The sequence below is a fragment of the Dendronephthya gigantea genome, unplaced genomic scaffold (genome assembly GCF_004324835.1).
Source record: "Dendronephthya gigantea isolate DGI-Jeju-01 unplaced genomic scaffold, DenGig_1.0 000223F, whole genome shotgun sequence".
Classification (NCBI taxonomy): domain Eukaryota; kingdom Metazoa; phylum Cnidaria; class Anthozoa; order Malacalcyonacea; family Nephtheidae; genus Dendronephthya; species Dendronephthya gigantea.
The window spans coordinates 54,848-126,936 of NW_021163233.1; the positions used below are offsets into that span (position 1 = coordinate 54,848).

At 37.8% G+C, this 72,089-nt stretch overlaps 6 protein-coding genes across 6 annotated transcripts in view; all 6 read left to right on the top strand.

The window, feature by feature from the left end:
* The first annotated feature begins 3,457 nt into the window (after positions 1–3,457).
* LOC114540182 (E3 ubiquitin-protein ligase TRIM33-like) lies at positions 3,458–8,042 on the top strand. Its single transcript, XM_028560457.1, has 4 exons — positions 3,458–4,690; positions 4,786–4,842; positions 5,609–5,860; positions 6,726–8,042. Exons 1-4 carry the CDS (start codon positions 3,553–3,555, stop codon positions 7,064–7,066), a joined length of 1,788 nt encoding a protein of 595 aa, XP_028416258.1. The 5' UTR covers positions 3,458–3,552; the 3' UTR covers positions 7,067–8,042.
* Positions 8,043–20,441: 12,399 nt separating this feature from the next.
* On the top strand, positions 20,442–35,048 carry LOC114540187. The gene is made up of 4 exons (XM_028560461.1): positions 20,442–20,617; positions 22,428–22,737; positions 25,131–25,571; positions 35,040–35,048. The coding sequence occupies exons 2-4, from the start codon at positions 22,441–22,443 to the stop codon at positions 35,046–35,048; spliced, it is 747 nt and encodes a 248-aa protein (XP_028416262.1). The 5' UTR covers positions 20,442–20,617; positions 22,428–22,440.
* A 157-nt stretch (positions 35,049–35,205) lies between these two features.
* On the top strand, positions 35,206–43,636 carry LOC114540188. The gene is made up of 4 exons (XM_028560462.1): positions 35,206–35,505; positions 41,097–41,242; positions 42,178–42,318; positions 43,520–43,636. The coding sequence occupies exons 1-4, from the start codon at positions 35,304–35,306 to the stop codon at positions 43,634–43,636; spliced, it is 606 nt and encodes a 201-aa protein (XP_028416263.1). The 5' UTR covers positions 35,206–35,303.
* Positions 43,637–44,509: 873 nt separating this feature from the next.
* On the top strand, positions 44,510–46,848 carry LOC114540179 (endosome-associated-trafficking regulator 1-like). The gene is made up of 4 exons (XM_028560453.1): positions 44,510–44,546; positions 45,362–45,424; positions 45,809–45,945; positions 46,274–46,848. The coding sequence occupies exons 1-4, from the start codon at positions 44,517–44,519 to the stop codon at positions 46,371–46,373; spliced, it is 330 nt and encodes a 109-aa protein (XP_028416254.1). The 5' UTR covers positions 44,510–44,516; the 3' UTR covers positions 46,374–46,848.
* Positions 46,849–54,394: 7,546 nt separating this feature from the next.
* On the top strand, positions 54,395–55,006 carry LOC114540190. Its single transcript, XM_028560463.1, has one exon. The coding sequence runs from the start codon at positions 54,395–54,397 to the stop codon at positions 55,004–55,006; it is 612 nt and encodes a 203-aa protein (XP_028416264.1).
* Positions 55,007–69,864: 14,858 nt separating this feature from the next.
* The window catches only part of LOC114540191, a 4,083-nt gene continuing 1,858 nt past the window's right edge, over positions 69,865–72,089 (top strand). Inside the window, exon 1 of the mRNA XM_028560464.1 lies at positions 69,865–72,089. This exon is cut by the window's right edge and continues 1,858 nt beyond it. Within this exon, the coding sequence (XP_028416265.1) occupies positions 69,865–72,089 (2,225 nt within the window).

The window sequence follows — 72,089 nt, forward strand, 5'->3', positions numbered from 1 at the left end:
TTGGATGAAAGACCGCGCAATTCCTGCAGGGGCTCTTTTTTGCTCGTTTAAAGTGAACATTGAGCAAAACAGTAGGGGTGTATTGAAGAAGGGTCATATCTTCGCAATGTTTACCTCTTACAGTTTTCAGCCTGCTGGCAGAGAGCTCCTTGTAGTCAGGATTGCTGCTTTCATATGCACTACTATTAAATATTGACATCCCGATAAGTACTTTCATTTTGTGAAATTCCACATTTTCCAATCTTGGTGGTTTTTAGTCTACTTAATACGTGCGAATCAGTGATCCTTCAACCCGTGTGTTTAGACTTTAGACTGGAAATTTAGGACGAGAAACTTATCTGTGACCGAATTCACATCAGACGAGTTTCCAGGCTCTAATATGAATTATGTATAGGCCCCGAACTAGGGCATGAGTAGTGGAATCAGGGCTTTATATAGGCGCTGTTTATATGATCTCGGTTAACCAGAGACACCCTACCCACAGAGTAACCATGACCAGTGGTGGATCAAGCACTAGTGCACTAATTTGCATGACACAAGAAAACTGCTAAAAATGACCACTTGGTTTTGTAATGCAAATTTGTGCACTACTGCTGGATCCACCTCTGACCATGACAGAGGTAAATAATATTCGTGTTCATAATCAGTTGTAGCAGCTGAAACGCAAGGCCGGCAAGGGTTTATATTAGGAAGTTTTAAACTCGTCTCGGCTGGTTGGGTCAACGTGGGCATGTGACACGCTGTTTACGAAAAAGAGTAACCCTAGTGGTAGGAAAAACTTTGTAGAACCATGTAGCCTAACACTGTCTCGGCCTTCAGGGTTAACTTTTCCTACCGGGGCATGCGCAATAGCGAATAGAATATTGTTTAAGAAGACACTATTGCTTGCTATTTGTTTGCAATTTTATGATATAAAGGGCTAGCTTGGTAAAGTTGTCTCTGGGGGTAAGATGTCCCCGATACCCGAGATCAGATAAATAGCCCTCTAGTCTCTGACTTGTAAAGCAGTATTTTAGATAGGTAGACCGTAGATACTGAGAGGCATGCGAAGGTTTGTTAGGTATTGTTCAGTTTAGGCCACTAAATACTGAATACTTTTATCATGAGAGAACATACATTGGAAGTATATTGAATATCCTGCATGATACGGTTCCAGTAACATAGTAATAATAATGAAATGCCAACATCAACTAAGATGTCTACAAGACGACGACACAAGACAATAATAAAACGCATTTTGTTGGATTAGTAAAGCCTACTAACGAGGTAATATTCACATTGACGTTTATAGTAGCTAAAATTAAACAGAGCATCTTAGTCCTATTTCTAACTCCATTATTAAACGTGCCAACCAACTTTGGTCTATAATTGTAGACGAACTAATACGGCTGTCCTGTAACCGCAGGAAAAACACTATAACACCATTCATATGGCAGGGGCTCTCACGAGTAATTGGGGTCTTTTTATGAGGGGTCAAGCATGTTTTTCCACCCCAAAGTTCTTACTCCAGATATATGTGGAGGGTTGTTCATTTGTTGCCATATGTGAAGCTCACTGGTTTCCACATGAAATGGAGCAATGCGTGGGACTTTCGTGGACTGCGTGGAGTCACGTAAGCAGAGGGACAGCGAATTCAAAGGAACAACCACTGAGTGGAACAACCAGGGAAAAAACTGGTCTCTCTAATCTCTATACATATTTTTCCTCTGTGGTCGACTTTGTCCATATCTGTCCATATCTCCTCTTTGACTGTACGTATTATAACAGTTGCGCGGCAGCAATTTTGTGCAACTCTTCAGCCTCGTTCCCAGGCGCTTTAAATAAAATAAATATAGGAACATTACAGGTTTTTACATAGATCAGCTGGCAACTCTCCATGTTCGTAAAATTCTTGGCGTTTTGTCACATAATTTTTGGTTGTTGCCGGTTATTTAATAAAGCCCTGGCTACACGGGCGACTTTTGACGGCGATTTTCTTCTCTTGTTGCTGCCGCAGCGAGGTCGCCTGAGCGACCGAGCAAGGCAGCAGTCCCTAATTTGTGTAGTAGGGGAAGCAAATTTACGAAATAGCGCACTGCATTGTGGTAAAAGATCTCCTACCACAATGCAATGCGGTCGGTATACTATAAAACGACTCCATGCTTTATACGGTCAGTGTTTCAAATTCAAAGTGTTTTTGGAAGGCAGACACTGAGTTAGCCGTGAGATTGTGCTCGCATGACGCATCACTGTTGTATAAACGGACACCAAAAGCGACGTGGTGAACCATACCGTTACTTGGCAATTGGAGTCTTGTGCTTTTGGTCTTTTACAAATACTTGCGCGTTTGGAATTTGAACTTTAATCTATTGTGATTTTGTGGTCGTATAACATTTGACTGTCACTTGTTTTATAGCTTTGTCATTTCGATTTTTTTAAAAGGTTTGAAACATATTTTCCTTTACTTTTATCATTGGGGTAAACCTGTGTGGCGTAACTAAAGCATGTATAAGTATTTAACTTTTAAGTTAGTTCTTTGATTGTTTTATTTTAGGGGCTAAAGCCTCAGGGTTTTAGTTTCACAAATACCTCGCGCATTTGGAATTTGACCTTTGATCTATTGTAATTTGAAGTGTCGTATAACATTTGACTATAATTTGCGTAACCATGGTATGAATTTTTAACAAGCAAGCATTTTGCGCATGCTATTTCTATAAGAGTTTAGTATAATTTCAGTATTGAAAAATGGCCTTTGAGCATTCTGATTGGCTCCTTCAGCAGTAACTCTGAGGCAATAGTTACTGCTCAGAGCAGTCTGAGCAGTAACTATTGCTTTTCCCCAAAAAAACATGGCTGAAAATACTCAAAATCAAAATTATATTCATAAAATAAACACGTGTATCAGTTGTATTTATAAATAAAACTTTTTCAATACTGAAATTATACTAAAACAATTAGTCGCCTCAGGCTCGGTGATTACAAGCCTATATTCACTTCGCCTTCGGCTCAGTGAATATAGGCTTGTAATCACCTCGCCTTCGGCGACTAATTGTTAAATAGGCAGCACTACTGCCTTTAGGTAACCTAGGTGTATGTTATTAAGTAAATTTAACAGAGTAGGTTACTTTACGTGTAGCCGCGGCGCTATCCTATACTGTGATTTTGGCTGCTGCACCAACAACACCCTGCAGTATCTCAAGTGATTGGTTAGAAAACTGACCACCCTTTGAGAATCATTGTAGTTCATATAATAAAGATATTACAAATATTCTTTTTAATAATTTTTATATTTCACTAAACATAACTATGGTTTTATTCAGAAGACAGGAAGTACTTCCTTGGAACTGGAATTAAATCCTTGGAATTGAAATGGAACAGGATATGAAATTTTTTCGATTAGCCAATAAAATAGCAAATATTAAGGGGTGATTGCATTACAAAAACATTCTTTAGTTAAACAGGCGTCGTATTTTATTACTCGTATGAGGCAATGAGCAAATAACTTCATGATAATTTATAAACACGGTTTGTCTGGTGAGGAAACGAAAGTGTTCGTCAATAATCTAAGGCAGTATGGCTACTGCACCAGATCCTGCTCCTGTGACGCAAATGGAAGCTTTGTTACAGTGTTCTGTTTGTATGGAGACATTAACTCAACCACGGACATTGTCATGCTATCATTCATTTTGTAAACACTGCTTGGAGAATTATGTTGCCGCTCAGCGCGAGAAGGCAGTTGAAGCTAAAGAGAAAGTACCAGAAATCTTTGAATGTCCATTATGCCGCACGGAGTTTTCAGTCAAAGAAGGGGAAAATATTGGCGAGAAAATGCCAGCAAACCACTTTATTAACAACCTGTTGGAATTGCTCAGCATACAGCAACAAGTCGATCATGTAAAATGCCAGTCGTGTAAAGCGAACGCTCCTGCAGCCATCAGATGCGTGTCGTGTGAAAAATATCTGTGTCAGAAATGTCTACAAGCTCACAACAACCGGCCAGACTTTGAGGATCATGTCCTTTTGACGATGGAAGAACTATCTAAACCAGAAAACCGAGCGAAGGCGAAAGGCAAACCTCGTTGTGAGAAACACGACAAAGTTCTGAAGTTTTACTGTGAAACATGCAAAGTCCTTGTTTGTCGATACTGCATGGATCTTAATCACACTCGACCTGAACATGCGTGGTTCCCTTTGACAGACGTTGTTGTACAGCACAAAGAAGCGTTAAACGCATCTTCCGGTATATTTGACAAGCAAAAAAACGATGCAGCCGAGAGTAATCGTAAGATTGAAGAGGCAATGGTGACCCTGAAGAACAACGCAACAAAAGCAAGAGACGCCATCAAGCAGCAACAACAGAATATTCTGAATGCGTTTACCAAGAAACTCGAGAAAGAAACGACATCCTTGCTTGACGAAGTTGAGATGAAATACAGAGTAACCAACGAGCTCCTGTTGAAACAACAAGCTAACGTGAAAGCTTATTTCCAAAAGGCAAAAAGCTCGTTGGATTTTACCAGCAATATTCTCTCCAGCGGAAGCGACGAGGTACTCCTTTCTCTCAAACACGAAATTGAGGAAAAAGCTGGGAGCATTAAGAATGAACGACCAGAATGTATGGAGCCAATCCACGATGGCCTGCTTGAATATTATCCAAAACCGACCAAAGACATCATGGAGAATTTGAAGTTAAACCACTTAGGAAAAATTGGTAGGTGTATTGTGTATATATTAATTAGAGTTGTAATAAATATTATAATTGCAAATATTATATCATTATGATTGCACTGTTGCGATTATTTTTAGATATAGAAGAGTTTCGTTTTACAGCCCGCAGTTATCCTTCCTATACTGCTAAGAAAGGTAATCTGAGTAAAAATGAGTTGTATATATACGATCCAAAAGCAACAATGTAGCCATTTATACGAGTAGAAATAAGCCGTGACATAAAAAAGGCTAAATAAGTCGCGAACAGTCGCAGAAACGCTCCATTTGCTCGCCCCTAAAACAGGCCACAACCCAAATTAGCCGAGGCTTCAGAGCTCGTCCAAAATAAGCCGCACCTAATTTGAGTCGCACGACGTTCTCGTATAAATGGCTTCACGAGCAAATCTTACATTGAACTTCGGTGTCACACCACTGTCCAGCATCAACCTTCCTGCCGTTCCTTTCAATTTGCAATGCAAAAACTGTCTCGGCGGCAAGGACTTGCGATAGCGAATATGAGTCGTTTATACGAGTGTTTGCGACCAATTATATAATATAATTTTAACAATATCCCGTATAAACGCACTGTTCGAGACTTTTTTAGGCCGCGGTTTATTTTCGCTGGTATAAATGGCCCTAATAAAGATTTTGAATATATTCATAAATTATAGTTCAATTCGTAGAACAATGAAAGAATAGAATTAGCCGATCGATCACTTTTGTTTACTCTGGGTATAAACCTAATTAACAAAACTTTTCGTTAAACTCTCGCGTTCTTTTTATATTCTTACAGAAAAAATTTGAATCGATTAGAGAGATTCTGTCTCTTTAAGATTGTGTCTCTTTAAACTTTTTAAACAAGATAAGTAGTAATTTTCAATAAAGTGGACCACCTTGGGTCAAACTATCTGTATGATTTCAGTTGAACCTGTTGAAATCGTATGTGAAAAATCAATCATCTTGGAGGGTAAAATTGAACAAGCGAAGCAACTTGTAAAGTGGATGGAAGATAAGAAGTTTGGTTGGCATCTTTGTTATCGAGCTTCACGTGACGGTTGGGAAGGAAAAGATTTTCATGAAAAATGTGACGATGTTGGACCTACAGTGATCTTGGTGAAGTGTGAAACCAACGTCTTTGGTGGTTTTACTGATCAAAGTTGGAAAGTAACATCAGGTATAATTTGCACTATCTTATGAATTCTTGCCATGATTCTGCAATGTGCATGCTCAACGTGAGTCAATGGATTAGGCAGGGCTCGGAAGCTTTCGTCTAATTGGATATTGCTTTTCTATGCTTTCTAACGAAGCTATGCTATTGGTTGAAACAGAAATGTATTGTAAAGTTCAGCCAATGAAAATCATTCTTGCGAGGAGCTGCGACACTACCCGTGTCGAAGGCGAATATGCATTAATACACCTAATGGCAGTTTTCCACTAGGTTTTTGACCGAACGAAATTTTTCGTCTGATATTCTTTTCAATTGTGGGAATTCGACCGTAACGGATTAACGGAAAAAGAAAATCGGGTCACTGAGGCTTTAACCAGTTTTCCACTAGGCGGAATTTTTCGATCGAACGAAAATTTTCGCCCGATTTTCTTTTCAGTTGTGAAAATTCGACCGTAGCGAATTCCCTTCACGTGCACCGGTCACAATTGAAAGGAAAATCGAGCGAAAAAATTTCTTTCGATCGAAAAATTCCTCCTAGTGGAAAACTGGCTTTAAAGCCTGGTTCACACTTTTCGTAAGAATGTGGCATTCCCTTTGTCTGAGATCACTGGTGCGCAAGATCCTTTCGGAACTACTATAGATCTCCGATTCTTAAGACAAGTGTGGACAAGTTGAATTGAAACACAACTTGTGGATCAAGACTGGATTTTTGTAATTCTTTCTTACTTATAGACTCTATTTCTCTATTTTCTCAAAATGTTATTATTTAAATGTTATTATTAATATTATTTCGATTACAAAGAATTTCTGATATTTCTAATATTTCTGATATTTCTAAGATTTCCTAAAATGTAAATATCTGTTTTTTTAGATTTTAAAAAGTATGAGTATAAACGTTCCAAGTCGTCATTTCTGTTTTCCTTAAAAAATAAGGCGAATATGAGCCCCTTCAAGTGCCTGATGAAAGACGGTCGAAATGGAAAAGCAATCTACTGTGAATATAAGTTTGGACCAGTCTTTGGTGGTCGTGGTGATGATCTGGTAATCTGCCCTAACGCCAACACAACCCAGGGTTCATACAGTAGTCTTGGTGGCACATATCAACCTCCCCCAGGATATGAACCTGGAGCCCCAGAAACCCGAGCTCTCTTGGCGGGCAGCTGCCCATTCACTCCATCAGAAATTGAAGTTTTTTGCACCCGAATCCTTTAATTGATTTTACATGATTAATTACATTAGATTTAATTTTACATGAATTACATCAGATTTAAAAAGTATCATTAAACACGTTAAATTCGATTTACTCGTGATGATCGGCTTCAGTCCGTCAAATGTAGCATAACAACTGCCTTTAAAAAACACTTCTCGAAGTTTCGACTCAATGGCCTTCGTCAGGAAAATGTGATTCACGTAATTGGTAGGTTACGTGTACATTATTGTGTAACCATAGGAGTCCAGAAATGTTTTCGTTCTCGTAGCGATCGCGCGTGTATACTGTTATTATTATTAAAATGACTTGGTTTTGTTTTGAGGTACTTAGCTAAGTATCATCAGTATCATACAATTTCAATTTTGACCCAAGAAATTACGTGCACTGTTTTTTTTTTCTCAAATTATGTTGAGATAAAAGCAGAAATAATCGATATAGTCATAGAATGCGCGCTTCTGTACCTTCCAGTACCTTCTCAGTTAGCAAATTGACGCCACATTAGATATTCGAATCTCGAAATGGCCGATTTACAAGGGCAAATTCAACTCTCCCCATGGCTTTTTCGCAAGATACACCGCGATGTTAACGTTACTTTGGCAAATTTGGAAGTTGGTTGAACGAAGAACCAAGAATTCAGTATTCAAGCATATTGCACTTTTTGTCGGATCACTTTTAGTAGATTAGTGGAATTTATAAACTTTACGGGCTTCTAGCTCTAAAATAGTAATCATGCAAACTATGTTTTTTAGAAGAAGACAATTTTTTTGGGGGGTGTGCGTCAAATTTCCTGTGAAACTTATATTACCTAGCTAAATCCACCACTGGCAACATGTTCGAAGGCAGTAATACCGTAACACCCGTCTCCTCCGTTAAATATGACGACAGAATCGATACAAGATTGCGATAGGTAACTCAGTGCGAAGCCAAATCAAGCCAAACATAGTCATAAGGTAGAAAAAGGTTTAAGTAAAGTATTTAAGAAAATAGAAGGGGTTCATTTGTTTTTGTTTGACAAATCTCGCCTGAGATATTCTGAAAGAACACGAGAAAGATAAGTCTTATAAGTTTGAAGTTAAACGGCAAATTTTGAGCTTTCATGCATGGACCGATTTATTGCATGAAAACGTATCAAGGCAATTGTTATAAATTCTATAACAGCATTGACATAAATTTTCATGAGTTAATAAAATAGCAGATGCCGAGGGGTGTTTGCATTTAAAAAACCTTTCCTCGGCGTCGTATTAGTTATCTTTAGTATAGTTGCTATGGAGCACGTTTTGTCGATAGCGTTTGAGAAACAGGCTAAAACAGCATGGGCCATGGCTAATGCACCGGATTCTGCTGAAGGCAAACCTCGTTGTGACAAACACAACAATTTTCTGAAGTTTCACTCTTTCGAGATTAATGTTGAAATGAGTCAATGAGTTATGAGTCAAAAAATTTTGCTGCATTTTCGTAACCACAGTTTTGTAACTGCGGATAAAGATTTCGCCTGATTTGCCTAAAATTTACCTTCGAATTTCTCGGCTACATTTTACATTATCGCCAAAATAACTCTTAAACAAGGTTAGATATTTCTATTCGTTTGATAAGTACTATACAACATTCGCGTCCGTGTTGTATCAGAGATAAAAACACTCGCCTTCGGCTCGGGTTTGTATCTACTGATACAACACGGCCGCGTTCATGTTCTATATGGTACTTATTAAGTAGTTATTTAGGAGGGCATTTATGGCATTATGAAATTCGGAGATCAAAATAAAAAGTGATGCATGGGATAAGCAGGTCTTCACTAACGTTCAATTTATTAACTGATATACAAGTTCGGACGGACTTACTGCAGTGACTGCATTGTCCTACCTTGAACATATGAACCCTTGAAGTACTATTGTATTAATACTGGATTATTATTGAAGAATACTTCTAACCAGACAAATGCAAATAAAGTTCATACAGACTCATAACTCATTGACTCACAACTCATACACTCATTTGACTCACAAAACAGGCGTTCTCCACTCTTTCTGGTGGAAGCGACGACGTACTCCTTCACTCAAACACGAGATTGAGGAAAAAGCTGGAAGCATTGAGAATGAACGACCCGAATTTATATGGAGCCAGTCCACGATGGCCTCCTTGAATATCCGATCCAAAACCAACCAAATACATCATGGAGAATTTGAAATTGAACGACTTAGGAAAATTGGTAGGTGCAAATACTAGAGATGTTATATTACTGTCACTATAGACCGCTGCGATTATTTTTAGCTACACTAGAAAACACAAGGCGCGAGTTTCGTCTTCCAAATATTACGCACATTTACATCACCAGGGGCCGATTGTTCAAAAGCCGGTTCTGGACCGTTAGAATTAAGTCATAATTTCTAAAGTTTAAAACTGGCAAACAGTGGCTCAGAAGCACATAATTCATAAACTAAAACACTGGATTAAAACTGAACCCAGGGTTAGTGCTAACCTGGCTTTGCCTTTGAATAACTGGCCCCAGGCCCAGATCTACAGTATAGTTCAAGAACACAGGTCGATGATTTACGTGTAATACAGGCTAGGAGCAGAGTAATAGTTTTCATGAAATAGTTTGTATTGTAACTTCGCAATTCGTGTCTATGGTTATTTTTAAATTGAAACGTTAGAGACTTCCGCCAAGTATTGTTTTTAGCTTGTCACATGGACCCCAGAACGATGCAACGACAGAGGGGTGGGAGGGCAGATTTTGGTGAAAGGGCACTGCAGCGGCGCAAAATGTTTGCAAAACATCGTTTGATGAACTTCGTATCGTCGTGTATCGTAGTAATTTCGATACTTTTACTTGAGATATCGGAATGCAATTTTAAAATGAATTGCATATTTGCTTCGCCCCCCTTGCCGCTGCTATGTAAATATCTTCAGTTTTCTAAAAAAACACGATAAATCGCAATCATTTCTGTAGGGGATCACCCAAAAGACCGCCAATAGACCTTATGCATAGTGACGTAACAAGCCGTGATACCTGCAGGGAATTCTGGTCTTAGTAGGCACGGCGGGAAATTTTGAAGTAATTTGACCGCCGTGACTAGTAAAACCAGAATTCTCTGCACGGCTTGATACGTCATTATGCATGAGGTCTTTAATTACATCGTCGGATCGTACCTCTTATGGTTATGAAATTATTTATCAAGCTGCCCTATTTAGTAATTTTAAAGTTTTTCAGTCAAGTTAGTATATGCAGCGCAGCTGTCCCAGACCATGCCTTTGAGACGATATTTTCCACAGCTGAATGTCAACAGTTGCTTGCAGTCTGCTATAGTCGCTCATAAGCGCTCTTTTAAATGTGCATATTCAACCTTTTTTCATTTACTTTTCGTTCATTCATGGGGTATGTAAATAGTTCCTCTAAACGTGCTTTAAATAAATATATAGATAATATACAAGAGAAGTGCAGGCTATCAATAGCCTATTGCGTGTGAAATTAGCCTTTCTCACGATGACGTTTTGGGGGTACTTTCAATTTTCTGAAATAGGTTTAAAAATTATGATTTAACATGAAAAGCAATTGTTTAGAATTAACAGACCATTTGAAGAATAAATTTAGCCTAAAATTAAAGACAGTCGCCCTTACGAGGTCTCACGGTTTTGAAAAAAAGTACCCCAAAAATGGCGGCATGTTCCTCATCGTGAGAAAGGCTAATTAATGAGCAGTATTATTTCATTTTTTTGAATGTTCAATGAAGGTAAACATATTAAAATAATTTGCTATACTACATGAGATTTGATTCGAATGTGTACGTTTGCGCCCCCGTGTGCTCAGCCCGTATTTATCAGGCATTGAAATTATATAGCAATATGTTAACTTCTAAATAAACTAAAAAACCTTTATATACACCTTGCGGATATAATGAAAAATTTAAGATGTATGATATTATTTAGTAGTAAAAATAAGCCAAATTGCCCTGGCCCCTCTTCTTAATTTCATCTTTCGTTTTACCGTCTAAGCTGAGTATTTCGTTGTAAAAGCACAATAAAACGTTTTCAGATATCGCTTTGAACTTCGCTTTGCGGCCTTTCCCCAACTCCCAGCACTTCAAGTAACCGTCAGGACCAAGAGTACAAAAGCCGTTTTCCGGGTGATCATCAACGAATTTGTTCGCCTCCTTATATGCCTCGCGTATATCTTTGTCATTGAAGTTCTTAATATCTTTAGGGGGGCCAACCTGCTCAGAGGCTGTGTATCCTGCTATCCAACAACGAAACCTAGATTGAGGCAAACAACTGTTCCCCATCGCAAATTATTTAAGCTGAAAGTTTAAAAAAATGTTTAATCACATACTGGACAAGCACAAGTCGATCCCTGGAAACGTATAAATTTTTGGTCGCGCGTCCCTCCTGATTGAGAATCAAGCTTTGCTCTTAAATAAAACTGACCAGGCATGCATGTATAACGACAGTACTCAAACCTGCGTCTCATGCACATATTTATTTTCCAAGCGATAATTTCCTCTGAAATGTGTCCTTGTGAAAAATCCTTATTTTAATGCCTGCTCTGGAAAATGATTCTCACGAAAAAACACACGACGTAATATTGCCGTGTATGTTTAACATAATAATATAAACAAGATCAAGTTTTTTTATACGCAATATTGCCATTACTATCCTGAAGACTATACCCAAAAGATGACTAGTACTGGGGGGAATTATTATAAAGGCACTACGTATATTCATTGGCAGCATTTCATAGACAATTTGTAATTCTAGTAACTACTATTAATCCAAAAGAACTTGCAAGTGTGTGTTTATCTAAACAAATTTTTGATGCAAGAATTTAGTAATAAACCTTTTGTCGAAGTGCAATATATTAAAAACAATTGCGTCACATTGATTTTGATAACCTGTCGCATTTTTATATTTGTTTAATTGTTTTAGCTACAAACGGCTCTGACTTTGTTTAATGGAGTCTATAATTTTTATTCCTGTTGTGAGATGCTTGAAAGCCAGACAGTATATTGCTTCACGCCAGCGTCGTAGATTAATATACGGTGCACGAACGGTAAGAACGGTAATGAAGTAAGTTCTCGTTATATAAATGCTAAGATAAAGTACTTACCAGTCACAAAACTGATTCCAAACTGCATGTATGTTTATGCAATTCGTTTCAACACGATATCAGTTAAACGGAAGAATTTAGCAAGCAACTATATATATATGTACTTACATACCTTTAGGCTTATAATAGCCGCATAATTTCCTTTCTAGACTCTTTGACGTCATAGGCATACTACACGCGTGAAAACGCTCAGGTTGATGTAAGTTGATAATAAACAGGATGGAGCAATGTTGTGCTGCCCACATTGTTCAGAGTTGTTATCAATATTGAACAATATTGTCACGCCCGATTCAGTTTCAACAATATTGTTCAATGTTGATAACAACTCTGAACAATGTGGGCAGCACAACATTGCTCCATCCTGTTCATATCAACTTGCATCAACCTGAGCGTTTTTATAGGCGTGTAAGGGCTGTTTTTCACTGCCGCGTTTTTTGCATAACTTAAAGTATACATATGAAATTAACGATAGAATTCAAATGACGCATAGGGTTGAATTCTGATGATGATCTGGTGTGTCAACTTTGAAAGTTTTAGGCTTTTACCAGCGTGTACGTAGGTGCAAAAGAACGCAACAGTGCCAATGGAAAACAGCCGTAATACTTTGCCAATTTACGTATACAATATGAAAATCTGTTTATAGTGTTAAAAGAAAATATCAAAATTCTCAATCGACCACAATAATTTTGATACACATCTTATGGCATGACTATAGAAATTTCCGAGAATCGATCAATATTCAATAAAGGTTTGCTATATAGCTATCATGCAATTGACATGAATGAAGTTAAAGGAGGTTTGAGGTGCAGGATCAAACATAACTATGATCAAACTAAGTTTGATGGTAAAAGAACCTTTAATAAAAGATAATAATAATATAATGATAATAATAATAATCGTTATGACAGAAAATATTGCGTACAAAATCTTATGGATAGAGTCGCTCAATGCGTATTAGGCAGAGCGACATAAAACAAAAATGAAAACACAAGTTACTACATCGAAATTATTTCGCAACCAGCTTGTTTCGTATGGCAAGTACGAAGCTTGCTACACTCATCAAATCTTAGCAAATCTTATTATTATGCAAATATTAGCGCTTTTGGCACTTATTATGATTTGAACCTTTACACCACGCATCTTATGTATAGATTCGACTACGCTGTGCTTTGTTAATATTCGCCTGATGATAAATAAATTTCGATGAAGTAACTTGTGCTTTCATCTTTGTGTATATATATATATATATATATATGTATATAATTATTATATAATATATTATATATAATATATTATTATAATATAACATTTATAGTACGCGCGTGCTGATTGGTCGGGAGCGTGTTTCTATAACTGTATAGAAACACGGGAATTTTCCCGCCCAACTTGACAAGCGAAGCGATGTAATGAGTTTGTAATTCAATCGAATTATATAATTTGTACAAAATCTTTTTATTGAGTTATTTATAAGAAATAGAAACATATTTTTCCTGTGTTTCTATACAGTTATAGAAACACTTGTGGGAGTTTGGGAGAACTTCCACTGATTCTTTCTCGTTCTCCCAAACTCCCACGCGTGTTTCTATAACTGTATAGAAACACGGAGAATGTTTTCTTGTTTTTAAATATTTTGCGCTATTACACCTACATAATAGCTTATATAATTATCATCTTCTTAATGACGCAAAAGAGGCTCAGAGCAAAGGAAGTTAAATCTACATCTTTATATATATATATATATTAATATATATATATATATATATATATATGTATATGTATATTTATATATATATATATTATATAAATGTAAATAGTTATCGCCTGAGGATCGTACTAAAACTAGTACGTGAAACACAGTGTAGCGATGAAATACAATTTTATGATTATATTTTGTTGATTTGTTTGTGTTTTTGCTCTACTATTTACTTGTATTGAGCACTCTGGTTTACTACGCACAAATCCAAGATTATTATATATATTATATTATATATATTATATTATATATATATATATATATATATATTATATACACCCATTTGCAAAAACGTTGGCCGCAGATAGATAGATAGATAGATACTCGAAGTCTAATTAGAAATGCATATGACTAGATTTGCATGGGATTTCAATCATATTACACAACATATGCAATTCTAATTAGATTTCGAGTATCTATCTATCTATCTATCTGCGGCCAACGTTTTTGCAAATGGGTGTATATATATATATATATGGTTAATCTTCATTCTTTGCTGCATGCATTATGTTCAACTACACCGGCCTTAATTTGTTTCAAACTGTTTTTAATTGGCTGGCTTTTTCTCAGAACATTGAGAAAATATATACATAACATAGATTTATATACATAATATGTATATAGATTTAAACTTCCTTTGCTCTGAACCTCTTTTGCGTCATTAAGAAGATGATAATTATAAAAGCTATTATGTAGGTGTAATAGCGCGTAGGTTTAATGTGTAGTGTAGGTGTAACGGTTTAATTTCTTCCTAATAAACGACCGAAGATCTGAACTATATATGCATTATATATGAATATGGCATTTATAGTAATTTTAGTTGTTATTGAACCCGTTAAAAGTCCATGGTTACTAAAAGACGATTTGTTGTTTTGATACCCGTCCTGTCCCGCGTGAATATCTGTAACATGTCACTGTCACACTCTGATTAAGTCTGGTTTTTAGGGTGGATTTCCACTTACGCGTTTTTCATACGCACGTACACGCACGTAAAAGTCTAAATCCTTATACATGTTACCTTTGAAAAAACTAAGTGATAAATCGAAGGAACTTAGTTTTCTGCGCATTTTAGTATGCATTAATTGACCTAGATGTTAAATAATAAAAATTTAAAAGCATTTAAAATTTTTCGTACGTGTACGTGCGTATAAAAAACGCGTAGGTGGAAAGCAGCCTTTAGGCTGATTTTCTACCTCTAATTGTGGGCGTTGTTCTGATAAAGTGCTTTGTGTGGATATTGCATTTATAATAAGCTGGGCGGCGAGGCGAGTCTGTCATTAAATTGACTGAGCCCGAAGAAGAAGAAGACACAACGCCGATAAAGCCGAAGGTTAGGAACGCTTCCAGCCTCCTGCATTAAGCCAGGTAAGAAATGTTCGTAGATTTTTAATGAATGTGTGAATATGAAAATCAGCATGCATACTAGTTAGTGCGTGTATAGAATTTACCAACAACGAGTGAGATATACATGTAGGTGTAAGGTGTGTAAATGTTTTACCTTTAGCGTTGTTCATAGCTAAATCAGTTGAAATACTTCTATAATAATGATATAGTTTTTCACGGAAAAACTATCATTATTATAGAAAATTTCACACATATTTGGTTAGAGAAACACTGACCTTATACATGGCATTAGTAAACCACCCTCCCCTACTGTCATATTATTAGTGAAATATTAATTTCATAAGATACATAGCTGATTATAGTGAACTATTCGGTTTGGAAAACAATATAAATATGTAGTAAGGTTATTGCTAAACAAATCTGCCTACTAATTTGATAAAAAAGTCAATTTGCCGACGTTTTACACAAGCTATCATCGAACTTAATTGTCACGTTTTATAGTCTTTGGGTTGGGTTACTTGTCCATTAGTTGGGTATGAAAGTGAAGACGAGAAGTACTTAGTTAACATTTTGTTAAACAGTCAACTTGTTATTTGTTAATACTACATAAAAAACTGTGCTCTGTACGCATTCATCTGTTATTCAATGCTTTATGTTATAGATTATGCGTGATAAAAATGTAAAAATAGAGAGTTTGTAAATTAGGAGCAGTTCTTTTCTCAGTTTTCCTATTTTCAATATGAGGCCAAAAATGAATGAAATTAAGAAATAAATATAAGAACACCAAGGTATGCCATGGATGTGAGTCGATTTGTTTATTCAGTTATTTTATTTTACAGCATACCGAGTAACCGATTTAGTAATCTGTATCGAGATTCCTCCTTTCAGACACGTTTGGTGAACGCAATGTCTCACAAGAAACCAAATTCTGATGTTGTCGATGATGCTAAAAACGATGCCCTTGAACAAGAAATTAATGAGCTTCCTTTAGAGCCAACCTCTTCTGAGGGGAAAATTCGAGAAATACATCAAAAGATTTCCACTATCAGGAACATTGGCAGAAAGGAAAAATTGTTGACGGAACTCAAAGCGTCTTCCTCTAAAGGATTAAGTCAGGAGCTGAGCCAAATGGTGGAAAAAGATGGTCTCGTTATGGAAAGTCTTTCCCTGGTTTTGAATTATCTCACCACGAAAAACGAACTTGCCGAATACTTGTTCAAAACGCCAAATACAGTTATCGAGCAAGATGGACTTGATTCCGTTAGAAGAAGGTTGGGTCCGAAACTCGAAGTTCTCGGTGGCTTGCTTCTCGTGGGAGTAAACGTCCAGCAAGAATGGGTGAAGAAGTTACTAGAAAAGGCCCCATCTAGAAGAACACTTGCTCGAATGTCCATAACTCAGTTGCAAACTGTTTGTTCCGGGGCAAGTCCTCGCGATATGGACGACGTTATTCAAATTATAGGTATGGCCAATTCGGAAGTTGTTGAAAAATCAACGCATGAACAGCGACAAGCAATTAATGAATCAGACGGGAATAATAAGGCCGTCGATTGGGAAAAATTGGACGAAGCCAAAGGTCTCATAATCGAAGCAAAGAAGATGGCGAAAGGCGACACTGAAGCCGCGAAAAAGGCAGTTAACGAAAAAATTGGTGAAATTTCAAAACTTCTTCAACTCCCATCTGATTGGAATAGCAATGAAACCGGCAAAACTCCGGACGAATTGCTGAAAGAGTTACACGGGATAGTAAATATATTCAGCAACACTATCAAACCGGACGAACCGTATAAAAGTGATCATGAAGTTGTGCAAAAGGCAAGTGGCGGCCGTGCATTGTGTGGGATTTGCTTTTCGAAGTATCGAGCTCCTTTTCCCGCCGAAAAAGCGCTGATATCCATGCCTTCGAAAGTGAGTCTTTCAAGCCCTAACAATTCGCACCAAATTTGCTACCTTAAATTTTCCAAGAGCGCTTCCGCTGCGAATTATGTTCAAACAGTGAAGTCCTCCAGCACAAATATTGGATTTGGGGTCGGAGGATTTTACGGGACGTTTGTTGGTGAAGTTATTGGAAGCCACGGAAGTAGTCACGAGGTAACCAATGCAAAATTGGGAAAGAAAACGACAAGCCATGCCTCGGTTGTGCAGTACATTTGGACGGCGACGAAGACTTTCAAGATTGATCAGGAAGAATACACTTTATCTCCAAGCGCCAGAAAACACGTAATCATGTTGGCCAACGCTATCCATGACGAAAAATCTGAAACTGAAGAAGAAAAAGAAGGGCGAGCGAAATTCATGAAACCGAAAGACAAGAAAATCCGAAGAAGAAATTGCTCAGTTAAGAAATCACCAAGAGCTTTCTTAATCGTTATGGAAGTCATTTGCCATCGGGTCTTCACACCCTTGGTGGAATTCTTTTTCGGATTGTTGAGGCACACAGTACTGATAAGATGAGCACCTTGACCTCACAGAAAAAGCAGCACAGCAGATACAAGGTCGATTATCATTTGGGTTGATCGGTGGAGCAGTTGGTATCGAGGCAAGCGCGAGCAATAGCAGTGGTGAGGGAAAGAAAGATGCTGAAAAAACAACAGATGAGAAAATCTCGTACACCTTTTCTTCACAAGCGATGGGTCCAGCTACAACGGAACCAGCAACGTTTACCAAACTACTTCACAATAATTCTACGTGGGCTTTAATCGACCGCGGTAGTTGCAAGGCATACATTCCGGTCTGGGAACTGATAAAGGATCTGGGATCTGAGTTCCAAGAAGCAGCTACCGCTGTACAAAATGCATGGGAGGAAAGGGAGGAAAGATGGCGAAAAGAAAGCGAACGACTTGGTAAGCAGTTGACGAAGATTGTCCGGAAAGATGTCGAATCTCTAACAGAGAAATATTTGAAAAAGGTTCGTATTAATTGTTGTTTAGCGAAGGAATTTTTCCTGGGCATTTTTTTGTATAGATTTCGATTCTACTGTCAAAAGTTTTAAGTCATTGTCAAAACAAATAAGCAAGTAATAAATAAGTATCATAATCAAAATTTTTTTTATCTTTGACGGATAAAATGAATGATTTTACCGGGGCGTAGGAAGCATCCAGAGTTGGGGGGCACCAGCTTCCAGGGGTACTTTTGGTGAATAAAAAGCGCAGCTAAAAATATGTACAGGGACGGCTTGATTGCCAAAGCTCCAAGTACACCACTAGTGTGGTGCATATTTATGCTCTACAAAACGATTTGGGCAGGTGTAAGTGGGCATACGTAGGAAACAAACAAGGACACCTTCGATTTTGAAATAGCATTTACAGCTGCATTAGCTTCTCCCAAAAGGCAATTTTCATAACAAAAGGGCACTTTTGGTCGCTTAGAAAATTTTTGGAGGCACGTGCCCCCTGGTCCCATCCCCCGGTTCCTACGCCGCTGTAATATTGTACACCGCTTATTGACTGTTATTTACTTTATTGTATTATAATATTTTTAGTTATTGTATACTATTGATTTATGTATTGCATTAATTTACTTTTTCTTCTTTTATTTATTTCAGGATCCCGATGAAATAGGCTATGGTTTCCTTCCAGACAACAGTGCTCAGTTAATCAACAGCAGCTTTGCTAATAAAAAGACCATTGATCTCAGTCGTGAAAAAGCTTACGCCTTAGCCCTGGAGAAAGTAATGGCAGATCCACGTTATCGTATATGTGTTGTTTCCATTTCTCCAGATGGGAAATTTATGGTGAGATGCTGGGAGGCTTCAGAGGACTCCAAGATGACATTCGCAAGCAGCAAAGGAAAACACGAATTAATTTACAGTAGAATTGCATTCAAATGGAAGGATAGAGTTCCTCAAAAGTAATGAACAATTTATATTTACCGTACGTACCAAATTGACATTATATAGTATATATATAGATATAGTATATTCCAGGTGATCTGAAAGGATGGGCAAGGACTGGGACAAGTTGTAACAATAAGATGCACGATCGATTAAAATATTGATTGGTTGAAATATGAGCACGTGATTACCTGGATTAATAAGCGCAGAGTACTTTAGATTTTTCAAAATTGCTATTGTTAAAAGAACATAGTTCACGTTACGGTCTTAAGCACTGAATTAACTGTACGGATATCAGTATGAAAACTAGTAAAGCGGACGGCAAATTTATATATGAGTGGAGATCATCACATGATCAGCTCTACTTACCTTAATGTATAGCATGGATGCCAAAGATTTTTAGATTGAATATAGAGTTTTGCAATAAACTGTTTTTTGAAAAACTGTTAGTGACTTAGTGTCCGTTTTTTTTATCGTCCCCGTTGGTATAGCAAAGGCAGACAGAATTACTGTATAGTCAAACATCTAGATGTCTAGACTTCTGTCAGTCAGTGGGAATGTGGGATCGTCAGACCTGGGAAAGTGAGGGGGAGAAAATGGCCACAGGTTAAAAATTTGACAAACGTAAATTGACAGTAAATATAGAATGTTCTCAAGTGCAGCGACGAAATAAAAGGAAGAGGTAAAAGCGATATTCGGTGAGTTAATCATAGCATCATAATTTAGCTAGGAATTCGTCAGTCGTCTCGTGAAACTTTTTGAACAAAGCGTTGTTACGTTGTTGTATCGTAAGTTGAACTTACACTAAGTTAAACCATCTTCGCTTTATATTGATTGTGCCAGTGTATTGTATTCCCAAACCTGTTGGGCGAATTTGGGCCATAATTTCCTAACTAAAGTCCGAAAGGGGCTACACAAAAGCAAAGCTTGTTTTCAAAAGGTTTGACTTACGTATTTTCCTGAGCTGAAAGAATGTGATTTTGACGCACGGAGATTTTTTAACACGCTCGCATTTCCTCATTTTCTTCTATGATTTAGAAACATGATATTCCATAGCTTGAGTAGTTACACTAAAAAGGGATCTTAAAGAGAACGTAAGGCTGTTACTAGGGTACGGGGGGGGGGAGTTAAGAAGCTATTCCCGCAATTTAAATGTTTTAAATGTATAGTTGAAAAAAGGCACTGAACCATAGTGTTTGGCTTTGTCACCAGTTTAATCAAACGGAACCACAACAACTTGAAACTTGGGTCGCTTCATACATGCCAAATTAAAATGTGATGTCTGCGGGGGAAGAGGAGGCTATCGTTTATCCGTTTATCCACAATGCACCGCGACGCCGCCAGCATTGTTTAAAACTTTAAATGAATACGAAATTACGAATACCTAAAATTAAAATGTAGTCAAAATACTGCGAATTCATGATGATACTTCACTTTAACCTTTAAGTATATTTCCCCGATATCTTATTTCATTAAAGTCTTTGTGGACAACACATCGAAATCTTTCACAGAACATGTTTAATTCGGTAAGTTGAAATTATGGCTATTTTTTCCCTATATTCGCAATCACGAACAGGCTTCCTTGTGATTGTGAAAGTTGTAAACGTATAATGCGTATAATATTTCACGCCTGTCGGTAAATTTGAAGCTACCAAAAGCTAAAACTTTCACACTATGACTCTTTGGTCTTAACCGTGTTTAAACGAAACGTTCTTGCGAATACTAAAGCGGTGACGACTAGCCGACTACGTGTATTATTATGTCGTTATACATTTATTTGTACCAGCTTGGCGCTTGTCGTCCATATTAGAAACCTCACAACATAAATTTAGCTGTCTCATCGTTTTTGGGTTAACATATTTTATCCCCTCACTCACGTATTGTGGTACGTATTTTCAATCAAGTTTATAAGGATCCTCGTTGAAATATATGTTCATATAAACCTCCGAGAATTGCTAAATTCTAAATTGTAGTTCTCCCCGGAAGTATTATTTGAGTGCATTTCGTGTAATTTGCAGCACACTTATAAAAACAATGCAACACGCTTAAACATATTATAATGGTAGAATATATAATAGTAGAATATTTTCAAATATCCGACAAAGAGTATACTATTTTTACTTAACTGAAAAGAAAGTGGAAGTACATATTTTTCTTGGAAATCAGACAATATATAAACCGATATACGAAGAAGAATTTCGCAATAGCATATGCCCTTTGGCTCAATTAACTGTCTTAAATAATTTGTTTGAGCACTGTTATGGATTTAATTGCCATATTCGATAAATACTTGGCCTTGGATTGGTTTCAAAACTGATCCACAGTATTCTAGTTACAAATAAAGCCAAATACATATTATGCAAATTCTACCTGGGAACTTGCTTCAAAACATCTGTTCAGCCACATGATATTTCTGGGTAAACATATTTCATCTCAACAAACATGTGCTAGCAGATATTAGTATTTTCACCTATAAGGTGCTATGAAGTTCTGGCCTTGTATTCATTATTTCATTACCTCACATTTTATTGACAATCGGTTGGTGATATACAGTAAAAAGATTCAGACTCCCTAAACAAGGTTTGCAAACTATATAAATGACTCTTGACATCCCCATGGCTTTGAGAAATTGACATGTGTTAATTATGGAAGGAACCTTTGTAAATATGGTGTTCATACTCCATTCATGTGACATAAATGTTTCAGTTTAAAAATTTACGTATACTATGGTATGTTGTATTGCTTGGGACTGCATAACAGTGTGTGAAATATGTAACAACATGATACAACAGAGCGGAAACCATTTCCTTATTCCTTATTATTCCTTATCCATTATCAAGTTTACAACATATATATTGTCATTAGCACATCTTTTCATAGCATTAGATTGTGTGTTCCACCAGTGTGTAAAAACATGTTTTACTGTAGCACGGAAGGTGGAAAGAAAGAGTTCTGACTTTAAGTACATCAGTGACCTGTGTAAGAATTTTCATAGCGAAATAAGGAACAATCAGATGAAATTCATCATCTATTGTTGTTAATGCATCCTGCATATGAAAAAGATGTCTGAAACTAGATTAAACTGAAACTGCAAGACTTGCTTTAGTATGTTTAATTTTCTCTTTCACCTTGTGTGAAAGGCTATTAATGATCTATCATAATGTTTCTTGTATTCACTTCCACATACATTTATGGTAATGTATTTAGAACAAAATTGGGGGATTCAAAACCAGTATGAAAAGAAAAGTACATTTTTATTGTTTAGACCAGAGAGGCCTCACTTACATACCATGTACACAAAACAGACTTGATTCTAAATTGTTTTTGTTTTTGTAGTGAGGAGCACAATATGAGTCTGTCTCGTGAAGAACTAAAAGCACAATACAAACATTTGATTTTGGAACGGAATGCCGGCACGGAAAAAGAGCTATTCAGTACAAGGTGCTCAAATTTTCTTTCTAAAAACAAAATATCAGATTGTTTTACATTGCTGCCCATAACAGCGGCACAGAGGGACTTCCTTGACAAAACAGAAGGAAGGAAAGATGTGGAGTTTCGACATCTCGCCAAAGTTTTTGGACTTTTTGAAAAGTATGCTGTGAATATCTTGGATAAACCTTGGCATAAGGAATTGAAAACAATCAAGGTATGTGTGAAGTGCATGCTATTAATCAAGTGCATGCTATTAAACTTTTAAAGTAGTTTTATTCAGAACTGCTGCAATTATTTTACAGTCAAGGTGACTTCACTAGGTGCTGCAAAACTGAAAGCATCCCTTAACAGGATACTGTATTGCTATTAGAACAGGTCAAAGTTTGTAGGTAATAGGCTGTGAAGATTTTTAATGTCTGAGAACTGAATAAACATACCAAATCCATCAAATTAGTAAGCAACCATTGTTCCACAACGGCAAACAATGATGTTGTGAGTCCTTTACCATGTAAACCGGAGCCGGCTTTGCCCTCTCGTGCCAAAATTTCACTCACCATCATTATACCTCCAGCACTTGTGCTCCAATCATTCCGCATGCTCCAATCATGCTCCAATCATTCCACATGCTCCAATCATGCTCCAATCATGCTTCAATCATGCTTCAATCATGCTCCAATCATTCTGCATACTCCAATCATGCTCCAATCATTCCGCATACTCCAATCATGCTTCAATCATTCCACATGCTCCAATCATGCTCCAATCATGCTTCAATCATGCTTCAATCATGCTCCAATCATTCTGCATACTCCAATCATACTCCAATCATGCTTCAATCATGCTTTAATCATGCTTCAATCATGCTTCAATCATTCTGCATGCTCCAATCATACTCCAATCATGCTTCAATCATGCTCCAATCATTCCACATGCTCCAATCATGCTTCAATCATGCTTCGATCATGCTCCAATCATTCCGCATACTCCAATCATGCTCCAATCATGCTTCAATCATGCTCCAATCATTCCACATGCTCCAATCATGCTCCAATCATGCTCCAATCATGCTTCAATCATGCTTCAATCATGCTCCAATCATTCCGCATACTCCAATCATGCTCCAATCATTCCGCATGCTCCAATCATGCTCCAATCATGCTCCAATCATTCTGCATACTCAAATCATGCTCCAATCATGCTCCAATCATTTCGCATACTCCAATCATGCTCCAATCCTGCTCCAATCATTCTGCACACTCCAATCATGCTCCAATCATGCTCCAATCATTCTGCATACTCCAATCATGCTCCAATCATTCCGCATGCTCCAATCATGCTCCAGTCATGCTCCAATTATTCCGCATGCTCCAATCATGCTCCAATCATTCCGCATACTCCAATGATGCTCCAATCATTCCACATGCTCCAATCATGCTCCAATCATGCTTCAATCATGCTTCAATCATGCTCCAATCATTCTGCATGCTCCAATCATGCTCCAATCATTCTGCATACTCCAATCATGCTCCAATCATTCCGCATACCCCAATCATGCTCCAATCATTCTGCATACTCCAATCATGCTCCAATCATTCTGCATACTCCAATCATGCTCCAATCATTCTGCATACTCCAATCATGCTCCAATCATTCTGCATACTCCAATCATGCTCCAATCATTCTGCATACTCCAATCATGCTCCAATCATGCTCCAATCATTCCGCATGCTCCAATCATTCCGGTTGGTGAGTATGTTAAAATTGCCCCACAAAAATGTTACCACGTTAAAACGTTACCACCACTAGTTCCCCTTTTGCAAGACCGTTTATATAATTAACAAATAGCTGCCGAATATTTTCACTCAAAGTTAATCACATTGATGAAGACCTGGAATAATGGACCAAAAACTGAATCAGAAAAAACCCCGCAGAAATTGGTGTTTATGAGGCTTCAAACCGAAAATCTAATAACTGGTTCACAATTTTGCATATCTGTAGCGCTGTCAAAAAGAAAACTATTGAATAACTTTTTTGACAGCTCATCATACACATCTGACAGCTGTGAAATGTTCGTTTTGAGGCTTAAAGTATACACAAGGTTATTAATTCAGACGATTCGTTTTTACCGTGTGCAAGCTTCAAATCTTTTGTGCCAGACATATTTTTTGTTGAGTATTTATAAATCTTTTTTCTCACCAAGTTTGAAACCTAAGTATTGAGAATTGCGGTTAGGTCTTATACCAATTTCCGCGGTGTCAAATCAGAAAGACCTGCAACTGAAGCTCAAGTTGTTCCATGCTAATGAAAGCAGACTTGAACAGTGTTATGTTGCACTTCAAACATGATCGTTAGGAATGTTGTTTCAATATTTTCAGGCGTGTATGAGTCTAGACGCAGTCTGGGGATATATATATATATATATATATATATATATATATATATATATATATATATATATATATATATATTTGGGCCGAAATAAGATAAGATAACGGTCACATAAACAGATAAAACAGAGATTGGCATTCGTGCCAATCCCTCGTTATTGTTGTTTTTTTCACAGCTGTTTCATCAATGATCTGACTGGCAAGTTTTCTGTTGTTTTAGGTATACACAGGATTTTTCAAATACAATTTTGAACAATGGTTATCTCTGGATACCGTCTACAAAATTTTCAACCTCATCGGCTACCAGAAAACACCGAACCATACTTTGACGATAGGAACAACTGATGGTGAACGATTACTAGTGATTGCGTTCGAACTATACCTTGCTCATAATCAGTTATGTACTTTCAAGGGTAACGTAGATCTGTGTTCTAAATACTCAATGCAAGATATTTTCGAGGGTTGGAGTAACACAACAGGTAATCTAAATGACATACAGGAATGGCTGATACGCCAGATAGCGACGAAAGATGAGGACCATTCGTATAAAACGCTGTACGAACACATGAGGCCAGTCACTGTTATTGACGAAACTATGCGTTTGACGAAAATGGCCAGGTTATGGGCGTTCTTATTAAATATCCACCAAACTGTCAAAAAGGTGGGTTCGGTAAAAGCGACCAGGTGAAACTTCAACGTTTACATGATGCTAAGCGTAACAACCGTGCGAGTGGCGATTATTCGTCATAACCACTGCAAATTTATCCGATGATCAACTTTATGGCGATGGAAATCCTGCCGTATCGCCAACAAATTTAACAAATGGATCTAACTGTTCGGGGGATAGTACACAGGCTTCGAGGCTAAGTACGTCTGTCAAGCGCCAGCTAAACATTCCCGACCATGAACTGTATGGTTGTGAAGATCATGATGTATCATCACCAACTAATGTATTAAATGAATCTGACCATTTGAAGAGGAACGAATGGCGATCCTGGCCAAGCATGCCTGGTAACCGCGAACAAATGTTAAGAAATGCGTTAAATTCGAACTGCGGGGAACAAGTAGTCTCTCGAGGAGGAATTGGGCAAAGAGATAGCAGTCACATTTATGAAAATATTCGTCGCTCTGTGACCTCCAAACATCCATTATCTACAGATGTGGATCACAAAATTCAAGGGACGGAACGGGTTTTGGACTTGTTAGCCAGTCGCATAAAACACGGAGAAGAGAAAGTTGGAGAGCAGACTGGAATTGAGAAATCAGGACAACGTTTTTACGGTGATCCCAGAGCCTCCGACGAGCCAGACACCGAGAGGAAAGTATCTTCTTTTGATCCTTGTCAGTTGTGTCATAGCACTCCATATTTTAGATGTACGGTTTGTGAACAATTCGTTTGTCAATGGTGCTTTGAGCAGAAGAGGCACGGTTGTTATCGTGTTTCTAATGTTTAGAATGTCGGCCGAGATGTTGATATAGAGTATTCTCATAAAAACCACAACAGGCAACAAGCATAGGTTCGAAAGAGAAAAAAAATTTCAATGACAATAGTATAAATCGCTTTAATCAATTAGTTTTTTGTAGTGACTGTTTTTTGTAACGATGACAAAAAGACACAAATTGTTGGTCAAAAGCCATCCGTATATAAGGATTGGGTCAACAGCTTTGCCGCCTGGCCATACTCTAATACAACTAAAATAGTATATTATAACGGTTTGTTATAACAAAACTAAGGTTAATTATGAAATCATCCAAAGAAATTCTTTTAATTTTTCATTTTTTGGACAAATGGTTTAGTTGTTAGTTGTGATTTGCTAGATCCGTATAATGACGTATGCGTATGATAACGTATGTGTGTTGTATTCTATCAGCGATTACGATATCTTTAGATTTATGTTTTTATATTTATGATATTTTCTGTATCTAATAATCCTTTCTTAACCTCTTACGATAGATCCTTTGAACATTGTATTGGTTAGTCTGATTATACTGACACTACAATCTCGTTTCTGAAGCCCGAGATTTTTTCTGTCGAGGAAATAAAGGCAAATATAAAGGCTTTACAATATGTCATTTTTCGGAGTATGTTGTTTCTTGTGTCTTATCAAATTGTCTGCTGGTAATATTTTTTTTGTAAGTTAAGGTCCTCTACTTGTCGTTGCTAAGTTAGGGCCTGTTTATATGATCCCGTCTAGCCGGGACGGGATGTTTTCATCCCGCTTAGCCGGGAAACTCGCCTAGGCGGGATGGCGTGTTTATATGGAGTCCATTTTTTAGTGCAGGTTCCTTCGACGGCATGTTTTATTGTAGAAAACGAATATACCAATATATACACATGCTTCTAATGTATGTTAATCGGCCAAGCGGGATGGAGTGTTTATATGGCAATTTCTCGTCCCGTCTAAGCGGGATCCCGCCTAGGCGGGATAAAAAAGTGGTCATATAAACACTAATTAGTGCTTGTATTACAAGCGGGGTCTCGGAAACTGTCCCGTCCCGGCTAGGCGGGATCATATAAACAGGCCCTTAAAGTAAATGTGTCCTTTTTCACAACCCTAGCTGTCTCCGCTGCCCTAAGGCTGAACTGCTTTCGACGCCTCTGAATTTGCTGATTTCTATTACTCCCGATCTCCATTTTGATATTTTTTGGTTTTGAATCCAATCACTTTTTACGATAGATCCTTTGGCTTTGGGGCATATTTTCTTTGTGCAAATAAGCTATTATGGAAAAATAAAGCATGTAGTCTTTTAAACAAACATTTTCTTTGTTGTAATTTCTAGTCAGATTGTCTTTCGCGATAACCATGAACATGCGCTTGGTTAGTATCCTAACACTCCAATATCGTTCCTGAAGCCCGCGATTTATGGTGGCCCAGAGCTGCCATAGGTGATTTTACTTTTTAACACAATTTTCAAAAATATAATTTAGTGTAAATGATCCAAGTCTGGTTAAAATTCGCCGGACGAAAGCAATTACATGACAATTTTCATCCAAGCAAGACGGGCTCGTCCGGTTAGCCAGTTATAGAGAGTTGCCCCGCCTAGCCTTGCCTGCCGCTCAGTGGGTATAGCTTGTAATCACCTCTAATTGTTAAATGGAAACACACTTCTCGACCGATCAGCACGCGCATACTAAATTTGGCAAAACCACCCCAAGCACCCTCGCGCGCTCGCGTTTTTTTCAGCTGACCTCTATACAATAACTGAATGCAACATTATTTTTACTATTAAAGCGCCTGGGTACGAGGCGGCATACTATAAGTGGTATTATTAGTAAGCTATGACAGATGCCTGATCACAACGGAGTAGAGCCGATGCGATTTACTGCGTTATAGCCCTATAGGTTATATTTCTCATAACATTAAAATAAATATATATTTTTAAAAATATTTAATAATATTGATCTATTTCCATATAATTGAAATATAATATTTTGCATCACTTGACCTACCAAAAAAAAGTATCGAGACAAACTGTAATAAAAGTGTGTTACCTTAAAAGTGCGTTACTATTTTTTAGAAATTAAGACAACTGTATTCTTACAAAAAAATTTTGCCTCAATGGTGGTTTGGAGCTACTGCTGTGCACAACCTAAATGTGGAGAAAAATAAATAAAGAATACAAATGTGAGTAAAAGTGACAGGCTTCGTGCGTGTAATTTTACAGCATGCTGAATTATTTGGACAATTTAATATTTCAAAAGAATTTTGTATGAGGTTAGAAATAAAACATCAAATATAGGGTGATCGTGGTTAATGACTTAATAATTTAAGTTAATTTCTATAAGGTCATTATTTTTACGATAGGACTGTAAATGACGCAAGTCTTTAGCTAAAATTGCCGCCCGATTTGAATTGCCTTTACAGCGGTTATAGGTAGATTATTTGAAACAAATAAGCTTTAAATATTGTAAAAACAGAGCTGATTGGATCCCGTAGTAATTCTGGCGTGACTGGTAGTCTAGTATCTCCTATGATTGATCGGATCGTTTCATGACATTCGCATGACGACAAGCGCGATTTGCCCCAGGGGCGCCGGAACCACGGGGGCGAGCGGGGGCTGTCCTGTTCCCTTTACCACTAAAAATAGCACCATACACTCAACATTTGATCTTTTTAGCTAAACTACACTTACATTACGATGCTTGTTTTCCGCATTTAATTGAATTTAAGCGTTCTTCTGTGCATCTGCAAGTTATAGTACAAGGTTATAGTTCCTCTCGTGTGGTTGTCAAGGTGCGCTTTTTCATAACTTTGCTGCTCCTAACTGCTTTCGACGCTTCTGAAATTGCCGATATCTATTACTTCTGATCTCCATTTTGATCACATTTTTTAGTTTTACTGACCGACCCAATCACTTTTTTGACAATTTCACGACTTAGCTTGGGGTAGCTTCGCTATTAATTGTTTGCGGACTAATCGCCTTGACAATTTTGCATCGCCAAGATAAGGTAAGTGTTCCCCAAAATTCGGGAAATCATGCCATCCACACTCCCGCATCTTTGAATTCACAATTACTAATTGGGACTAACGATTGCTTAAAATCTGGCATGGTTCCTAAATACCAAATTTTTGCGAGAAACTGGTTGGAACGGTGGAGTGTGGAGGCCGGAGGGGGTCAGGGGCAGCTATCCCTCTTGCTTTTTACAACTAGTGCATGCAGGGGGGGGGCAACAATGGCCTTTTAATTTAATGGATTGTGTTTAAAAATAGCGCAATCATGGTTTCTGATACTCTAAAGTAATCTAGCAAAGAGAGAAACTGAAAGATGAGATGAAGCAACAAATTATACAAATTAAACTAAACCACTCATTAGTATGTGTGTCAATACAGACGTTGTCCCTTAATCGTTTTGGCGTCATGGCATGGCCTAGTGTGACAGTGTCCCTGGTATAAAGATTTAATTAACATAATGAAATATTGTGAATTGTACATCACAAAATATTTTTTTTTTATGGCTAACCCTGACGGCTAACTAACTAAAAGCCAAGAGATTAAGCTTATAAGAACTGAATTTCACACATTTATTAATTAATCCGACTTCATTTAAAATATTCCGGCTTCTGAATTGAATTTAAGAGGCGTTGTCCAGTCTTAGTATACATATCAGTGGAGTGGTTCGGCTCATTAGGCCAAAAGATGGCCAGATAATAACTCAATATCGAATTGGAAACTCCCATTTCCCCTTCATATTAGTCAAACAGGAATCGATTGATTTCGCTTAGTAACTCTGTGGGATCACTGGGATGGGTGTGAAGGATGGTCAGGTCAGAACTTGAAAACGCATACAACATGCCCCTTGACCCAATAAACCTAAAAATATTATAGTAACCCATCGCCACAGACCCAAAGTAATGTTTCAGCTGGTATTAACGTTCTAACGGATCCTAAGGCTCACACCAGCTCTTACACTATATTTTTGCCCGCTGCCGATCGGTAGGGATGGAGACGGTATCCGAGCGAAACGGTCGGGCTAGGGGTGAAACGGTGTTTCTTTTGAGTTTGCTGTTTTCGGCGCAGATAATAACTCAACGAACCATGCTATTTTAACGGTACCTCCTCCATCCCGTGATCAACTGTCACACGTGAGTCACTGAAGTGAAACCGTGGAATAAACGATACGAACATCAAAGTACACACACACAAAACAAAAAAAATAATACCTGTAAATGTGGCGATCATTAATGAAATTACCTTTACCCCAAACACCCATTCCACGACCAAAACGGGTGTGAAAAGAACTGTGCTTAATCCTGCAAAACAAACTAACAAAAAAAAAACAAACCCCAGCGAGATTAATAAGACGCTTCTCCCGTAGAGTTCACAACATCGCGTGAAGTCGTTAGGGAAAGGGGCGGGATGGGTCACGCAAGCAACTAACAACTCGATCAAGCAAACTGGGCTCATATTTGTACTCACCGGAGGGGGCAAGTAGCCGACCGGACAAGCGTCCTAGGACCCGCGACACTACGATACGAAGACCCGTATAACATTAACTTCCTTTATTATTTAATAATAAATACATTTAAAACACGCGTGTGGCCAGTAGGCGTTCAGACCCAACTCCCGTGAGGGCGCGAAATAGACATGCCCGAACATGCAACGAAAACATCAGCAATTTTGCGACAATATTGACGACGATTTTTTTTTCGCAACATCAGAAAAATTCGTTATTCTGTTTTGCCCGAATCTGACGGAGTTTTTTGTCCGAATATCCTTATCTCTGAAGGATAATTAATGGGCCCCACGCGATTCCAACGCCTGTGCGTGTAGGAGGGAAACTTTATACCGAATTTGGCTTTACTTCAAGGATCGAAACTTTGTATTCATTTCAGTAGCTTGTCATGTCACTACGTGGCATTTGTTGGCAAAACAAGATGGATAAAAAACTTTAATATCCGTATCTCCTCACTCGCTCGTATGATCAACAAGTACTGCTGGAATAGTTTATAATTTATTCACTACACATGCTTACATGCATGCCCGGCTTTGGCTTATTCCAATGACAGAAGATTTATTTCACTAATCACTACTAACCGTAAAATAAAAATGTTGTTGACTTTATTTTTCAACTCTACAATTAACCCCTACTACACTGCAATACTCTTTCTCTATATATATGACCTTTACAAATAAATAAGTATATATATTTTTAATCTTTAACGATCTTAATCCTTGGTATTGAGACTGCAATTAGCGTCCATATTTCTAGAATTCAGTAATCGAGAATAATGTTTTTCACAATATCAGCACGTTTTGACGTCATATGCATATTGCCATATGTCCAGAATGTCACATATCATTCCATAAGCGTTTGTTTAAAATAGACCTCTCGAAAATAATCTCAAGGCTGTTTTTCATTTAGTCACGTTTGCCTGAACATGTCAAGGTGGTGGTTGATGTATTAGAACAGTTCTGCGCGCGTGCAATCAATAATGACCAGTGTAATGACTGATATAAAAGCAGAAAATAAAGACAAATTTACATCCAGACTATTACACATCGGTGAAAATGACCCGAAAATTATGACTTAATAAAAACCAGCCCTCACAACAAACTATTTTTACTCATTATTCAAACTCATAAGGCAATAAAGAAAATAGCGAGATGCATGTAAAATGTACTTTCAGCCGAGAGGGGAAATCGGGTGAAATCCCTCTTTAGTTTACATGCATTCATGCAATGTTTTGTCTACACGACTTGCGTAGAAAGCAGCGCTCACCCCAGAAGAGCCATTTTCAATGGGCCACCTACGGTCTTTACTCCAGCATATTCTAAACCAATTCAGCAAAGGATGTAGTTTCTTCCGAGTCATGCGTACTGCCGTTAAGGGCAATTTGACCTGAATCACGGCACGTTATGAGCATCAGCAGGCATTTCTTGTATTGTGGTAAAATGATGAAATATAATATCGGAGTCAAGCCATAGTTTATGCACGTAAACATTGGATAAATCTCCAGAAACTTTTCGAGGTGGGTATTACCGACCGTGACCCCATAAAAAAGAACATACACCAACTTGGCCTGGAGCGCAACGAAGAAGGGTAACACAGTTATCAGAGTTGCAATAATGTAACAAAGTACGATAATGTTCAGTCTTTTATGACCATCGAACTGACTTCCACATTCTGTGCCAGTTGTAATTTGACTCGTCGCTTCCCGACGTGTGTTTTCGTTATCCTGTGAGCGTTGATTCAGCCATAGGCGAATATAGAAAAATACGGTTAGAGCATACACGATTTCGGCCACCGCGCATATGAAGAATTCAACGTAGTAGCCCGTGTTCTCGAGAGCGACCAGCAGCCCACAAATTAGCGAAAGACCACAATGGTAAGGCAGAAGTACGTGTAAACCTTTTTTCTCGCGCGAAGCCACTGGAGACGTTTGTGGGAGCCATGTACTGAGGTATCTTTCGATGGCCATTGCCAGCAGTGTCAGGAATAGGGATAGCGCCGTAGTCCAGTACGCATATCGCCCAATCTTGAAGAATAATTGATCATCGCCTGATTTAAACAAAGCCGAGACGGACCAGCACACTGTCACAATGCCTTTCACGAAATACATTGAAGTTAGCGTGACAAAATAATATATAATCGGACTGCCAAATGTTAGTGCTAGATTCCGGTAAAACACCAAGCAAGATAAGCCATTCGTTACGATGGAAAGTAAACCGAATATCAAAGCGAAGCTCGGATAAAGTGTATTCATTGTCCTGCTTCCGATGAAATAATTGACAACAACTTGCACTTGCCTTTTGTATACGAGACTATATTAGTCTATATTTTGTTCGTCAGCCACCAAAGTATATATTCAGTTGATAATTCTTACTCAAATTCAAACCTTGAAGAAATACTGTATTTTGAAAATAGCCATACAATAACAGATTCAGTCGTGATCGCCGACAACTTGGTTCTAACATGTCATTCAGGTAAAAACTTCACAAGGCTTCTCTACTAGACTTTTAAGCCTTTTAGGTAGTTACCGGATGAGACTATGACGTCAATGACCTGACAAATATGCGATGACGCATTTTGTGTCATTATCTCCGTGGAATTTTTAGCACTTTAAGTGTCCATTGTGCGTCACATTTGCTGACTTTACGCGTGATAGAGCGACACTGATCAATATTGCCAATATCAAAGGTTGTAGAGTTCAAAGATAGTGCATTTAGCCCACAAAAAGGAGGCTATTTCGGCTTTTTCTGTAGACCTACGCGATGCCAATTCGGAAAATAATCTTATCTAGACACAACCTGCTAGCCACAACCTGGGTGTGTAGATTAATGAGATATTGATTGCTTACGTTTGACATTTTTTCCAACTAATTACATCCTCATATTATTCGTGCATCTACATGTTAAAACTTTAAACTTTTTTGTTGTGAATCATTGAGATGCTTTAAAAGTACGAGCAGCATTTGAATTTGTGTTGTTTCCTTCGTTTCGAATATGCCTTCCCGCGGCTGACAATATAATTTAATAGCGAGTCAACAATTTTCAACAGGAAGCAGTTATTCAAATCAGTTAGTCTTATACGTTACAGTTTACACGTCTAGGTCTCTTATATTTTGATTTTTAAACAAAAAATTGTAAACAGCTATTTTATGCAGTTCAGTTGTCCGGGACAATAGTCGAATGTACAATATGAACGAATGATCGAAATAATCAAAGTTTTAAAAAGCTCGTGTAGTGGCTGGTCTGGTACTTTTGTGACTTTTAATAACACTTGTTCGCATAAGTTGCATAACCTTATTTGCATTGCGAGTTTTTGCTAACTTTTATATTGAAAACTATAACAGGCCGCGTGTATAAAAAAAACACACACAACATTAAATATTCATAAATATAAAATATTCGCTTCTTTTCAATAACAAAACAACCTGAATGGCGAAAGCTTTTCGATCTAGTGCAACACATTGTGCAACACATGCAAACTGTTATCAGCCTATGCAGCAAAACTCGAACAACCGTGCTCCTGGGGCCGATAGCCCATTTTTGAATGTTAAACGCTGTTCAAACAATTGTTTGAAACAATGACCGACTATTGTGACCGACTAATGCTTCCCAGAACGCGGCATGTGATCATCTGCCAAATTTAAGAATTGAAAAAAAAAATCGCAAAAATCCATTATTATTACCATAAAGCCAAATTTAGTACAAAGGGATTGAAACATAAAAACTTGACATATTTAACCAACAGCTAAAAAAACTGGTCAGATAAGTTATACGCATGGCTGAGAAAATTTGGCAGGCTGGCTTCACTTTTCTTTGGTCTAACTCGCCTTAAGTATTTTAAACATTAATCAACTTTTATAATAAAGTTGATCTTCTAGTAAGTGTAAGATCTTATTTTCTAGAATTCTTTAAATCGTAAAGGCAAAATTGCGGCTAAAACGGAACAAAGGCTAGACTAAAGAAAGGCAAACGCAATAAAAGCATAACCGGAGCTATGATTACGTATATTTTATCAAACCAAGCCAAAACGAGCATGGGTTGAGTTCAGTTCGTAAGGGAAATAGATTATTCAGCCAACATCTGTCAAGGAACAACTTCGCTATTATGCGTCATCATAGGCCACGATGACGCATCTGTTTCACTTTTATTTGTTCTGAGTAATTTCCACTTTTTTTCAGACGGAGTAGATTGTGCCTACATGCGCATGTTGACAAAAACCAGTGACAAAAACAAATTCGTCAACTTCCGCTGGCCATGGGTTAGTCTGACCGGTTTTTAAATAACCGGCCCCAGTTGTCTTTGAGATCAGTGAGCATTGCAGCCTGTCATGCAGGCTAACCAAAATAGGAACGATTTTGCAGCAATTATGAACACAGAATTATAGTTTCTCTGAATATTTTCTATGGGTTTTTGTCTATTCTCTCGTTCTATTATGTTGTAATATGTGTGATGATAAAAATGATGAAAATCCGTTTTCATTCAAGCATTTTGTCAAGCATAAGAACGAAGATTTAGACTATCAGGATAAAAGATTGCCTAACAAGCAGGCAGGGACTAATGTTAGTAATGTATCAAATGTTCAAAATGATGAATTACCGTTCCCTGAAGTGTCTGAAACAACTGGAACTAAAAAGAAAGGCAAAGGTATGAATAATATTAGTATTTGATGATATGAAATTATTAGTATTATAGCATATACTGGTCTGTATAAAAATAAACAAAGTTGGGCAAAACGTCAGCTACCGAGCTACGAAATGATCATGCATATTTTGTTTCTCTTCGGCTTTTACCTGATACTTGGAGCCTTCTCCAGAATAGTGAAATTCAATCCACATGCAGCACAAACTAGACATGCAGTAAATATAATTTGGTACAGATGATGACATTATATTAATTGTCAGATTGGTAGACAGAAGAGCTACCTCATTCCAATTTAAACTTCCCAATGAAGCCTCAGCTATATGGGCAATTTTCTTCCTCTGGTGTATGCAATTAAGTTAATTTAACCGGGTAGATTTCTTTTCCTTGCCAACCTTTTACAAATGTGAACATAATTCACACAATAACATACGCTAGAAAGAGACACATAGAACAATTAAGCCTTTCATTTTATTGCAATAGACTATTCTAGCAATAAACAGCACTCAACCATGATAATTAATGCATCACTAACGGTCAACCTTCAAACAACCAATCACCAATTTGGTTGGTGTGCAGTCATGTGCTCATAATTGAAAAGTTTATTTCTGTTGCTAACTGGTGTTAATTTCAGGTGTTCTTGATAATTATTGTGTTGTGGGGCAATATCTCTTTCTGCAGGTGATGTTCACCAGAGGCAGAGGGTATTTAATACCATCATTAAATTTGTCTTGAATTGGATTGAGTACCGTAATGATTTGAATCACTATGGATAAAGAGGGGATCATTGTTAAGTTCATGTTCAAAAGTATCATCTTCTAAATTAGGAGTGTTGTATAGAATGAAGATAAAAAATCCAAAGATTTAATCCAAAACTATCAAAAAAATAACCCAATCATGATTTTCCACTCTTTGACTTTTGAAACTTGATATAGAGGAGCATACTTCAGCTACTTCCTTGCTCTTGGCAAGTAAAATTCTAATATAACTAAGGCTGGGACAGCTTGACATTGACTTTGAATATCGCATAGTATTGTATCTCATTCACATCAAATGTAGCATAAACTGCCTGAAAACGAAAAAAAGTTTCTTGACGTTTCCACAAGTACAATGATTTTGCTATCAAAATTACTAAGCACAATAGTTCCTCGCTAACTCAAACTCCCAAGGGGAAAGAAAAATTGTTCGAGTTACTAGGGGTTCGAGTTAATCCGAGTTGGTGTCAGATTACGTTTATTATAAGTAATACAATAAGGTATAAAATCCAATCGAATCATTCTTCAAGAGATATCATGCCTACCAATATGAATGGTCACCGAGAGTGGACGACGTTTTAAAATTAAAAAGATCGAAAGAATACAAAAGGAACTAAAAAAGTTTGATCAATAACGACCGTGGCACTACATAAAATCTTTTAAAATTTATAAGCCTTTATATACAATTATACACTGATTAACTTGTTGTTATTTTGATAGTTGTCAAAATGCTATCTTCTCACATTTTAAAGCTGATCTATGATTCGAAACCAAAGTTCGAGTTGACCGGATATATTTGACCAAGGGAAAACAATTTTTTTTCGAATTAGCGAGGAATTCCAGTTAAGCGAGTTCGAGTTAAGCGGATTAAATTACTATAAAAAACACTGTCAAATTCAAGGGGAATTGAATTTAATTCGAGTTAGCGAGGAGTTCGAGTTAGCGGGGGACCACTGTACAAAGATTTTTGCTAAGTACAAAGATTTTATTGGTTGTTGGTTGTTAGTAAGTAATGTCCAATATTTAAGAACCCCCCCCAAAAACCAGTAATTTTAATACTTGAGCTTGTGGCATATGTTTATTCATGTAGGAGGATCTCGAATCCCGTTCGCATTTCTTCCGTTTGAACTTTGAACATTGTTTAAAAAGAATTGATATAAATAACGATTAACGGTACAAAGAATTAACTAACCGTCAAATGTCATGACAAGACGCGTTATAGACGTACAATACGACATTATAGAAGTAAAGTTACGGAGAATCACAGGCAGAGAGTATTTTGATCAACAGGACAAAGAATATCTTCAGGAACAAAGATTTTACTAAACTACACATAACCTAGCTTTCAGTGCACATAACAAAGCACGTAACATTTTATAATTATAAACAACTATTACATCATTAGAATAAAGTTACAGGAGCGGATTTTGATAAAAATGACAAAGAGTACCTTTGCATGGGTACAAAGATTTTATGAATCGAACCTTTCAGATTACATAACAAAGTCAAACCACGTAAAATAGTGTATACGCGTCTATCAAAACATTATCTATTATCATTAGAAGAATAGAAGTACAGACTAAAGTTGCGGGAACCACAGAGTATTTTGATAAAATTACAAAGATTAGATACGTTCAAATATAATCAGGGAACAGCGTGACAGAGTGTCAGAGTCTTCAAACAACTTCGCTTCAAATGTGGTATAACAACTGCCTAAAATAGACAAAAAATATTTCTCGACGTTTCGACCTGAGGGCCTTCGCCAGGAGAGTTTGTTTATACTGAACTCTACTGACAAATGCCAAGGTCGAAACGTCGAGAAATGTTTATGTCTATTTTAGAAAGTTGAAGTAATGAAGTTTGACCATATTTGAAGCGATGTTGTACAAAGATTATCTTCAGGTACAAAGAGTTTACTGACTTTTTAGATGACATAAAAACATTTAATATTATATTAAATAGTATAAACACATTAAATAGTATAAACACATTATAAACATATATGGCAACATAAAAGTAAAATTACGGGAATGCTTTATTTTCTGAGAAGTAAATATTTCGTACTCGAAATCGAATTTCAAAACTCTTTTGCATGAGAAATTGCATGGCCTTTGTTTAGGTCAAAGAGTAAAGAATTTTTTGTCTATTTTTAGGCATGCAGTTGTTATACACATTTGCATGATGAGTAAGTCTAAAAAAACGGTGTAAACCAATCCGATTGAAAATTTTTTTATATTCTATCCTTGCAATAACAAGATTTTAAAGGACAAGGCCAGTCATAGTCATAGTTCCCAGAAAGATGTTACCGCAATCCTGGTTCTCATACATAGGTCAGCGAATGGCTAGTTTCGGTGATCACTGGAGAATAAAGTACTTTGTTATTTTAAATAAATTGCCTCGTCACCGGCCACCAACAATACGTCGCCGACAGTTGGCGACATATAAGAACCAGGCAGGCTTTGTTAAACACGAATACATGTGACTTCATGACTATATGTAATTGAACGGCGGAATAATTATACAATGTGCCCGAATTTTAACTTTTACCAGATTTGTAACAATAAACTTGACAAAGCGCCGGATGTGTTAGAAGAAAGTGCAACAAAAATGGCCAAATAGAATACGCATATGTGATATATATTACAAATTTTGATTTTAAAAATTTTAGCCATGTAACTCTTTTTCAGTTTGTCCGGATTTTCGGCTGAACTTTGTCCAAATGTCTTGATTCTCGAAATTTTTGGGCGTACGCCTATGGGAAAAGAATGTACGTGGATTACGCAGTAAAGCGACTCTACATTAAGTGTGACAAATGTCAGTGGGCAACTATGTACACGTGAAATAGCCATAGCCATGAAATACGATGAAAATAATGCGGATCTCTATATAATACTGATATTCATCGTTACGACGGATTGATTTTGTAGGCATTCCGTGTCGCTTTACAGATGAGGCAAGGGAGGGCTTACTATATAGATTGTTTGATAATTATCAATCTCAAATCAGAGCAAAAGTAAATTGCCAGACGTTGAACTTTGTAGACCTCACTCTTGATTTACAAGATAATTAATATTTCCAGCCTCATTCCTAAGACAATTCCATCATCTGTGATTAAGCCTGTCTCTCGCCCTTATAATCCGACTAAAATGCCATCTCGACTTGATGCCACGAAGCCGAATGTTCACACCATTAAAGGCCTTGTTACACAATTTTTCACGCAGTCTCGCAATACATTTCCACTTTTGAGGGATGTAAAATTAGCCAACTACGAAATTTTTTGTATGTTAAGATCTGTTCATACGATCCAATTTGGTTGAATCCAGTCCACTTCTGATTGATGTTTTACAGTCTGTTGACATAGAATGTATATGAACGGCCGAATAACTAAACCCAACGCAGTACTGCTTTGTTAATAATAATCTACATTCCATACGTCAGAAGTCAATTGGATCCGACAAAATTGGATCCGACAAAATTGGATCGTGTAAACAGACCTGGCTTTATAATATACAAAAAAGTCTCGCGTAGTTGGCATATTTAGGTCTATACTTCCTTGGGCGTTTCTTACACTCACATTTTCAAGGCTCGTCACTAATTTACATCTCTTAAAAGTAGAATTGCATTTTGCATAAAAATTGCACGTGTAATAGGGCCTTAAAACGCAGTCACCGACAGTGATAAAAGACAATCTCAATATCACATTATTCAGCTTAATCCCTCTTACAGTAGAAACGTTAAAACCGACATCAGACGAAATTTTAAAATTCTAATCGATAAGATTTCTTATGTACACTTTTTAACCGTCTGCATACGTTGTTCGATCTTACAGTACGTTAAAGATAATTAGATAAACCATGGTGATAACCTTAAATTCCGAAAAACAAGTGAAGCGGCGACCCGTTTATTCCGAATAAACTTGTTTACTTTCTTTTTTATTACGTTTTTCCTAAAAGAACTGGGTTTGTATATTTCATTTCGTATTCCCGAGTGAATGATTGCCCCCAGGAAGGCATCGAACGTATTTGTGCTGGCTCGTGCTCGTCACTTAAGCTCATCTAAAAACTAGGGCAACAAAATGTCGTGACTTTAAGCCGCTTTCCACTAGTGATATGTTTCACGCGAAGCAAATGTATTCTTTTGCATTTGAGCAATTTGTTCCAGATGATTGCAGTTGACAGCTCTGAAACCAAAGTAAAATGTCGCTTTTGCGCGAAAATTAGACGGATTTAGCTTGAGGACTTGAACGTCAAAGGCAAAAATGCAAACGTAAAGATGTTGAATAAATTGCGTGGCACGTCCATATATGGCGCTGTGCGCAATTTATTCGCCATTTTCACGTCATCTTTGACGTTGCCTTCCTCGAGCTAAATTTGCTTAATTATCGCTGGTGGTCTGGAAAACGGCCTTACGCCTCTCTCTCATCGTCCTTGGTTTTACCTCGCTCCTATTTCAATACGACTCGATGTTTTGAGATTTAACACCCGTAACAAGATGAAGAAAGAACAGTGACCTTTATAAACCAGCGACAGCGATATTACTGACACGGTTGTTATATGCTGGCCCTGGCCACTCGCCTAAAATCTTAAATAAACTAGCGATCCCAGTCGAACATATTGTTTTTTATACGTAAAACTCAAAAGTGGACACAAAATGTACTTTAAAATAAATATACAAATGCATTTAGAATATTCCCGGGGCATAGAGGGGTCATGCAGTAACACCCCAATGTTCGAACTATATAACTTACTGTCTACGGGTGCATTGTATATAGAAGGTAGCGAAGAACGCTGTAACGTCTTTTAAGCTGTCCAATTTTGTAACCATGCAACCTTTTATTTTAAGGAAGAGATGCTAAGAAATCTTCGCACATCAAAGAAAAACCACCGGAATCGTCCAGCAATTTAGAATTGGATGTGGAAAACCCATTTTCATTCAAGAATTTTGTTAAGAAGGATGCAGCATTGAAAACTGGAGGTCGCGTGCTGCAGGTGCGTTGTAAAACATTTCGAAATTTACACTTGATTTGGGTTGGTATATGAAAAATGCAGTGCAGCTACTCGGAATTCAACTAGTGCATGATTGATGAGTGTTTATAAAATATTGCATCAATTCGTTACCTATATAAAGTTGATCAATACATTTGCTTAAACATTCGCTAAACTTTCTGTCGCTAGTTTACTTATCTAGGCAAAGCGAAATGGAGTTCTTTTTAGTTTAACACCATGACAAATGTTTTTAGCCCAGAGGACGGTTGCATAGAAGCCGGATAGCGCTATCCACTGGATAGCGATTTTTTCAACAGTTCAAAAATGGTTAAATAGCAATAAAATTTCATCTTTGGAACCAACAATTATTAAAGAGGATCCTCGATTTAGGAATACTAAGATTTAATCAAAGTTTTCCGAAAAAACGAGCGATTTTAAAGCGATTGAAAAAAACACTATCCGGTGGATGGCGCTATTCGGCTTTCTTGCGTTTTTATATATTCTTGTAATTTTGCATTGTAATATCACAATATAAATAAATTAGCTTGTAGATACAATCTAGTTGATTTAAATTCTATATAGTTTGCTTTATTAATTTTTGAGTTATCGTGCATTAAAGTAAGAAGAATAAGATTTTTCGTTTGCTAAGAAAAGCGACAAAACAGGTTTATTTGCATATATTCATAAAATTATAAAGAACAATACAATAGAGATACGAAACAATAGAATAAGCCAATTAATCATTTTTGTTTGCTCAGGGTTATTTTTTTTTTGTTTTTTACAGAGAAAAAATATCCAGGAACGATTAGAAAGACACGATTATATTCCTTAGATTTTTTTAAATCATGCAGGGTGGATTGTAATTTTTTTGTAATGGATCACCCCAATAGTTTTAAACACAGTATGATAATTACTTTTGTATTACTCGTTTACTACAGATAGTTGATGATGAAGTGTGTGAAGTAGAAACCAACGCCGACACAATTCAAGACATCACTAGCGAACATTCTTCCAATATATGTATTGAAAATGATTCTTCAAAAGATGATTTAGGCCCTAATTCTGAAGAAATTATACAGGTATGGTGTATTCATACATCCAGAAATAGTTCCATTAAGTATTTATGTGAAGCATAGGGATTGTCTCGCACGGTCCACACGCAGACCGCATATTTATTAAATTTCCCGAATCACGAAAGTTCACGAATAGACGCCAGGTGATCTCGCGCTTTTATTTTAGCCAAGCAGCGCTCAGAAAGAATTGTCCAAATAGAAATCCATTTCTCAGTATTTAACCGATTTGATCGGTTTCGTTATTCTTTATGAAACTTGTCAGAATTTTGTAGTTACAAGGACTATAGCTCTGACATAAATTTCGATCCGAAATAAAGTATATTTCAAGAGATATCAGGTTGTTTTAATGGAGAAATGGATTTCTATTTGCATGGCAACTAGTTTCCATTCCATTCCCGCGTTTTCGGATCACCCGGGGCAATACAGTGTAATAATGAAAACCTTAAAATTCGCCACGAAGAAAGTAAAAAAGAAAGGAATACTAAATGGTTTTCCGTGCAGGATAGCGTATATACTGCACTTGAGTATTGTGAGACTTTCGGAAAGCGTGATGGCTATCAAGTAAATTAAACCGCAGGCGAGTGTTGACTGCAATGGAATTCTAAACAAGCCAATCAGAGTTTCTGTAGTTAGGACTTAGGACAAACCGTTGTTCCGTGTTTTCTTTACATTGTCTATCGTTTACAACTTCAAAATTGTCCGACATTTTAAAATTCCCGCGCGAAGCGGCATTGTAAACTTTTCGGTGCAGGATTGTCTCATCCTGTACGCTCACTAACCAATCAAATTGCGTGCTTTATTGTAGGTATTATATAAAGTGTTTTACATCGTGACAATAGCATAGCGTTCCGAACTGAAATATATAAAAAACACTGATTCATTTGCCTAAATTTATCAAACGCCTGAATTTCTGAAATTTTGCCACGATTTAAAAAAATGCAAAATAAAGTTATAAGCCCCGTTCTGCAACGAGGTTTTAAGCTCGAAATAATTTTAGACCATCAATTTTTTTCCTTGTTTTAAGCCTTTAGGTCAACATTTTCTTTAAAATTTCTCACCTTTTCATCTGTCACTGACAAAAGCCGCCTTTTTTAAAAATCCGCTTATAAGTGATTACAGGGTTTATTGTCGCGTAGTAATCGGACGTCGTTCCATCAATCAGAGGCCAGAATTTGCAATAATTATCTTTGTAACTTACTAATTATAGTTAAGAGAAGAAAATGAAATGTTGAAAAAACAACTTCTGGATATGAAAAAGTCAAAGGAAGGGGAATCGCGAGGTATAAAAGTAAACTTGCCTTTGGAAAAATATGAGTTGACATAAATTGCTTGACATTGCATCAAAATACTGTTGTTATATACGCATTAAACGAATCCTGTAACGACCAATGCGTGTTGGTATACAGAAATTTGGTTAGACCCAACACCACAGACAGAACCCAATAGGTAGGGATTGTGGTTGGTGTCCATCGTATTCATGCGATAAGGTGCCTTTATAGGCCTCGACGTCGATTAGTTGTATGCGATTATCATTCTGACAAATGGAAACAAGTGCTGACGCCACAATCTTTGTTTCGTAAAATGCCGAATATAAAATTTGACGTTTGTACGCGCGTTTATACAATCACATATAGTTACACACTTCCGGTCGTATAGTAATTGCCAAATTCGCATGGCTATTTTTTCCGTACTTTACAATATTTTGCAGCCAAATTTGGTAATATTACTAAATTTAGTACGCACTTTTTCGAAATTTCCTTTTTGTTACCTAAATCAAAATCAAAGGTCTATCATACAAAAGGTCCATTAGCTTCCGTTCAATTTGCTAAACGTCATGTTTGACACGTGACTAAAATTACTGTACTAGATTTGGACAAGCATTTCGATTGGCAGGATAGTATATATAATGGAAACATTTACTATGAGCTGTTGACCGTAAGCTAGGTTGACCTAGTCACCGCTCACCGTATATCAGCTCGTGTGGGATGTTTGGCAAAAACAAGATGCTGCACTTCGAACAAATGTGCAAATTTACCTTTTTTGGCTGTTTTAAAAACGTTGGTTTTTAAATCTATGATTAAATAATTGTACTGTGTTTCAAAACTGTTTGAATATTTCCGTAGAGCGGAGTCCCTTGTTAAGAAATTGAAAGAAATGCAACAGAAAGAGAACGAAGAAACCGTTGCGTTAGAAAAATGGTTCATATGGTCGAGAAAAACCTGGAGTTGACCACTGTAAGTTGTTTATCATGTTATATACACAAGGCAGACTCACAGGTGGAAAACGTTTGTGATCCTGTAAACCTGGACTCAGTTATTTTCATTGATAAGTACCGGCCGGATGAGTGACGACTGTCTCTGTTTTACATCATTCTGTGGAAAATTAAATTGGAAATGCCGCAATATTTTACTGCTACAGAAATACAATTTCTCAAATTGCTTGTCAATTTGCAGTATTACAATGATTACCTTAAAGCTACCCATAGGAGCTACCTTAAGCTCGAAATACATACGTGCATCAGCTGGCAGTGTATTAAAATTACGAATTCATGCATTTTTGTTTGTTTCAAGTGCAAATACATGCCTTATGTCATATAAACTTTTATTAACCTCGCTTGCTCGGTATTTACGGAGAAATATCCGACCTCGATCTTTTTACACAAACCTCGCTCTTCGAGCTCGGTCTGTTCAAAATTACAATCACTTAAAACAAGGCTTATACTTCAATCTAAAAATACTCTGCAAAGTTACGTTCCTCCATAACTACATAATACTTAGTAATAATAACTTCTGTTTTGTAATAATGTAAGCATATGTGACCGTCCGAGTTTGTTTGTAAAATTTCTGTATATGTCTGTACTAGTTGTATTTTAGTGTATTTATATTTAGATAGGGAGACAATTACAAATTGGGACTTATGTCCTGTTATTGTCTTCTGTCACTGCTGTAACTTTTAGTGACATCGGTCCGATATTCGGTAAAGACCTCGCGCTCGGTTAATAAGAAGTTAAGATTTATTGCTAGATTTAATGTCTTAAATTTTTTTTTAGCAACGAGCGGCACAGGCAGAAGCGATGAATTTAAAACTGAAAGAAGAAAATAAAATTCTTAAGGTATCGATGTTTAAATGTTATTATTGCCCGTTTACACCACACTTAATTTAGTGACACAGCACAGCGAAAATTTGTACCCGTTCCCAATTTATCTATGATCATATATACTAATACATAAGCTGAGCACCGACGTGTACTCATTCTAGCGGTGCTGTTCCAAAAATTTAAATGTGATGTGAACAGGACTTAAGACGTTTTAAAAAGCAGCGGCGATTTACGAAAGTATAAATCTGATGATAAGCGTGCACAGTCTTTCGCATCAATGATAGTCATTCCTTTGTTCTGTAATATCTATCGAAAAGCCCCTCGCCAAATGGACTAGGGCTTGGATTGTGTCACTGGCAGTTCTCACTCAGTCTAGACTAAATATTCATTTTATTTCAGAGTAATTCTGTTAGCAAAGCTGTTTATGACGACCTGGTTAAGAAACACCAAAGTTATATTTCCGGCATTAAAGAACAAGCTTTGTCAGTATCCCAGCATCTTGAAACTACTGCGAAGAATGCAGAGGAATCTTTAAGGTGAGACTACTTGCAATACAATTTTACTTTTGAGTGATGATGCATCACATGTAAACTTGGCAATTATGAAACTTTTTTTCGAAAGACAGATTTACTGATAAAAACAGACTATAAAAACAGACAATAAAAACAGACTATAAAAACAGACTATAAAAACAGGATCGTCTGAACAGGCATAAACAGGGCCTTTAGCTTTGCTGCCTTTAAAGGAAAGATTTAAGAATATGTCTTCAATTGTCACCTAATTTGGTTGTATGTGTAATGTACACTCCTGTACTTTATCAAAGAAACCGTCAGGATCGCTGAAATTTGTTGTTCTTTATCTTAGAAAACTCTATTCAGGGGCAGATTCACTGAAGCTTGCATCACAACTGCTTGATTCAATTGGTAAATTTACAAATTTGGATGGGGAAGATGACGTGAAATGATGCATCAAGCACTTCCTAACCGCGAGATGTCGGGAGTCCAGAAATATCTGAACACTGATTTGATCTGCATTTACAATACTGGGATATTCGTCATTATTCGACACAACAAAGCCTATGCTATAGACACTTTAAAACAAGTGCCACTCAAGTTGTTCCCCTCTATAATGCTAAATCCAGAAAAAAAACAACACTATCCCAATACTGTTAGATCATAACATAACCTTTCCATGAGAGGATATTGATATTTCGACAGGAGAAAATATTGATATCTCCATGACAGAAGAGGATATTGATATGTCCAGGACAGGACAGGACAGGAGAGGAGAGTATATTGATATGTCCAGGAGAGGACATGAGAGGATATTGATATGTCCAAGAGAGGAAAGGAGAGGATATTGATATCTCTAGGAAAGGAGAGGATATTGATATCTCCAGGACAGGAGAGGATATTGATATCTCCAGGACAGGAGAGGATATTGATAAGGAGAAAGAGAATATTGATATCTCTTTTCCAGGAGAGGATATTGATATTGACCTTGACCTTGTGATCTAACCAAGCGACTTCATTTTAAATTGTTTTATGACAAACGCAACATAAAGTGTTCTAACAACTTGTAATTTTCTTACTGATAATTTTATTCCCCCTTTTCACCAATTTCCAAACTCTGGAACAATAGAGGCCCGCTATACTTTTTGAGTGAAGCGTGGTTAGGGTGATTTTCTTAACTTATCTCATGCGATCAACACAGGAAATTGCATAGACGCGCCCTGGTAAAAAGTATGCGTCAGGGACAATGTGAAGTACGCACCACATTTAACACGACATACAAAACGTATTCAACACGATGTTCAAAAACAATGTATGACTCATTTCCATCATTCAAACCGGCGTTTGAAATTCAAATATTGTTTACAAATTACAATCCTTTCCAAGCATTTATTAAAAAATCAAACGAAAAATAAAAAAAACAACAACAAAACAAACCAAGGCGAATTTCAATTCCGTCGCTCATGCCGGAGAAAAAACCGTACCGCACGCAGTCGCATGCAGGGAACGAATAATAATCTCACAATCACCACATAAAGCCATGTCATATATACTAAGCCTTCGGCTTTTGGAGTCGCACCCACTGCGTGACATAATGAAATACGATTGTTTGCTCAAGGGATTTCATACCTGTGATATTTTAGCGTCAACACAAATGGTTGATATTAAATTAAAGCTACGATTATAAGGTAAAACTATGTGCGTTTTAGGCAAGAACATAAGTCATCATCATCAAAATAAACTCATTGAGATCATTAATTTATGTATAACCCTTCGAAAAACAGGTTTAGTAAAATACAATGGTGTCCTATTTTGCCATAAATTTTGCTGGTCTGGTGGTGATGCAATGTTCTCCCGGATTCCAAACTGGGGGGTAGAATCCTACCATAACCGTTCTTCATTATGGACTTCGTGAAAAGGATAAAGTAAATTAAATAACCATAGTCAATCAGAGCAAGATATTGTAGCCTAGTGGCGAGGACAATGGTTTCTCAAGTGGTAAATCAATGGTTCGAATGCTACCATAACCGTTTTTCATGATGTCTTTCGAGAAAAGATAAAGTGAATTAAACAACCATAGCCTTTCAGCACAAGATCTCGTAGTCTAGTGGCGAAGACAGTGGTCTTGCAAGTGGTAAATCGATGGTTCGAATCCTACCACAACCGTTTTTCATTATAAACCTCGTGAAAAAGATAGAGTAAATTAAATAGCCATGGCCCTTTAGTACAAGAACTTGTAGTCTAATGGTCAAGATGTTGGTCTCATGTGTGGACAGTCGGAGGTTCGGATCTCGTTTTAGATGGAAATTTTCGTTATTAATATTACATGGTAAGGTTATGGCGAATAAGTTTGTGTAGGCTTCCAACAATCACCAGTTAGCCTTGTGGTAAAGTCGTGCTCTATCAAGTACAAGATCGTGGTATCAGGAACAGGATGGTTCGTTTCTCATAGCGGAAAGAAAGAGAAAGGGTGGGTATGTTGTTCGGGTTTATGCTCGGTTAATCTTTGGAAATCAAAGTTAATCTTTAGGGAAATCAGGGGATAAGTGGGGTGAATGAGGGGTATATGAGTACAAAAAGACTTAGTAATTGGGCGGCCTCGGCTCCCGGGAGCAGGGGGAGGGTATAGGTGAGAAAACAGTATATAAAACGTTTAAGTCTTTTTGTACTCATTTAAACCTCTTTACCCTTATTTACCCTCCTATTTACCCCTATTTATCCCTACCCTTTCCTATCCTCAGATATCCCTAACTATCCCCTTACACAATTAAATGTTTGAAGAAAGCTTGCTTTGAAAGTCAGGAAAGACGGGGGAAAGACAACCCCCCTCAGTCTACTCCTCGCCCAAGGCGAGGGCATATTCGCCCTCTCGCTCTACTCCTCTCACACTCACAAATTCTCACTTTATTACCTGGTTGTTCTTTTTTGATTTGTCCAGGGCTTGAACCATCGACTGTATACTTGGCAGATCACCGTCTTCACCACTACACCACCAGTTCTTGTGATGAAAGCCTACAGTTTTTTATTTTACTTAATCCTTTTTTGGAAGGATCTTTGACGAAACTTAATACCTTTTGGTAGGATCGCAAATGAAAAAAATATTTAAACTGATGAGTTCACTTTAATGTTCATCACTTATTTTCTCAAATCTCAGCATCTCTCACACGGTATCTTATTCGTAGCTTGTAACGTAATATTAGCAACTTGTGTCAGTTGTTGCTAAAATATCACAATCACATACAGGTATGCAGTGGCTTGAAGAACTATATTTCCATAAGTTAGTTATATGCGGCCCAAGTGAAGCTAATGGTTACGGTGCGATTGTTTTGTATTTTTAATGAGTGAAGTCAAAGTGAAGTACAAGAATTGACAATGCATTTCAATATAGGTTTTAAGAGAAAAGTTAATGAACAGATATTGACTAGTTAAAAGTTCTACGAAGAAACGATTAGGTCAAATAAAGAACAATAGCTTATCGACAAACGATGTGGTCGTCAAGCAGTTGTTGAGACGGTCTCTTTAGTACAAAGATTCAAATATTAGATTAGCGTATTTTATATTCGACGAACCGGTGAGGAACAGTCTTGAAATAAATATTCAATGTCTGTTTAACTGGATATTTGCTTATTTGCAATTTTAGATGTAATGCTTGTTGGCTGTTGCTTATGACTATACGAGTTATATACATTTAGCAGAATTCATATACACGGGAAATTCATCAAAGACGGGAAACTCTTCTTATGTGAACCTCACAGACGGGTTTCTCGTCCGAATTTTCCCGTCTAACTTATAAGAGACGGGTAAGTTAGACAGGAATCCCGTCTGGAAGAGAAACTCGTCTTAAATTCGCATTTAGACGGATCAGTAAATCAGTCGAGTTTCAGAAATATCAGGGGCTGGTTGAATCAAGCCCGTTTAGCTTAAACGGTGGATAAGTCAAAATTAAATAACACTCTTACATCTCTCTTGAATGAGTCAACTTGAATATTATACACTGAATATATAGTTGTAAACAGTATCTTTGTATTAAGGTGAAAAACATTTAGTTTGCTTGTTAAATAAAACGACAGACTTGCTTTCTATTTTGAACTTATCCACCGTTTAAACTAAACGGGCTTGATACAAACGCGGCCCCAGCACGGTTAATAAGGACGGAACAAGGCTAAAATTATTAATATTATCGTAATGATTAGGCATTACCCGAACCATGCATCACACGCATTAATTTTCCATATCCCAATTCACATTCAGACGGGTTTTTACGGCCATGAACTTTCCAGTCTCAGTAAGATGAGTATTCGGCTGTTCTTAATTCTTTTACTTTACTGTGACTTCACTTCATTAAAAATACAAAACAATCCCACCGTAACCATTAGCTTCACTTGGCCCGCATATAAGCAACTTATGTAAAAACAGTGCTTTAGAGCACTTCATACCTGCATGTGAGATGTTACAAGCTACGAGTAAGATGGTAATGTCTGTAAAGATACAGTGTGAGAGATTTGAGAAAATAAATCATGAGCATTACAGTGAACTCATCAGTTTAAATTGTTATTTCATTTGAGATCCTACTAAAAGGTATTAAGTCTCGTCAAAGATCCTTTCAAAAAAGGATTAAGTAAAATAAAAAACTGTAGGCTTTCACCACAAGAACTGGTGGTGTAGTGGTGAAAACGGTGATCTGTCAAGTATACAGTCGATGGTTCAAGCCTTGGACAAATCAAAAAAGAACAACCAGGTAATAAGGTGAGAATTTGTGAGTGTGAGAGGAGTAGAGCGAGAGGGCGAATATGCCCTCGCCTTGGGCGAGGAGTAGACTGAGGGGGGTTGTCTTTCCCCCGTCTTTCCTGACTTTCAAAGCAAGCTTTCTTCAAATATTTAATTGTGTAAGGGGATATCTGAGGATAGGAAAGGGTAGGGATAAATAGGAGTAAATAGGAGGGTAAATAGGGGTAAAGAGGTTTAAATGAGTACAAAAAGACTTAAACGCTTTATATACTGTTTTCTCACCTATACCCTCCCCCTGCTCCCGGGAGCCGAGGCCGCCCGCCCAATTACTAAGTCTTTTTGTACTCATATACACTGTAAAAAATGAATGGTTGAAACAACCAAAAAAAAAGGTTCTCCTGGATGCAACCAGGACAACCAATTAAAATTTGGTTATTTTTTTGCACTTAAAGGTGATCTTGAAGCCTTGATGGAGTGAATAAAGTAATCTTTTAAATGACTCAGTGCATGGTTATATATGGAGGGCATTTCATATTTAATTAATACTAGTAGGCATGTGACAGCTGGACAAAGTTTTGAAAAAGTGTCCAGCAGCCATACAAAGTCTAATCTGAAAAAATAGTCAATATTTTAAATATAAACATATACTATATACAAACACACTCACCACTGAATTATAATACTTTAGCTGTACACATGTTGTTGTTGAAATTGTAGATAGTTGAATGGAACCTTTGATCATTTTCTTATCAACTTTAGAAATTCCACATGGCCATGACACAATTACTTCTTCCTCGCGATCACAGTCACTATTCACAAATAATCCGGATCTCCTCGCATATTAATCCAGCGTGTTTCACCAATTTCGCATGACTACTCATTGACAAATTCAAATAACGCGTATTTTATGTTAAAATACGAAAGAAAAACCTTGAACCGATGACAAAGAGTCAAAGACGCGCTCAAAATTTGAAAATAAAGCGTGTCGGTTATTATACAAGTCCCACATAACCTTGCGGTCCTTTTTGGGCAAAACGCCCGCCACCTAACCTGCGAACAGGTATATTATGAAAACAGTTTACAGATAAGTGTGAAATATGTGTGATTTGTCCTTACAAAACGAGTGATTTTTGCTGAGAATTTTAACTTTAAGATTTAATATTCTATAGGATTTGTAAATTCTATAGAATACGGCAATGGAATTCTATATAGCATAAGATCATAAGAAGTCCTATAGAATATTCTATAGCCATAGGATTTAGAATGTGCTATAGATAGCATTCTAGCATATTTTATTGGATTCAATAGAACATAGAACCAGAGGTCTACAAATATACCCCATTGACCACAAAGATTAATTGGTCAATTTAACCAAATTTTATTTATTGCTACTAAATATATTTGGTTGTTTTTACCAATATGAGCTTCCATATCCATTTTACCAATTTTTTATTGGTTATTTCTACCATTTTAATTTGGTTTTAACCAATTTAATTGGTTGAAACAACCATTTTATATGGTTGCAACCTTTTTTTTTGGTCATTTCAACCATTCAGTTTTTACAGTGTACCCCTCATTCACCCTACTTATCCCCTGATTTCCCTAAAGATTAACTTTGATTTCCAAAGATTAACCGAGCATAAACCCGAACAACATACCCACCCTTTTTCTTTCTTTCCGCTATGAGAAACGAACCATCCTGTTCCTGATACCACGATCTTGTACTTGATAGAGCACGACTTTACCACAAAGCTAACTGGCGATTGTTGGAAGCCTACATAAACTTATTCTCCATAACCTTACCATGTAATATTAATCACGAAAATTTCAATCTAAAACGAGATTCGAACCTTCGACTTTCGACACATGAGACCAACATCTTGACAGTTAGACTACAATTCCTTGTGCTGAAAGGCTATGTTTATTTAATTTACTCTATCCTTTTCACGAAGTTCATAATGAAAAACGGATATGGTAAAATTCGAACCATCGATTTACCACTAGGGGGACCATTGTCTTCACCACTAGACTACAAGATCTTCAGCTGAAGGGCTTTGGGTATTTAATTTACTTTATCTTTTTCACGAAGTTCATAATGAAAAAACGGTCATGGGAAGATTCGACCATCGATTTACCACTTGGGAGACCATTGTCTTCACCACTAGACTACGAGATCATGTGCTACACGGCTACGATTATTTGATTTACTTTATCTTTTTCACGAAGTTCATAATGAAAAACGGTTACGGTAAGATTCGAAACATCGATTTATCACTTGGGGACCATTGTCTTCACCACTAGACTACGAGATCATGTGCTGAACGGCTATGATTATTTGATTTACTTTAACCTTTTCACGAAGTTCATAATGAAAAACGGTTATGGTAAGTTTCGAACCATCGATTTACCACTTGGGAGATCATTGTCTTCACCACTAGCCTACGAGATCATTTGCTGAACGGCTATGATTATGTGATTTACTTTAACCTTTTCACGAAGTTCATAATGGAAAAACGGTTATGGTAAGATTCGAATAATCGATTTACCACTTGGGAGACCATTGTCTTCTCCACTAGACTACGAGATCATGTGCTGAACGGCTATGATTATTTAATTTACTTTAGCCTTTTCACGAAGGACATAGTGAAAAACGGACATGCCTGGACACGAACCCCAAGTTTGAAACATGGGAGAGCATTGCGTTCACCACTAGACCGGCAGAACTTCGGGAGAATCACTACACTGTTTTAATTTAATTTAATTTTTTTATTTTACACAACCTTTTTTCGAAGGATTTTACGTAAGTTTATATACGTTTGCTTTGATGATGATGATTTTTATTTTGTCTAAAACGCACAAACCTGAATCTTATTCGTGGCTTTAACCTAATAATATCAACATTTGTGCTGAAGCTAAAATATCACAGGCATGGAGTCCATTGAGAAAAGGAGCAGCGTTATTTCGCCATGAGCTAGTTATATGCGGCCCAGGTGAAGCAAATGGTTACGGTGCGATTGTTTTGTATTTTTAATGAAGTCAAGTCTGATTTCACAGGTCACAAATTAAAATTTGAGGAAAATGGTAATTCAGATTCATTAGAATCTTTCAACATTTGCCACTTATTTCATAGCTAAAATTGTACTCCAAATCTCCAACATAACGCAACAGATATTAAATAACTCTACTTCTCTTAAACTGCGTTTAGACGGTACCATCCGCTCGTCACAACAACTTCGTTTCCATGTAGCGTAGACCTAAGATCCTATAAGACACAGTCACTGTCGGTCACAGCACGGCTACCATCCCCAGTCTGATTTATTTATATCAATTTCTTTCTTATATTACATCCCGTCAATTACGTATCATAATCACTTAATCATCATGTTCCTCTAGCAAATTGTAGTTACAAGATTATGTATTGCGACATGCATTATTTACGCAATCATTTTGATCGCGCGCCACACTTTCCTCTCTCATTAGTTTTGGTCCCGAAAACGTTAAAAGTTGATACAGAAACTACGATCAAAATCTCCCGATTCCTGACCAGGACAAACTAACCTGGACTAACTAACTTTCCCTGCTCAGTAGGCATAAAGTAAGTTTTAGATGATCGTGATGGACCATGAACTCTCGACCTGTTTCTGATCGATCTAATTTTATAATTTACGCCTAGTCTTCCTAAAATAGTGTGAGGTCCAAGCCATTTGGGACCGAATTTCCACTCCTTTGGCCGCCTAAGCCATACATGCTCAAGCCATACAAAATCAAGTTTCCTGCTGACCCAGCAAGTCCGACGAAGCAAGGAGTCCTCGGAAAGATCGCGAAAGTTTATGATCCTCTCGGGTTGATTTCGCCCATTACTCTGCAAGGGAAGTTCGTCTATCGCGAGTGTTGTGATGCGAAGGTCCCCTGGGACGCCAAACTGCCTCGAAAGTTAGAAGCTAGATGGACGGCGTGGCAGAAAAGCCTACCAGAGAACGTGACCGCGCCAAGGAGTCTAGCGAAGTTCCAGGAGCTAATTGAAGATATCAGATTACACACATTCGGTGATGCGAGTATTCAAGGAGTGGGAGCAACGGTGATAGCCGTGGTCCAACAAGCTAGTGGCACAACGCAAGGCTTCGTTGCTGCAATGTCGCGGTTAGCCAAGAAAAACCTTACAATACCCTGCTTGTATGTCGTATCAGCACACATGGCAGCCAACCTCGTTGACAACGTCCGAGAGGCATTGGAAGGATTCCCAGTGAGCCAGGTATTCGGATGGTTAGATAGTACCGTGGCCTTACACTGGATCAAGGGAAATGGAGAGTTGAAACAATTCGTGGGAAATGAAGTTCAAATCATTATTTCTCGCTAGTGTTCTCTGTGCATACTGTAGTTCTTTGCTTGTTAGTTCATATTGCAACTGTTCCAAACCCCGTAGTTGGGATCGGGATGTTTGCGCCACATTCTGCGGATCTTTGGATAATTGACTCGCTTCAATTGAAGGCGATTTTCTCCTTCCTAATATAACGATAGAATGAGAGTCTAAGATTGAAACGGTGACAGCGGTACACTAAATATAATCGATTTCACATTTCAGCATCTCTCATAATGTCAAAGCGGGCACGCTGCGGAGAAACGAGAAATTTTCGTGTTCTCAATAATTGTGGTTTTTCTCAACTTCTATAATATAGGTTTAAAATCATACATTTTCTTTGCTGGGGGCGTAATTAGTTACTACGATAAAAGTATACTAGGGAAACATAACTTACTTGCAAGAAACATTTGACCGCGTCACAACAGCAGGATAAAAAGTTTTCGATAAATCCGGCTTTAAAAACTTCACAGAAGCCGAGGAGGTTCGTGAACACAACAGAGGGGCTGCCAAATCTATTACGATTAATATTATTCTTGTATAAAGTGACAATTTTTTGAGCTTTTTTCAAAAATTTTACTCAAAGGCGACCTTCAAAAAGTAAAAGTTATCTCGAAAGAACTTTTAGGTACCCAGGGGAATGGGACGAGTAAACAATCGACAATGAATTTTAATCAAGACGCAAAGTAAGTGAAGGCGGGAAAATCAAAAAGCGATGACACAAAACAAAAGGTTTAAAACATTCCTTCTTACGCGTGTTTGCAAGAATTTTTCCGGCAAATTCAGCTTCGAGCTTTATTTTGCTCGACGAAACTCGACTTAGCACGTTAATCAACTCTTTAACAGTGAAGATTTTGAGGTATTTGTTTTCATGTCGCGATCGGTATCATCAGGACTAAAAATGTATTCAAATTCAGTTTCGTCTTTACTCGTGCAGCCCGCCATGTTAGACGTTTTTCGAACCTCAGTGGGGGGTCTGTGCATCACACATGTTTCACGCGATTATCAGGCATTTCTCCGCCCTATCTTATAAGTTAGTTCAGTTTATCTTTTAATCGTTTAACACCAAGGTCTTTCACCCAGCCACACGCGAAAAAGTTAAAGAATCAGAGATGTAGAAGTGGAACGAGGTTTGAACTACAATATAGTTGCAGATAATTTTAGGAATTGTATGTTCGGCTAGTCTTTTTGGTTTGAGACCAAAAATTAAATATACTCGGAAAAAGTTGCTGTAAAAAAGTTTTGCACGGGATGTGGAAATACCGAAAATTTAAGCATAGGCGTAGAGTATGGGGGGGGGGGCTGAGGAGCTGGAGCCCCCCGAGAAATCTTACTGGGGGGGCTCAGCCTCCCTAGAAATTTTCCAGAAAGTAATAATTGCATGAGAGCAATGTTGAATCTTTATAAATATATACTCTGTTGTCCGGGAAAGCCTTTGCGGTCTTTGAACGTCTTGCGGCGGAGACGAAAGAAGATTTTACAGCCCTAACGAAGGCGCTAACGGAGGCTTTTGGGGGTGATGAGAACGGCAAACATCTCGCGATGATGGCATTCCGCAACGGAATACGAAAGCCAGACGAAGACACCAAAGTATTCGCCTACAACCTTGAAGCGCTATTGAGACGTGCGATGCCTAATATCGAAAAGGGGGATAAAGATACGCTTCTCAAGCAACAATTTGTCGAAGGAGTATCTGTAGAGTTAAAGAGGCAATTACTGCTACGACCGACCCTCTCTTACGAGGATACAGTCGCGGCGGGGCAACAACTGGATTTAGCGGGTCAGATTTCATCGATCCAAACAATCAATGAAGTGATTGCGAGCGGCGGTACGAATCGTGCAGCCGCCGGAAGAGCGGCGGAATGAATAGTCGACAGTGCCAAAGTGAGACCCACTGCTTTGTTTGTGGACAAATAGGACATTTCGCGCGGGAATGCCAATTTTGGTTCCAATCCCCCTTTACTCGCCAAGGGCATCCAAGAAACGACCAGGGGCCAACCCGCTTCTAGGTCGGGGGTTAGCCCAGTACAACGCGGCCTTGCCAGTACATTGCGTCGAGCCTACAGCGGTCTTCATAAAGGCGCGATTAGGCGAACATGAACGAAAGTGTTTAGTGGACACAGGTTCAACAGTGTCGTTAAAGCCATGTTCCTTGAGGGCAAGAGGGATCGGTGAGGAAGACCTGCAGGTTTCGGGATCAACGGACCTGCAAGTTCAATCGCGTGCCGATTTCTTAAAGTCGGGGAGATGGTCGTAAACATAGCGGGCTCGAAGCTTTCGTGAAGAACGGGGGAAACAGAGTGAATGGTCGAGACAACGCCACCAACGGTGAATAAACTAAGCGTTCTGATCGAAAGTTATTCGGACATTTTTGTGAACGGACCGAGTGATCCATTAGGTCTAACCAACCCGGCGGAACACGCGATTGATACGGGGGATAGTCGCCCGGTGAAGCAAAGGCCTTATCGGATCCCCGTTTATTTGAACAAAGTCGTGAACAAGCAGGTAGCTGATATGTTAGAAAGAGGACTAATTCAACCTAGCAACAGTCCTTGGGCCTCACCAATCGTGTTAGCACCAAAGAAAAACGGTGATTATCGATTTTGTGTTGACTTTCAGCGTGTTAATTCGGTAACCAAGAGGGATGCGCAACCAATGCCCCGTATCGACATCCTAGACCAGTTGGGGGGTGCTCGTCATTTCAGTACTCTAGATCTCGCCTCCGAGTATTGGCAGGTACCCTTGAGGCAGGTCTTGTCTTCATTGATGACATAATCATTTTTTCCGAGACATGGGAGGAGCACCAGCTAATTTTAAATCACGTATTTGGTCGTATTCGCGCGGCAGGTTGAAAATCAAACGGGAGAAGTGGCAGTTCGCCCCCAAGAATCAGTCAAATTCCTTGGTCACATCGTATCGGTGCGAGGGACCGAGCCTGACTCATCGAAGGTTAAAGCGGTGCGAGACTTTACAACTCCGCCTTCCCTTACCGAGGTTCGGGCATTCATCGGCATGGCATCCTACTATCGAAGGTTTATAAAGAATTTCGCAGACATCGCCAAGCCCTTGCATGACTTGACCAAAGGTAGCCAAGCAGAATTCAACTGGACGCCATCGGCGGACAGGTCGTTCAATGAGCTAAAGAGCCGTTTGTGTACAACACCAATACTGTCTCTGCCAGATTTCTCAGCTCCATTCGTTGTATGCACGGACGCTAGCGATTAGGGACTCGGTGCTGTCTTGTCAGCCGGCATTGTTGGCGGCCGTATTTGCTCGGTAGCCGTTCGAGATTGTAACAGATCACCAATGTTTGACGTGGCTGCAGGGGCTGAAGGAACCTAAGGGCCGTCTTGCCCGATGGATACTCGCCCTGCAGGAATACGAGTTTGAAATCAAGTATCGACCGGGTAAACACTAAACAACACGATAACGCCGATACTCTTTCAAGGTCTCCTCGAGGGTCACCCACCCCTGTAACACGATAACGACGTCGCTACAAGCAGTTATGGGCGCAACTGGAGCTGAGGGACGGTATCCTGCATCGTCGGGTAGACGAGGGAACTCCCACAGAGCAGTCGGTATTGGTGGTCCACTTAAAATGCGCCCCGACCTTTAAAGCTTTCCCACAAGGATCCGAGCTCCGGACATATGGGGGTTAATCGTTGCGTCGAGCGCCTGCAAGTACGCTACTACTGGCCCGGAATGGCCTCAGAAGTGCAACTGTGGATCGCGGAGTGTGAAATGTGCGAGCGCCGCAAGTCCCCAGTCATACGGCGAAAATCACCTATGAGGAGTATAGAAGTGGGTCACCCAATGGAATAATGGGCGATGGATATCTTGGGTCGACTGCCCCTTACGGCGAGGGGAAAGGGTGGTGTAATATATGTAATCGGGGGTATAATTAGTAGGGGTTAGGTGACAGGGGTATGATTGGCAAGGAATATGATTAGGTGTAATATGAGACACGCGATATAAAAAATCATGTGTGTGAGCAGTGAGATATTGTAATAATAAAGAGGTCTGTTGTTAATACTGTGGTTGGTTTAGTAGCGTATATTACAATAGCAACCGAAGTTGGTCACCGGTGTCGTTTCGATGTGCTGATTCATATGCGCATTTGTTTACATTTTTTAAAGTTGAAAATCTCAAATTCCTGTGGTTCGATTTTTGAAATTCTTCGCAGGAATAAATGCTAGTATGTAAACTAAAAATCGGCTGTATCGACCCCTTGCGACCCCACACCATTTTCAAGATATTCAGTTTTGAATGTACGGTACCTGTTTTGACACTTGCTACAGTAGCGCATTATATCCATGTACTGATGTACCATGTAGCCTCAAATGATGTACCCAAATTTATGACGTGCTGGGAGCCTGTTCAATCTTGCATGTTGATTCTGAATTACTGGCTTCAAGTGCTTTAAGAAATTGATGCAAATGGTTGTTTTGTCATCTGTAGCTAAAATGGGCTTCATTACCCACTTCCTTGGTATCATATATCAATACAATACACCTCCCACTGCTCTGATAATGGTGGTTATTAAAATTCCTATATATAATAATTGTTGTCTCCTATAATTGGTACTTGCATTTATTTACAGAACATTATCTATATCAAAAATGATTGAATTTATAATAGAAATTAATTTACATTTTTTGCAGTTATTGGTGTATATATAATATAAATATTTCTATGAGAAAGTGGAATACATGTTGCCCACTGTATTTTTTTATTGAAAGATGAAAATTGAATTGATAAAATTGTTTAAGTCAATGAATAACAAGAATTCTGGGCTCAATTATCCCTCTCATGTCACATATAGACATATATATCACAAATGTAAATGCAAATGTTGCATTAGATGAGGTTGGTCAGCAGGCCGCAAAGCATAATGGCTATGGGCTTCGAATTGCACGTGCGCTCTCAGTAACACGCCGACCGTTATGAAATGAACATCTCTCGGCTGAAACAAGATGGCGCTTAGCGGAGGCCCTTAAGCCGATTCTCATTACGATTCTCCACTCCGAGTTACACTCCCCCTAATTAAGTGGTCTAGCTACGGCCCTGAATACATTATGATAACTGCAGTCTACAGGGTGTGTCAAAAAAGCTGCAATCACTTAAAATTTATATAGTGGATTCGTTCAAAATCGTAGGCCCCTGGGGATTATTAAGGTTGCAGTTTTTTTGATACACCCTGTATACTACAATAATTGTTCATGCATGGCTTCGTACGGCCCTGGATACAATATCGTAACTATTTGAACAATGCCAATGCCGTAATGTTTAAAGAAAGTAAACTGAATACCCAGTCTGTCTCTCGAGATACCTATATCCTTGCTTCTTGCATTGGCGTGCCGAAGTAGCGCTGAAGCATTTTTGTAAACAGCGGAAAAGAAATGACAGAACTGAGATGGGGAAAACTGGAAAATGGTAAAACGCGGAAGCGGAAAAAGGGCAAAACGCAGAAGAAAAGGTAGAAACCAGAAAAAGGGTAAAACTCAGAAAAAGGGTAGAAGGCGGAGAGAGGGTAAAACGCAGAAAAAAGGGTGAAAGCGCAGAAAAAGGCAAAGTGACGCGGTAAAAGGGTTAAAAGGCGCTGTTACGCTATGCAAATTTCCTTGCAGCTTGCAACAATTTCACTACTCCTGAAAAAAGAAAATGAAAATACAAGCTCATTAAGAGGAAATATTTTTCTACGTCGCGTAATATGTATATGCTCAAAACCTCAGTTTATATCTTCATGCAACAGCACTAAAATTTTAAACATTAAAAATGTTTTGCAAACCTGAAAAGTATCTATAAAGTATGTTTACTGTATAATCTAAAAAAAATATTGTGAAAATGAAAAGATTTCTCGGAATACGCCGGGAAGAAAACGCCAAGCACTTGAATCGAAGTTAATTTTGTATTCATTTCAGTGCATGAGAATGGCGTTGACATTTATAACATTGTTGATAGCCGCATTATATTTTGAAATAACTCTTGTCGTTTGGTGATTTGCAATCACCAAATACAGTTCAAAGCTTAGTTGTTGTTTTGAGCGTTTCCCCGCCAAAATACACCACATAATAAAAAATCTCCTCTTAAAAATAGTTATTAAGGGAGCTGTCATCAATTCCACCCGGGAGGGGCCGGAAGGAAACATGAAAATTTAAAAAAAGATTTCACAACCCGGCATCAGCTTAACTATGATTTCATAGCCCTTCCAAATATATTCTTTTGGTTTCATAGCCCATCTTACATAAGTACAAAAAGAAGCATTCATACCACCAACACTGGAGAAAACAATTTTCAAACCTTGGATTCTGTTCATCTTCGATTTTACATTTTCCTGCAACAAAATATTCAAACATTGCCAAAATGTTAAACACTATTTAAACATGCAAGTAATTGAAAGGTTTGTCAGTGTACTCACATATATATACTGAGCTTCTCCATGACCAGACAGATCTGCCAGATCGTGTGACCTGCACAAGGTTTCCAATATCATCAGAGTCTTCATTATCATCAGTTTTGCTCTTAGAACTTTTCATATTAGCAGTTTTTGTTTAATTCTGCTATGTTGTCATAATTCTAAGTGCTAAATGCACCTTGAATGGCTTGAAATAACAAAATTTGATATCGCTCCGATAGTAATCTGGTATTGTGTAGCTGGGCCTGGGGCCTAAACTTTATGTAACAGTTTTTTGCATTATTTAGGTAGAAATATACTTGGTTTGCGAAAACAGAAAGTCTCTCACACACCCTAATGTTGGCCTTTATTGGAGTAGGAGTTACAGTCTGCAAGTAGACTTGTGCATATTGGGAATTAAGTCTCATCAAAATATATTGAAGAGGGGAGAAGCTGGATGGCTACAAATTTATAGTAATCGTGTTTGACCAGATGGCCAAGTACAAGAAAACATTGAGTGCAAACTTGAAAAAGTTTCATAGCCCATCATTATTTTTAAAATGTTTTCATAGCCCCACAAAATTTTCACAAATAGTTTCATAGCCTACCACTTTTCCTTCCGGCCCCCTCCCGGGTGGAATTGATGACAGCTCCCTAACTCAACATATTTATTACGGAAAGGCAAAGTATGTTTTTGATCGATGCCAATATTTTTAAGCTAATAATGATCTGGGGCCGGTTGTATCAAGCGCGTTTAGCTTAGACGGTGGATAAGCTCAAAATAGGAAGCAAGTCTATCGTTTTATTCAACAAGCAAACTAAATGTTTTTAATCTTAATACAAAGATACGGTTTACAACTACATATTAATTGCATAAAATTCAAGTTCACCCATTCAAGAGAGATGTAAGAGTGTTGTTGACTTATCCACAGTTTAAGCTAAACGGGCTTGATACAACCGGCCCCCGTAAAAATTTCATATTATCTATATATCAATCTATTACTATCTGAAGGATAGATATCTCTTAAAAAAAATAATTTCGAATTTTTTCTGCAAAAACTTTCAACCGCGCGAAAAACAAATGCCACATTCATAAGCAAAATGCTTCGTATTAATATCGGCACATAAAAAGCTTGATGTTTAAAACTGGTGCCATAGATTTTTGTCAGACGTAACCAACCTGACGATATTGTCCCGCTATGTAAATTTCGAGTTTCATAATTATTCGTGTCTTCACAGTCAATGAAGTCAAAATATTAGCATAGCGGGACAAATCGTCAGGCTGGCTACGCGCTCTACTGTCGTTACCGCTATTGAAGTGTTGCTAAAATTTGCATCTAACTATGCTATAACTTTGCATCGGGTATATTAATTTGCCCAATACGATTACCCCTTTGAAAGCGGGTAGAGGGTCCTTCGTTCAAAGAACAATTTAGATCACCCCTTTGAAAGCTGGTAGAGGGTCCTTCGTTCAAAGAACAATTTAGACATCTTTCTTCCCTCTCTTCGTTCAAACAAGCGACAAACTGTTTCACCAAATACCACTTAGGATCATCCACAGTAATCACAGATGATTGCTGACCCTTTTTCATTTCATCAACCACCTTTTCCGCGGCGAGAAATTCCTGAAGTGCTATATGTAAAAAGCAAAAGAAGTTCCAACGCTTGTCAGGAAGTTTGTTAAAGAAGCCACAATTAGCTAGCTTGTCAAATTCATCACCAGTAGTTCTTCGGAAAGCGAATCTCCCTTCACTAATGCCATCTTTTGCAACCTGTCTTAGCAATTTCAAGTCGATATTAACGAGTTCTTTGGGTGAAGGGGAGGTAGGGTAATCAATTGGTCCGGGTTGCAGCTTTTGTTCTGGATGGCGTGTATCTATTAGTACTTTAACTATTCTTTTACATATTTCAGTCAACATTTTTTGAACATTTGGAATATTATTAATGTCACCGTTTTCTTCCAATGTTGAACAAACAATATTACTAATTAACGGTACATAGCACAAGCTTAGCAGTTCGGGAGATTTTACTATATAATTCCACATGATTTTACGGGTGTTTTTATCATCCATACAAAATTTTGAAACGTACGCCCTAATTTCTATATCTGAAAACCCAAGGATCTCCAACGTTCTCTCGAATCCTAGGTTTCCAGGTACTCCTGTAGGACGCGACGTCGCCATTATCGTGACACCTTCAAGTAATCTTCCCTCGACTAACATTCGAAAAAGAGAGAACACTGACATCCTCTTAGACAGCGCACAAGCAATAGATTCTGACTCGTCAACATCCAGTTGGTCTAATCCATCAAAAACAAGAATTACATTTTCTGGATTTGAAATTATAAAATCATAGACAGATTTAAATTCGTCGTATGATAGCCCTTTATCGTAACCCAACATTTCTTGAAAAGTGACGCTTTTGTTTTTCAGGTTGCAACAATGTAGAGTGATTATTATCTTATCACACCAGAAATCGACTTCGTTTTTTTTCCACTGAAGCAAAAGTTCCTTTGTTAACATCGTCTTACCAATTCCGGCTCTCCCTATGACAAGGATCGTTCTCGGGTAGATCTTGTTCCTGACCTCGTTTGGTTTAAATATATCATCTGTGTTGTTTATATTACGCCCAGTCTTAAGTACTAATTTTGGGGTTTTGAGATACCCTTTGTAAATTTTATATCTGTCAAATTCACTTGGAAAAGCGTTCATGTGGTCCTTCTTTTCTTGAATGATAACGTTTGTATATATTTTAAGACTCCGAGGAGAATTTTCATCCAAATGAAAATTCTTCCTCGATTGAGACAAATTTTCAATATTATACGTATCTCGAACTTTATTGACCAATTTTTTAATCTTTTTACGCTTTCCCAACAGGTAAACAATACAAAATTCTTTGTCCGTCATAAAATTCCTGTCACTGTACGCCGAATACCCGATATAAACAAGTTCGAAAACGGTCAGTATTACAAATGTGACATCCGCAGTTGCAACTATTATGACCAAAACTTTAGTTTTTGTGGCATTTCGATTAATACACTCATATTCTAAATTGCGAGTATCATTGGACAAAGAAGTCACCTTTCCTAGCATTTCAGACCCTAAACAGCATTGGTATACTTCCGGAATATTTGCTGAATAAAGTTCGACTGATACAAGTACAAGTAATGGAGTTACACGAACGGCGATAAGATGTGCGAAATAAATCCAAAATGTAGAAAAACAACTTAAACATCCACGCCCAGCTCTTGCATCATTTTGATTTCCGGCTAATAAAATTCTTGCTTGACTCTCCTCGTCACTATTGTTGGAGTTTGACGTACTTGTCGGGCCGTTAAATTTCATAACACGTTTATTTACCAAATACGCATAGATATAACTGAAAACTGAAACGATCGCACGTTTTATGATAATCATATAAAACATATGTTCACTGAATTTGAATTTCCCCTTATAGTTTTCGGAACATTTCATCTTAATATCCTCAGCAGATGGAGTAGGATGCACTCCTTGGCTAGCCTTGGAATTGTAACAATAAAATTTCTTATCAAAATCTAGTTCACTCAACAAGATCATGAACACGAAATCAAGCAACATGAAAATTATGAGAACAACCTGATCGTAGATATTGAAGCTCTTTCGTGATAAAAAGTTGACGCAATTTTGAGCGATGCAATTTTCCATCATGACATCTGCCTAGCAAGGTAAAACAGAAACTTTAACCTCCAAAAAGGGAGAAAAGGGTTTGTGAAAACCTCATTTTGAATGGCTTGTGCAAGCATGAATAACTTTTTTAAAATGAATTTTTATTATATCGAATGAAGTTTTATGTTTTTATTTACAAATTATAAAAATTTCAGATAATTTGATGAAAAATAAGTACACACGCAGATGCGTAAACTTGGGTTATTTTTGTCTCAACTCACTGCTTGCGTGACGGGTAGAGATAAAACGCTGCAACTGAATCGCGGAGACTGAAACGGGGGTAAAACGCTGAAGCGGGGGTAAAACGCTGAAATGGGGATAAAACGCTGGAATGGGGTAAAACGCTGATATGGGGATAAAACGCTGAAATGGGGTTAAAACGCTGAAATGGGATAAAACGCTGAAATGGGGTAAAACGCTGAAATGGCATCACAATGTCAATGCAACAGCCAGTTACATGCACCTCGGCCAGTATTACCACCCCCCCCGAGAATCTCAACAGGTTCCATTACCAAACTGGCTGTCACATTAATTAAAGCTAGAAAACGTGAGCTTTTTACGAGAGTTTGGTACTCATATTTTACGCGTGGGAGAAAAACGTTGCTAACAATTGACCCTTTGCATAATAGACCAACTTTTGATTTAAGCGACAAAAAAGGAGTTTCCGAGAAGAGCACACTAAACTTATAGTAACTTGGTAAGTTTAGCTACAAAATATTGCAAAGTACGAGCTGTGAATATAGCCAAACCGGCGAATTTGGTAAGTGTTATTTACAGTTTTATAAGTTGGTCTGGAGTCTATAAACATTTCAGTTGAGGAGGTTTACTGCTTGTTGTCAGGTCTTACAAAGTCACGTAGGCCACTGGTCGGCTGGTTCTGATGGAATATGAGCGACATTGTTGAGAGAATGTGCGACAGAACTGGCATCTTTAACTGAACTTTTCATTATGTCACTTGCCCATGGTAAAGTCCCTAGGAATGGAGAAAGCAAACGTCGGTCCAGTACAAAAGAAAGATGATCTCATTGAAATCCATAACTATCGTCCAATTTCACTTTTCTATATAATCTCTAAAGTTCTCGAACGTATAATTCACAGACAAGTTTATGATTTAATCAAACCCTCGCTCCATCATCTTCAACATGGTTTCCGTCCAAACAGATCCTGTATAACCCAACTACTGGAAGTACTTCATCATATTGGCAATCATCCGGAATGACAACTGATGTCGTTTACTTAGACTTCTCGAAAGCTTTCGATTCGAAATTCAGTGGCCCATCCAAATCTTATTAAGAAGCTTAGAGATCACGGTATATCTGGCCCTTTGCTCAACTGGCTTTGTTACTACCTTAGCTCAAGGTAACAACGTGTTGTGATCGATGGTTTGTCATCATCCTTTCTTGAAGCTACTTCTGGCATCCCGCAAGGTAGTGTAACTGGCCCATTGTTGTTTATTATCTTTGTAAATGAAATTCCGACTGACGTAACCACTCACAGCAAGACACCTCTCTCCTCCGCAAAGGCTTTTTGCTCTTTTTTTCATTAAAGTATGTAGGTTCATTTATATTTCGCTCATACGATACACTAGATACACTGTTAATGTTCACTTCAAAGAATCCTCTGATCAGCTTAATAAGAGCGCGCAGGCAATGAAAATGGGGGGGGGGGGCGAGTATAGTCACCCCCCAGTTGGATGCCATATTGGGTGTGACATCTGGTGGAGGCTTTCCTCGTTCTCCCGTTTCTCTCGCTCTCCCCCCCCTGTATTTTCATTGCCTGCGCGCTCTTATTACGCTTATCAGAGGATTCTTTCAAGTGAACATTTACAGTCTAGTGTATCGTACGAGCTAAAAATATAAATGAATCTACATACTTTAATGATCTTTTCCGACGACAGTAAATGCTACAGACAAATCACCTCGACTAAAGACGAATATCCACTGCCGTCGGCTGTTGTATTTAACATTAGTAAGCTCTCATTTGTCTTACGGCAGTGAGATTTGGTCCCCCTATGCAAGGGTCATCGCGAGACCTCGTTCTTCTTGAAAGCATTTAAAGACGGGTAACAATTCTTTGTATTCTTCGAGATTAAAAAGTTTTAATTAACTAGCATCTACTGGTTTGAAATTAAAGATCTAACATTTCACTATAAATGCAAATCTGGGGCTACGGAATAGATATAGACGAGTATTTCACTAAACCTTTCCTTCACACCACTCGTTTCAGTTTTTCCGATCTACGTCGACCAACCTTTGTAAATCCTAAACATTTAGATCATTCTACTTCAACAGAATAATTCTACTACAGAACAATTTACCCATTCATATCAAATCATGGAACTCTTACGTTCTATTCAAATCCAAACTTTACACTTATTATTCCCGAGCCGGTGCGGAGCACCGTGCGAGGGTACTAATTCCGCTCGGATATTTATACCCACGATATGCAAATGCGAAATCAAAGTAGTCCGCCATTATGCAATTGACCCACTGAATTCATAGAGATTATAAATAACACTAGAGGAGGCATTGGTATCGGAAACATCAGTCAAAAAAGGGAGCGCGATAATGGGGGGCAAATTCAAGTCCCGGATGCTAAGCTAAGCGCTGATTGGCTAGATCAATGCCTCCTTAGCAACCACGTTAGCAACAATTTTAAAAAAATTATATTCGTTATTTAGGTCGCTTTGCCGGTTTTTTAAGGAAAAACAGTGCTTTTTGAAACTGGTTCTACTAATTTAGACATCCTGAAACGATATTTTAGGCAAAAAAACTTTTAGAAAAAAAAAAACTCGTTAAAAACGACTTATTTTGGCCTCGGACATTGTGAGTGAGTGAACATCCGGGACTTGAATTTGCCCCCCATTAACGCGCTCCCCAATTTCTCCTCGATGACTCCTTTAGTGTGTTATTTATAATCTCTATGACTGAATTGACCTCACGCCATGGACGGTCTTCTACGTTTTACGCATGCGCCAGTGTGAACTACTAAGCTCTTGATTGGTCGAGACAAAAATTTGTATTTTCAAACGTCAATGAATAACTGTCATTTAGCAAAATTTTGATGAAATTTACAAATTATATATATATATATATAATATATATATATATATATAATACATATATATATATATATATATTATATATATAATATATATATATATATATATATATTATATATAATATATATATATATATATATATATAATATAATTATATATATATGTATGGAATATATGTATTTTTACTAAATTAGAGGGAAACTCGAATGATGTCAGGACTTTTCACGATTTAACAAATAACAAGATCAAATTTTCGACCAAATTCACCGTGTGTGATGAACTCGGAATATTTTACACTTGATAATATTTCATCCGGCACACCGGCACAGCTTTAAAAAGTAATTCTTTTGTGGCAAACACAACTTTAATATCCTCAAATTTTTTTCACTATAAATCTCAATGTGTTATGTGATAAACGACATTATAATTTTATTTATAAACTCCGTTTTCATAATGACAAAAAGAAAACAAAATCAAAACATTCCCGTAAAAAAACCAGTCGAAGCGTTTTATGAGACGTCTGATGTTATATTTCATGGCATTTAATAATTAAAATAATTTACCATAACACTGATAATAGATGAGTAACTTAACTTCCAGAAAAAGGTAAGAATTGTTCAAACTGAAAAGAACTAACCTTAATTTATTTGTTTTAATTGTTGATGTTTCCCGCGAAAGGGAATTATTTAGCATAATCTATGCATTTTTTTGTTTTGCGAACACGAGAAAACGGACAGTGAATTCGGATAGTGATGTGATATTGTGAAAAGATAGATGTTGGAAATGACTCGGAAAGAAGTATGAATGTTTAGTACTGTGTATTTGTAATAGTTTGTAAATTCGTTAAATGTCTTGTCTTACGTTTTAGATCGAATAAAATCAACTTAGTTGAATATGAGATTGTCGAGTCATTTTCTCGGACGAATCGGAAGCTAGTAAACTCATGCGACCATAAATTCGATTTCTAAAGTACAATCCGGGTTCTTAAGTTTACTGGCTAATGCATGATGGCAGAAGAAACGCAAGCTGCGAAATTAGAAACTAAGAAAGTCAGGAGAAATGCAAAGGGAGCTTTAACAAGGCGAGGAAATACATTGAACGCGATAATCGAGAGTGGACGCCCCGTAGAAGAAGTACAAGCAGCGCTCGCACTTTTGGAGCAAGAATACAGCAATGTGGAAAGAAAACACGAGGAATATTTAGTACTTGTCGAGGAAGATGAAGAATTCGCTACTGAAGAGCAATGGATTGAAGTATGTCGCGACAAAACTTTAACGCTAACGTTTAAAGCGAAAGATTATATGTCGGTTGCAAAAAACAAACCGGAAGTACAACAAAATGCATCGGAAAATGTCGGAAATCAATCGAGCGAACTAAATCAACCGGAAGTTGTTGCTGTGAACGAAGATACTACGGAAAATATGACGGAAAATGCAACGAATGAAAGTGGAACAACCGTAAAACCACACAAGAAACAAGCACGATAACAACTAGCAGTGAATCCCCTGGCAATATAGTTGAAGGAAATACGTCAGAGAATGTTACCAGAGCAAAAGTTGACGCAGAACGTAAATGTGAATTCAGAATCGAAAAGCCAAAATTGCCCACGTTTAATGGAGATATGAGAGACTATGTAACATTTCGAGCAGATTTCAAGCATGTAATTGAATCCAGATATAGCGATAGAGATTCAATTACTATGTTACGTGCCAGTCTACATGGGAAACCATTAGACCTGATTAAAGGAGTCGGATCAGATTATAAAGCAGCCTGGGCATATCTTGATTCTATCTATGGAGATCCTAGATTTATAGCAGACACAGTCACCCAAGATATTACAAGATTTAAACCACTTCAGAATGGTGAAGATACTCGCTTTTGTGAGCTCGTCCATCTCGTGAATAGAAGCTATAATACCCTTAAAGAAGTAGGACGTCCTTATGACATGAACAATAATCACATGTTGGCTATTATAGAACAGAAGATGTGCGTTGACGATAGGAAGATGTGGGCTCGAGATTTAGAAAGAGAAAAAAAAGAGGCTACATTGGAAAACATCATGTCTTGGATGACGACTGAAATGAAGTCACGAATGAGATCATCGGCGCCTGTTAGAAGTCAAGGTCAGGGAAGAAAGTGGAATGTAAATTATGCGAGTGAAGGCGAAAGATTCAAATGTTGGGTTTGCAAAACGTCAGTTCATTGGGTGGATCAGTGTCCTAAAGTTGAAGCTATGACACCAGCAGCGAGACTCCAATTAATGAAAGAAAACCGTGCATGTTTTGCATGTTTAAAGAAAACAAGCAAGAATCATAAAGCATCAACATGCTCTCGTCGACGCCAATGCTCGGAAAAAGTAGGAAATGAACAATGCAAATCATTTCATCATCATCTCTTGCACATCCCTGGTCAAACGAATCATTGTGGAATTGCCTCTGTGAACAACAACAAAAACGTACTCCTGCCCGTTATTGAAGTTGAAATCTTAGGACAAGAAGGAAATCGTCAAAGAGCAGTTGTGTTATTTGACTCTGGTGCACAGATAAGCCTGATTCGAAAGTCAGTGGCAAAGGATATGAAGCTAAAAGGAAAGGATGTGATGGTCACACTCACCAAAGTTGGAGGAGAAGAAGAAGAGATACGAACAAAGCTTTATAAAGTGCGTCTTCTTTCGCTTGAAGATAACACCATTCACTCCATAAGCGCTGTTGGCATTCCTTGTATTAGTGACAGTATTGAAGCTGTCAGTATTGGAGAATATGCTCAAGAACTGGGGCTTGAAGGAAGAAATCTCATCAGGGGAAGTGGATCGGTTGACATACTGATTGGATGTGATCATGTTAAATTACATGCAGGCGAAATAAGAGAAGCGAAGAATTTGATAGCACGTCATTCGCCGCTTGGTTGGGTCGTGTTTGGGCCAATCACAGGAAGCCAAGGTCAACACAATCGAGTTCTTCATGTTCAAGTATCGACTCCTGTCAATATGACCGAATTTTGGAGCACAGAAGCAATGGGTGTGTCCAGCAAGCCCTGCCAGTGCAACAATGAGAAGCTTAGTCCAGCTGAGCAACTAGAAAAGAAAGTGATAGAGGACTCTTGTAAGAAAGTTGGAAAGCAATGGATGGTATCATACCCATGGAGAAGAGATAGAAATCTTTTACGTGACAATCGAGAACATGCTCTAAAGAAATTAGAAGCAACAGAACGCCGTCTGAAGAAGAATCCAGTGAATGCTGAAAAATACAACGAGCAAATAAACGAAATGACTGAACTAAATTTCGCTAGAAAGTTGTCGAAAGAAGAAGTGAAAAATCACAAAGGTCCTGTTCATTATATCGCTCACAGAGAAGTCTTGAGACCCGATAAAAGAAGCACACCAGTAAGAATCGTCTTCAACTCCTCAGCCAACTATAAAGGTCAATGTTTAAACGATTTTTGGATGAAAGGTCCGGACTTGCTAAATAATTTGTTCGGAGTGGTATTAAGATTTCGAGAAAACGAAGTGGCATTCTGTGCAGACATATCCAAAATGTATCATCGCATTCTAATCCCGAAAGAAGACCAAGATGTTCACAGGTTTCTATGGCGAAATCTAGAAACCGAAAGAGAGCCAGACATCTATGTGAAGAAGGTACTAACATTCGGCGACAAGCCTGCTCCGGCCATGGCACAAATTGTTCTTCGAAAAACCGCAGAGGAAGCAAAAGAAATACACCCAGAAGCTTCGAGAACCCTGTTGGAGAATAGTTATGTTGACGACATCTGGGACTCAGCTCCTACTGAACAGAAAGCAAAGAAGATAACAAAGGAAGTTGACGAAATTCTTGCAACAGGCGGATTCACCGTGAAGGGCTGGTTATCTAATCGTTCAGCAGTTCAAGTAAGCAATTCAGCAGCTCCAAAGAATACGGAATGTATGAA

Coding starts and splice junctions, on each gene's coding strand:
- LOC114540182 (XM_028560457.1), top strand. CDS start 3,553: ATGGCTACTGCACCAGATCCTGCTCCTGTGACGCAAATGGAAGCTTTG. Junction 4,843..5,608: donor TTCCTATACTGCTAAGAAAG/GTAATCTGAGTA, acceptor GTATGATTTCAG/TTGAACCTGTTGAAATCGTA. Junction 5,861..6,725: donor AAGTTGGAAAGTAACATCAG/GTATAATTTGCA, acceptor CTGTTTTTTTAG/ATTTTAAAAAGTATGAGTAT.
- LOC114540190 (XM_028560463.1), top strand. CDS start 54,395: ATGCTCAAGCCATACAAAATCAAGTTTCCTGCTGACCCAGCAAGTCCG.
- LOC114540187 (XM_028560461.1), top strand. CDS start 22,441: ATGAGTCTGTCTCGTGAAGAACTAAAAGCACAATACAAACATTTGATT. Junction 22,738..25,130: donor AGGAATTGAAAACAATCAAG/GTATGTGTGAAG, acceptor CTGTTGTTTTAG/GTATACACAGGATTTTTCAA.
- LOC114540188 (XM_028560462.1), top strand. CDS start 35,304: ATGTGTGATGATAAAAATGATGAAAATCCGTTTTCATTCAAGCATTTT. Junction 35,506..41,096: donor AACTAAAAAGAAAGGCAAAG/GTATGAATAATA, acceptor TTTTATTTTAAG/GAAGAGATGCTAAGAAATCT. Junction 41,243..42,177: donor CTGGAGGTCGCGTGCTGCAG/GTGCGTTGTAAA, acceptor CGTTTACTACAG/ATAGTTGATGATGAAGTGTG.
- LOC114540179 (XM_028560453.1), top strand. CDS start 44,517: ATGGTCGAGAAAAACCTGGAGTTGACCACT. Junction 44,547..45,361: donor AAAACCTGGAGTTGACCACT/GTAAGTTGTTTA, acceptor ATTTTTTTTTAG/CAACGAGCGGCACAGGCAGA. Junction 45,946..46,273: donor AATGCAGAGGAATCTTTAAG/GTGAGACTACTT, acceptor TCTTTATCTTAG/AAAACTCTATTCAGGGGCAG.